This window comes from Salvelinus fontinalis, chromosome 15, assembly GCF_029448725.1.
Source record: "Salvelinus fontinalis isolate EN_2023a chromosome 15, ASM2944872v1, whole genome shotgun sequence".
Taxonomy (NCBI): domain Eukaryota; kingdom Metazoa; phylum Chordata; class Actinopteri; order Salmoniformes; family Salmonidae; genus Salvelinus; species Salvelinus fontinalis.
Genome location: NC_074679.1, coordinates 29,522,488 through 29,594,576, shown reverse-complemented (window position 1 = coordinate 29,594,576; position 72,089 = coordinate 29,522,488). Strand labels below are relative to the sequence as shown.

The 72,089-nt window shown below is 40.7% G+C and overlaps 1 protein-coding gene across 3 annotated transcripts; it reads right to left on the bottom strand.

The window, feature by feature from the left end:
* Positions 1-25,684: 25,684 nt before the first annotated feature.
* On the bottom strand, positions 25,685-51,292 carry LOC129811741 (protein phosphatase 1A). Of its 3 annotated transcripts, none has more exons than XM_055863295.1 (6): positions 50,924-51,292; positions 49,109-49,954; positions 48,797-48,914; positions 48,547-48,658; positions 48,177-48,234; positions 25,685-26,293 (listed from the first exon to the last, which is right to left on the bottom strand). In XM_055863295.1, the coding sequence occupies exons 2-6, from the start codon at positions 49,937-49,939 to the stop codon at positions 26,264-26,266; spliced, it is 1,149 nt and encodes a 382-aa protein (XP_055719270.1). In that variant the 5' UTR covers positions 49,940-49,954; positions 50,924-51,292; the 3' UTR covers positions 25,685-26,263. The 3 variants fall into 3 exon arrangements, with proteins under 3 accessions (XP_055719270.1, XP_055719269.1, XP_055719271.1); XM_055863294.1 differs by lacking the exon at positions 25,685-26,293 and adding an exon at positions 34,230-43,415 and having other exon boundaries at positions 50,924-51,289; XM_055863296.1 differs by lacking the exon at positions 25,685-26,293 and adding an exon at positions 43,422-43,695.
* Positions 51,293-72,089: the final 20,797 nt, after the last annotated feature.

The following is a 72,089-nucleotide window of genomic DNA, read 5'->3' as shown; positions in this document are numbered from 1 at the left end:
TTTCATAAATACAATGAACATGGTGTGATCACATCTAAAAGAATCTCCATTGAGAACCATCACAAAGTTGGTCTCCGTATTGAATTGACCTTTTAATTGCACTTTTTCTGATACATTTATATAGTCATTAAATATGTCCACCTGGCCTGAGTCTACAATATCTTTGCAAGAACAAAAAGCTTAAAATAAGTAGTTCTAAAAGCAAAATAACTACTTCAATGAAAAACCCAAATAAATCAAACAAAATATCCTTCAGTCAGTGTCTCAACCCTTCAAACAGCAGCTATGGACAAGTATGTCGCACAAAGTAGGCCATTTTAAATAAAATAACATGAAATAAATAATTTGTAAGTGTCCTGAAAACTACTAAACAAAAGAACAAATATCAATTACACCAGGGGTTCTCAAACAGGGTTCCATGGACTAATTGCAAGGGGTCCGTGAAATAAAAAAGTGTAATGAATGTAGTCAGTACCACAAGGTTTCCAGTAAGTTTACATATAATATAGAGGGGGTGGAGGTCCCTGAGGACTGCTCAAAACCTTGCCTGCCTTGCCTCAAAATATGCAGGGGTTCCAGTACCCCAAAAAGGTTGAGAACCACTGCTATACACACTACTGAACAAAAGAACCGAGCATATGTTTGCGGGTTTCCTCAACAACACATCAGTTGGCACTTTCGCAATGCCCTCGCCTGTTGTCTCCGACACCCTGTATAGCCCAATAAACTCCTTGTGAGGGACATGGTCATGGTCAACATAACGCAGACAGACACTCTCCTGTTCAGCACCAGAGACATCTTGAGTACCATCAACAATTAATGAAAATTGTACAATCGGAAGAGACCTAATCTCAGCTGCAATGCCTCGAATGACTATTGGCCATGATGTTCAGAATTTCATTCTGTGCTTTGGGGCCTGTGTACATTGTGGTACGCTCTGTTAACCACTTCAGTAAAATGGGATCATCCTCTTCTGCCCTAAGTTTCAAAATCTGGTATAAATTCCCACTGTCATCCGTGTGGCCTCTAAAGGCTTGTCCCTGTCTTACTACATGCCGCACCGAACTAACAATTTTCATCAAGCAATGCCTTGCGTCATCCAGCTGTTTAACCCACGCGCTGGACATAACTGGACACTGATTGGATTTAGCTGGTGTGCTGTTACAATTACAAAGTGGCGGTGGGTTTGGCAATTTTGATGTGCTGTGAATTTTTCAATGCCTTTTCTCCAGTTCCTAATTCCTGCACTAATGAAGGCAGCATCAGCTCTTTGGCCAAAAGATGGCTGGCTTGAAAACCCTTGGCTACAGTGAAAACACAACACTCCTTTTATTGATGGATTATAATGTAGCCAGGGGAAATCGCGAAACCATCTCTCTTGAAACGTCAACACTCTGTTGGCAAGAGTTTGCGGTTCTATAAATTGTGGGTGTGGCTGATATGGTTTTGTGCCATCACTGTGGTAACTGGACAATGCTGTGCCACTGTCCCCTATACTGGTGCTGCTGGCAACAAGGGTGACACTTGGTCCTGCCGTGGCTGTGACACTGTCCTCTGAAGTCTCTCTTCCTGGCTCTTTCCCTTTCACCCCCCTAACTGACTCAGCCGGTCTCCTAGAAAATAAATAAGGTGTTTGCCGTACTCCTAACTACCGGTACCCAAAACTACACAATTAATCACAACAGCAATACTATTGCCGTAAACAAATCTTAGTTCAGTCACCAGTTTAAGTTGAGAGTGGGGGTATCCATGGCATTTTCCAATTATGTCCCTATTTTACAAGTCAAAAAAATTGAGAACCTTTCATAATGTTGCCAAACAAAGACTCAACAAACTTACCTGAGACTCCCTGTCTCTGCCAGTCTGTCCCCAGCTCTGCTGTCTGTGTGCCATCTGTTGCCTGCTCTGCCTAATGACATCATTGTGAAACATTCCATTAGCATTTCACTTCTTTCTCATGAACATTTTATCAACTAGTCTTTGAGATATTAGGATACTAGAGTTCTTACTATGCGTTTTGGTGTACTGACAAATACTCTGATGTCCGTCTTCTTACTTTTTTCTGCCATTTTTCTACCTATCTGGCTGGCTGGCCTAGCTGCACACACACACATTTACACAACACATGCTGCAACCTTTTGTAATTTAAATAGTTTGTTTCATATTGGCTGGCTTCCAACAATAGCTGAATTTGTAAAGCTAGCGAGCACCAATTCCGTTTCTGTGTGTTTGCTATAATCTTTGCTACCTGGTTAAATAAAGGTGAAATAAAATAAAATAAAAAAAGTTCACTAGCGACAATTTATCTTTTGCAACGAGACCATTATATATATTTAAGACAATGGTAGAAGAGAGTGTAGTTCTGTTCTGTTCAGTTTGGACTTCAGTTTATTGCTAACCTTATCACAGGGACGTCGAAGCACTACAGCTGCATTCTGATCTTGGAATAAACTGACGATAGCAAAGATTCCATCTTTGACGACGCCACATAAATGGAATAGGTACTAGCTAGCTTGATAGTTAATGTTTGCTTTAGTTTGCGCGCTAGCTCTGCAAATTCCCCTAGTGTGTGAACCCTGCCAACATAAAAATAAATAAATAACATTGCTATGGACCTGCTATGGATTGACTGGATTAACCTCGCGTCAGTTACGTACATGTCTCTTTCGGACAGTAGATACGAACTCTCTATTACCTTGCCAGCTAAAGAACTGGCAGTGGATCAAACCATTGTGAGGCAAAGGGCGGGGGGGGTCGCAATCTTTTGAAATTTAAATGCGCTATTAAGTGTCTATAATCAGCACAAGTGCTTTCATTGCGTATTATTAATATTATTGAAATTACATAGTTATGTTTACAGTGATATATTGGGGGGGACAAATCATATTTTTCCCAAGATGGGGGGGTCGTGTCCCCCCCGTCCCCCCTGGGATTTCCGCCTATGTTTGAGAAGCTCCACAGGTCATCAGTGGTGGTGTGTTAAGCCAATCAGAAATACTATACTATATTTATATGCCTACATTTGCTCGCAGGCCAGGTAGCCTATAGGCCTATTTCTATGCATAATCAGGTGCGCATCATTACTCAACATTGAAAGTAGCGCTCCAAACAAAAGACAATGACTAAATTGACAAAACTCATAAATGGAATGAAATATACCAAAACTGTGTAGCATAGGTTGTGCGCTCTGCAAAAGACGTGTCCACTCCGACAATGAGAACGGTAAACGACTGGAATAATAATATATTGAATGCATTAACAGAAATGACCATAGCCAAACAAATATAGTAGATTATAAATTAATTAACGGCAAATGTACTACTGGTGATATATTTAATTGGGAATTGATAGACACTAACAATCAAACAAATTAAGTTATGAAACAATGAATGTGCACAAATTGGCGGGAGAGAGCGCATTCTGGAGAGAGACATGCATTGTGTAGCTTAGCCACACTACCCTCTTTTTTTAAACCCTTATTTTACCAGGTAAATTGACTGAGAACACATTCTCATTTACAGCAATGACCTGGGGAATAGTTACAGGGGAGAGGGGGGGGGGGGGGGGGGGAGGGGGGGGGGGGGGGGTGAATGAGCCAACTGGAAGCTGGGGATGATTAGGTGGCCATGATTGTATGGGGGCCAAATTGGTAATTTTGCCAGGACACCGGGGTTAACATCCCTACTCTTACAATAAGCGCCATGGGATCTTTAGTGCCCACTGAGAGTCAGGACACCCGTTTAACATCCCATCCGAAAAGTAGCACCCTACACAGGGCAATGTCCCCAATCACTGCCCTGGAGTGCCTCCTACTGGCCCTCCAACACCACTTACAGCAGCATCTGGTCTCCCACCCAGGGGACGACCAGGACCAACCCTGCTTAGCGTGAGAGGCAGCCAGCAGCGGGATGCAGGGTGGTATGCTGCTGGCTTCTTCTTGGACTATGCCATCCTGGCAGCCTCCGCTGAGATGGGCGCGAATAAGACAGGTGTCTCGTCTGCTTACATTTTTTTATATACAGTACCAGTCAAAAGTTTGGATACACCTACTCATTCAAGGGTTTTTCTGTATTTTTACTATTTTCTACAATAATAGAATAATAGTGAAGACATCAAAACTATGAAATAACACATATGGAATCATTTAGTAACCAAAAACGTGTTAAACAAATCAATGTATTTTATATTTGAGATTATTCAAAGTAGCCACCCTTGCTTTAAAACCTCTTGACGCTAGGGGTCAGATTTTTTATTTTATTTTAAATAACGTTCCCAAGGTAAACGGACTATTTCTCAGGTCCAGATCGTAGAATATGCATATAATTTACAGATTAGGATAGAAAACACTCTCAAGTTTCCAAAACTGTCAAAATATTGTCTGTGAGTATAACAAAACTGATTCTGCAGGCGAAAACCTGAGAAAATCTAACCCGGAAGTTATTATTATTATTTTTTAAATCTGTGTTTCCTGGACCGTCTTTCTTCCATTTAAAGGGGTATCAACCAGATTCCTTTTCCAATGGCTTCCTCAGGCTGTGACCAGGCTTTAGACATAGTTTCAGGCTTTTATTTTGAAAAATTAGCGAGGATTGATCCACAAAAGCTTGGATTGCTTTCGCTGCAAAGCATATTTTCAAAATCTGACACGATAGGTGGATTAACAACAAGCTAAGCTGTGTTTTGGTATATTTCACTTGTGATTGCATGATTATAAATATTTTTAGTAATATTTTTGAATCTGATACGTTTGGGAATTTTCTTCTGCCTTTCAGGACCGGAACGAGGCTGTAGTTTTCTGAACATAACGCGCAACCCAAATGGCATTTTTTTGTTATAAAAGTAATATTTATCGAAAAAAATAACATTTATTGTGTAACTGGGAGTCTCGTGAGTGCAAACACCCGAAGATTATCAAAGGTAAGCGATTAATTTTATTGTTTTTCTGACTGTCGTGACCATGCTAATTTGGGGCTAGCTGTTCTAGCATTGATTGATGCACTCACAAAAGGTTGGATTTCTTTCACTGTGAAGCATATTTTCAAAATCTGACACGATAGGTGGATTAACAACAAGTTAAGCTGTGTTTTGGTATATTTCACTTGTGATTGCATGATTATAAATATTTTTTGTAATATTTAGCGCCCTGCAATTCAGCGGTTGTTTAGGAAAATGATCCCGTAAAAGGGATCCGTAGCGCAGAGAAGTTAATGACAGCTTTGCACACTCTTGGCATTCTCTCAACCAGTTTCACCTGGAATGCTTTTCCAACAGTCTTGAGTGAGTTCCCACATATGCTGAGCACTTGTTGAAAGCTTTTCCTTCACTCTGCGGTCCAACTCATCCCAAACCATCTCAATTGGGTAGAGGTCGGGTGATTGTGGAGGCGAGGTCATCGGATGCAGCACTCCATCACTCTCCTTCTTGGTCAAATAGCGCTTACACAGCGTGGAGGTGTGTGTTGGGTCATTGTCCTGTTGAAAAATAAATGATAGTCCCACTAAGCGCAAACCAGATGGGACGGCGTATTGTGGCAAAATGCTGTGGTAGCAATGCCGGTTAAGTGTGCCTTGAATTCTAAATAAACCACTGACAGTGTCACCAGCAAAGCACTCCCACACCATCACACCTCTTCCTCCATGCTTCACGGTGGTAACCACACACGGAGATCATCCGTTCACCTACTCTGCGTCTCACAGAGTAGTTACTGCATGATTCCATATGTGTTCTTTCATAGTTTTGATGTCTTCACTATTATTCTACAATGTAGAAAATAGTAAAAATAAAGAAAAACCTTTGAATGAGTAAGTATATCCAGACTTTTGACTGGTACTGTATGTTTTTTAGATAAGTATGCCTGCCACAAGCCTTCTCACTTCCTTCTATGTGGACATGCTCACATTCAACCACTTACTCTGGAATTATGATGAATATGCATAACCATGGTGTAATAAGTTGTAGATGAACTGGGTATACAGTACAAGCCGGAATTACTTTACACAGAAATCCTTGAAATATGACTGATATATTAATCGAAAAATTTATCCTGAAAATATAAATCAGAAGAAAATATCTGTAATGGTTAAGCAGAATATTTATTGTATAGTGTTACAGTACTTTACCTTGTTAAGTTTAGTTAATGGGAGATATAGGAGAACAAATAGCTACAGTGGTATCCCTTATGACAACTATCTTTGACAGATGTCAAAAACACAGTCGGAGGCTAGCAACCTGGCTGTTCAGCAAGGAAGTATCAACAGCAATCATTTTTTCTGATGAATCTATTGTTCCAAAATACCAGCTTTTCAGTGTACACTTTACCCTTAATTACACTTTAAAACAGAAACACAAAGTTTTGTTTTCCATGCAAAAATGTTGAATACTTTTGAAGAATATCCCCAAAATCTTAACATCATAGCATTTCAGGTTGCTAACATACACTGAATGTACAACCCCCCCCCTTGCACTCAGAACAGCCTCAATTAGTTGCAGCATGGACTCTATAGGGTGTCAAAAGCGTTCCACAAGAATGCTGGCACATGTTGACTGCAATGCTTCCCACAGTTGTGTCAAGTTGGCACTGACACTGATTGAAGTGGATTTAACAAGAGAAATCAATAAAGGATCATAGCTTTCATCTGGTCAGTCTATGTCATGGAAAAACCAGTTGTTCTTAATGTTTTGTACACTGAACATTGTGATGACATGGGTAGAATGGGTAGATTTCTGTTGGTGCTTGCCTACGGAGCTGTGAGGGGAACGACACCTCAGTACCTTCAGGCTCTGATCAGGCCCTACACCCAAACAAGGGCACTGCGTTCATCCACCTCTGGCCTGCTCGCCTCCCTACCACTGAGGAAGTACAGTTCCCGCTCAGCCCAGTCAAAACTGTTCGCTGCTCTGGCACCCCAATGGTGGAACAAACTCCCTCACGACACCAGGACAGCGGAGTCAATCACCACCTTCCAGAGACACCTGAAACCCCACCTCTTTAAGGAATACCTAGGATAGGATAAAGTAATCCTTCTGACCCCCCCCCCCTTAAAAGATTTAGATGCACTATTGTAAAGTGGCTGTTCCACTGGATATCTTAAGGTGAATGCACCAATTTGTAAGTCGCTCTGGATAAGAGCGTCTGCTAAATGACTTAAATGTAAATGACTTAAATGTAGAATTATCAGATCGAGTTTCGCTTTTGCACAATGTTTTTCACCTTTACTGAATGTTCAGATTCATCCTCTGAGCCAGAGGACAGATGGTCACCTGCAGAACCTTTGTGACAGAGGGAGTGTCTCTCCTGTCCTGTACATGTCAAAGGGTCTTGATGTCACCCAATGGTGACAGGAGTCAAAACTCATCATGGTGAGGGGGCCAGGGACCCAAATGATGCGCGAGTCAGGGCAGAGGTCACGATGCTGCAGTGTTCTCTCTCTCTCACAGCCTTTGCTCTTTTATTTTCTGCAAATCTTAGCTTTTAGGCAATAACGACCTCTAGACACCCAAACCGGGGGTACTAGCTAGTGTATTTTGATACATGGTGCTGTCTGTGGAGTGTAACTGTGTGAAGAGGGACGATAATGCAGTAAAATCTGTGTATTCACTGGCCAGTTCATCAGTATTGAGGAGTGATACCATAAGATTGAAACGTCTCCAGCCCTTCCAAATAGGGTATTAATTCCGGCATGTTTCCTTCTTGCTCTGACTGACAATGGGACAAAGCTGCACAGAGCCTGAAGTCTGTCCATTAGCTCTGCTGGGTGATTCATAACAAGTCCCTGGTAGCACAGTGACTTCATCCTGATCTCAGAGTTACAGTACAGTACACTCATCGTTAGGCTACACTTCGGTCTGGAGACTCCGTCATCACCACTTCCATGATGAGGCTCCCTTAGATTAGTCTCCTTAAAAATAGCGCTGTTCTGTTTCCTATTTAGAAGTAAGCCCTTCAATAGAATCAGCCGTAATACAACCAGGCACCCACCATTACCTTCTGTAGCGGGAATGGGTATTTGGGCTTTGCGTAGAAAGTGCAGGGGCAACATCACCAGGCAACTTAAGCAGTGCTACATATATCACTGCGAGCAGCTTACAGACACCAATATGTTACTTAACAGTAAAGCATGATGATCATGTTTTGGAATAGCTGTCTGGAACATGTTGAACATTCCTGGCCACCACTATTCTCGTATTACAGGGAAAAGTCCCTGAAATACACTACCGGTCAAAAGTTTTAGATCACCTACTCAATCAAGGGTTTTTCTTTATTTTTAATATTTTCTACATTGTAGAATAATAGTGAAGACATCAAAACTATGAAATAACACATATGGAATCATGTAGTAACCAATTTTTCTTTAAACAAATCAAAATATATTTTATATTTGAGATTATTCAAATAGCCACCCTTTGCCTTGATGACAGCTTTGCACACTCTTGGCATTCTCTCAACCAGCTTCATGAGTTAGTCACTTGGAATGCATTTCAATTACAGGTATGCCTTGTTAAAAGTTAATTTGTGGAATTTCTTTCCTTCTTAATGCGTTTGAGCTAATCAGTTGTGTTGTGACAAGGTAGGGGGTATACAGAGGGTAGCCCTATTTGGTGAAAGACCAAGTCCATATTATGGCAAGAACAGCTCAAATAAGCAAAGGGAAACGACAGTCCATCCTTACTTTAAGACATGAAGGTCAGTCAATACGGAAAATGTCAAGAACTTTTAAAGTTTCTTCAAGTGCAGTCACAAAAACCATCAAGCGCTATGATGAAACTGGCTCTCATGAGGACCACCACAGGAATGGAGGACCCAGAGTTACTTCTGCTGCAGAGGATACATGCATTAGAGTTAGCAGCCTAAGAAATTGCAGCCCAAATAAATGCTTCGCAGAGTTAAAGTAACAGACACATCAACATTTCCTGTTCAGAGGAGACTGTGTGAATCAGACCTTTATGGTCGAATTGCTGCAAAGAAAACACTACTTAAAGGACACCAATAAGAAGGAGAGACTTGCTTTGACCAAGAAACACGAGCCCTGGACATTAGACCAGTGGAAACTTGTCCCCAAATTGGAGATTTTTTGTTCCAACCGCCATGTCTGTGTGAGATGCGGTGTGGGTGAATGGATGATCTCCGCATGTGTGTTTCCCACTGTGTGTGTTTCTCAATATAAAATATTGTTAACACTTTTTTGGTTACTACATGATTCCATATGTATTATTTTATAGTTTTGATGTCTTCACTAATATTCTACAATTTAGAAAATAGTAAAAATAAAGGAAAACCCTTGAATGAGTAGGTATTCTAAAACTTTTGACCGGTAGTGTATACACTTCCTCTGCTACTGTACTTTTTCAAACTACAACAAAACATATAGCAGAATGTTGCAGCACTGCGCAACAAAAGCATTCCCAGTGTGATAACCAATAGAAGGCAGTGTTTTAGCTTGCAATCGCCAAAGTATGCATTGCATAGGCATAACGTTTCTGAGAATGCATAAAGGATGCACATTTGTGTAATATGTGTGGCAGCACAGAAGTCAGATTTCAATCTGAGTGATGTAACATGGATAACCGTCAGCTGTGCCATAGATCAGAACATCCAGAGAGGGCCTCGTGTTCAGATTACAGACAGATTACAAGGTCAGCATTGCTGTTGTGTGTTTTTCCTCTTCAGGAGACCAGGAATCTCCTGAATGTCCACATTCTTAATGTCTGTCAACCGTGCTTTATTGATGGCTTATGTCAAATGCCATTCTGACAGAGCTCATTAGGCTGAGGGGCTCTGCTAGGTAGAGGGAAGGCAGGGGAAGACAGAGCTGTCGCGATGCCCCATCATTGTCTGTGCAAACCCTGCTGTACTAGTACCAGGGGGTTGATGTGGTGATGAGTTTGACAGGGCTTTGCTGACAGGTCTGTGTGTGTGTGTGTGTGTTTGTGTGTGTGTGTGTGTGTGTGTGCCCGCGTGACTACTTGAGTCACCCTGTGTCGCAGAGCAGGTCTCCTGCTTGATGCCATGACTCGAATCACAACTGACAGGCTGTGAGTCGTCTCCCTTTCGCCCCTTACACGTATTCAAATATTTATCTCTGCAGAGCCTCCTCAGTGCAGTGCCTCACATCAGCAGTCCTGCACTGGGAGGACAAGGCACTGGGAGGACAAGGCACTGCAGAGGTATCCAACTGAGTGAGTGAAACGACTTCACATTGATCCTCTCTCAATCAGTCTCAACCATACCAAAAAACATCATACAGCATGAACATGGCTTTCCTTACACTCTCATAACTAGGAAACACTGGGTGCATAAGCAAAGTACACGCTATCCCTTCAGCATCACATTACAACATGTTTACACAATGATGCGGTAAATAAAAAGAACCCCTCATTATACTAACAGATTCAGCAAACACACTGATTATTGTATTGCTGTTGGCGGCTGAGGTCCAATGCCACTGTAAATAGTCTAATGCACATCTGCTATGGCTAATGGCGAGGGCTATGAGACCAGACTGTTATGTGACATCTTAAGGTAGTTTTCTAATATGCTGATTAAAAATGGATGTTTGGAGGGCAAGCAGAGGGGTACACTGTCAGAGAAGATTAAATCATCATATTTAATACACATTCTCAGGATTAGGGTCAATGTAAATGAGCAAACTGTGGGACGCCAAAGTCAGCAGTTGCCCAGATAACTGTACAAAAGGGGGCATAAAGATAACGTCAAAATGCATAATAAAAATCCTTGCACATGGCTGCACATGTTCAAAGTGTAAATTAATCACATGGGTTTACCTTCCTTGGCTGAAGTCTTTTTAATCTAAATTGTAGTCAATTCAAAACAAATCCTTGATTAAATGAACCTGAACAATTATTTAATTAATTTCACTGAATTGAAATATAATTCATCCCAACTAGGTAACCTTGATCCAACATAGAAGCATAATGCCACCATTCAATTGAATAGAAATTCAGCTAACATTATACAGTGCTTTTAGAAAATATTCACACCCCTTGACTTTTCCCCACTTTTTGTGTTACAGCCTGAATTTAAAATGGATTACATTGGCCAGCACACAATACCCCATAATGTCAAAGTTGAATTTTGTTTTTCTATATTTTTACAAATTCATTTAAAATGAAAAGCTGAAATGTGTTGAGTCAATCAGTATTCATTCAACCCCTTAGTTATGGTAAGTCTAAAAAAAGTTCAGGAGTAAAAATGTGCTTAACAAGTCACATAATAAGTTGCATGGACAACATGATTTTTGAATGACTACCTTATCTCTGTACCCCACACATACAATTAAATGTCGATAAGAGAATTTCAAACACAGATTCAACCACAAAGACCAGGGAGGTTTTCCAATGCCTCAGGAATTAAAAATAAATATACTTAAATATACCTTTGAGCATGGTGAAGTTATTCATTACACTTTGGATGGTGTATCAATACACCCAGTCACTACAAAGATACAAGAGTCCTTCCTAACTCAGTTGCCGGAGAGGAAGGAAACCTCTCAGGAATTTTACCATGAGGTCAATGGTGACTTTAAAACAACTAGAGTTTTATGGCTGTGATAGAAGAATACTGAGGATGGATCAACAACATTTTACTTACTCCACAATACTAACCTAATTCACAGAGTGAAAAGAAGGAAGCCTGTACCGAATAAAAATATTCCACAACACGCATCCTGTTTGGAACAAGGCACTAAAGTAATACTGAAAAAATGTGCAAACATATTACTGAGTACCACTCTCTATATTTTCAAGCATAGTGGTGGCTGCATCTTGTTATGGGTAATCGTTAAGAACTGAGGAGTTTTTCAGGATAAAAAATAAATGGAATAGAGCTAAGCACAGGCAAACAATGGGAGATGAATTCACCTTTCAGCAGGACACTAACCTAAAACACAAGGCGAAAACTACACTGGAGTTGCTTACCAAGAAGACAGTGAATGTTCCTGAGTGGAAGAGTTACAGTTTTGATTTAAATCTACATGAAAATCTATGGTAAGACCTGAAAATAGTTGTCTAGCAATGATCTACAACCAATTTGACAGAGCATCAAGAATTCTGAAATAAATAAATGGGTAAATGTTGCACAATCCAGGTGTAAAAAGTGCTTAGAGACTTACCCAGAAAGACTCACAGCTGTAATCACTGCCAAAGGTGCTTCTACAAAGTATTGACCCAGGGATGTAAATATTTATGTAAATTAGATATTTCTGTATTTAATTCTCAATACATTTGCTTAAATTGATAAAAACATGTTTTCACTTTGTCTTTATGGGGTATTGTGTGTAAAAATAAAACAATTTAATCAATTTTGAATTCCAGCTGTAACACTACAAAATATGGAATAAGTCAAGGGGTACATTACTGTAGCCCACAACAGAGACAGACACACACACAGATAAGTAAAATCCTTGGCAGTGATAATGCCCTCATAGCTTAGAGAGGCTCTCCTGGGTACATCTTAGTCCTTTAGCGGTATGCAGGGTGGCCAAAGGGGATGTTAATCCAATCAGCTAACAGACAAGCCCATATGCTTTCAGCCAGGCTTTGAATTCAGCCAATCAATAATTCCTGCTCTCCTCTCTAACAGTTCCTTACAATGGCAAAATTCTGAGAAACCACTGATTGAATATGCAACTACACCACACACACTTCAAACCTGCTACAGTAGCACCAGTAGTACTGTTACAACAACAAAAAAAGAATGTAATTTGAATTTCTCCAAGGTACAAATCCATACCTTTTCACAACAATAAACATAAAGTGTTCCGTGTACACTGTCCTGTGAACTTATACCTGGGTTTTGGTATTTGGGTTGAAGTATTCTCTCTCCCTCCACATCTATCTCCTGATTCCAATGTAGTCTGCACTGGTCCTTTAAGGACTCTGTTGTGATCCTAAAATGCCTGAAATAACTCAGTATGTGTTCTCTCAGAAAACATTATGTTGCACACACATACACACCTATCGGCTTTCGACCCCCTTTTACACGTAAGCCTTTGCTTTCATACCCGAAATGATGATCCATTGGAACTTAAAAAGAAACACTCAAGTGCAATATCACATTCTCTACTTTATGCAATTAGCTCGATGTGGAGTCACTTTTTAAGGAGAACAAAATACTTTTTTTCTTCTGATCAACAACCCCTCATGTGGAAATAAATGTATTCTATGAAGTATTCAATGGAGGATGTCGGTATAAAATGACAGCCATTGAGCAAGTGAAAGAAAGACGAGACAGAGAGAGAGAGTGGAAAATACTACATTTATTAAGAGTTGTGGGGACAGTTGATATGGGATAAGGAGGGAGTTATGTTCTTTTTGATAAAACCTTTACTGTTTTACACAGAACAAATGTTTCAAACCCCCCACGTATACAGTACATACCTGTATTGCTGTGCCCATTGACTTACTAGAGACTAATTGGTTTAACAATGAGACAGGGTTAACCCTGATGAGGTCAGTAAAGATCCATGACAGATGCCTGAGTTATATTCACTCTAAGCCCATACGTGTCCCATCTCATTATATCAAGATGAATGGATCTTGTTATGATATCAAAGGATATTCACACTGTGTCTGTCTCACTGCACAATGCAAAGAGAGAGGTCAGACCATGTATATATATACACTATGTAGACTGTCTATATGTCACAATGTTAAAGGCTCAGTGCAATCAAAAATAGTATTTTCCGTTTTATATACACTGAGTGTACAAAACATTAGGAACACGTGCTCTTTCAATGACAGACTGGCCAGGTGAAAGCTACGTATGATCCCTTATTGATGTTACTTGTTAAATCCACTTCAATCAGTCCAGATGAAGGGGAGGACAGGTAAAAAATGTATTTATAAGCCTTGAGACAATTAGACATGGATTGTCCATGTGTGCCATTCAGAGGGTGAATGGGCAAGACAAAAGATTTAAGTGCCTTTGAGCGGGTATGGTAGTACGTGCCAGGCACACCGGTTTATGTCAAGAACTGCAAGCTGCTGGGTTTTTCACACTCAACAGTTTCCCGTGTGTATCAAGAATGGTCCACCACCCAAGCGATATCCAGTCAACTTGACACAATTGTGGGAACCATTAGAGTGAACATGGGCCAGCATCCTTGTGGAATGCTTTCGACACCTTGTAGAGTCCATGCCCCGATGCAGTGAGGCTGTTCTGGAGGCCAAAAGAAAGAGAGTTCCAAACCGCTCTGCATACAAGAGCTAGTTTTCAGTTTTCCCCTCCCCACTCAGACCACTCCCAGACAGTCCTAGGAAAATGATTGCTTGAGAAATGCTATTTTTGTTTATTTTTCACCATTTTAATTGAAAACAATTATAGTAAGGTACTTAATTGTTACCCAGAAATGATTTGATATCGAGATAAAAATGGCTGCATTGGACCTTTAAATCAGAAGGCTTACTGTCAGATGAGTTGCCTGCCGTTTATTCCAGAGAAATTGCGTGTCAGATGAGATAATTGTATTTTTTTAATGTTGTTGTGTCTTTTGTGGATAACTGAGAACCAGAGAGTTTCTCTCATCGCCATTTTCAAACCTCGAATGCTTTTAGAAACACTGCCTGTCATGGCCTTGCGCTTAATACACAGCTTTCGAGTGAGCAGGGGAATTTTTCTTAGGGCACAGGTGTGCCCTGATAATCTCAGCAGCCTCCGGCAGCACAAAGGAAGGGAAGGTACTTTCGATGTGGAGAGGAAGAGGACAGTCAGGGTGGAGAAGCATATCCACAATATGTTTTCCGGTCTATTCGGTTGTGACCTTCAAGCTGAGCTTCAAATAAATGCAACACTAAGAGATAAATCAAAACATTGTGATGGCCCTGAATTTCTGCACCATGCCTAGGATGAATACGTGATGTTGATAGACGGTATTTTTTTTAAAGATACAAATTCTTAATGTTTTGTTATATTTTCAGACAGAGACCTGGGAAAATTCTGTACCAGCACCAAAATTCTACCATGACAAAGATTCACATAATTCTGCCAAACTAACAAATGCACATAATAAACAGCATAACCTCCCACAGGGGCCAAGGCTCCTTGGCACATCAGGGTGATGCTAAACTATTAAGATGCTCCCTGTCTCAGTGGGTGGTGTCAGCATTTTAAAGTAATTTCGACCCATCCTTAATATTCATGCAGTCAGGGGCAAGAAGACCCCCCCCCCCCCCCCCCCCAACCACCACCACACACACACACACACACACACACACAAACACACACACACACACACACACACACACACACACACACACACACACTTCCTTGTGTGAAAGATAAAAAGATCAAGCTGCAGACCCTACTACAGTCTTCAAAGGTTTCAATAAACAGTCTGTTGTACACATGCTGTTTCAATCTGCAGAAGCTTACATCAATGATGGCTACAGTGTATGAGTTGTCTCAGGAGTCTCCCTCCCTCCCTCGCCCTAGAGGCCCCTGAGCAGGCTATCAGTGCAGTGGAGGTGCCATGCTTGACATGCTGTAATGGGGGGCGACAAGGTGAGTGGCCAGACTGCTGAGTCAGAGAGTGTTGGAGCCAGGCACACAGAGGATGGAAGATCAAGAGTGTCTACACAAGAAATGTTAACTATTAGGAAGAATAAAGAGACAGCTTCTTTGTGTATATAGGTTTGTTAATATGGCTGACCAAAACTGAGAAAGACAACCATTTGTGCATATCTTTAGGTCTACTGTTTGTAGGAATAGGTAGTGAAGGAATACTTTATAAGACATATGTCACTGCCATGTAGATTCATTCCTTGGTAACAAAAATGTGTACAATAAAGAGCAGAGAGAGGACTGATACTCCCTGGCAGCAGCCCTGCTACGAAGGAGGGGGGGTGGGAGGGGTTCAGCGTGTTCTTGTGTGTGACTTACCAGCCTCTGGAAAATACCAGATTTCTGCTGATGCTGCAAACGTGTCTCTATGAAGCTAATACTTAATGTCAGATTCTATACTCACCTATGCTTTAAAAAAATAAGCTATTCGCTTCTACATCCTCATCTCTGAAGCACTTCTCACAACACTTAGGTTTTATTCTCTCAACGTGTCTACATAGTTAAAAAGATGATGATTGGGTTCCTAAGTAGTGCTCGGTATATACAGTACAACTCCTGCATGTTTTAGCCACTCTCTCTTTACCTTCATTATCAACACTTCATCAATGAGGAAGACAGACAAGTAAATTGGTGGGAGGAGGGTAGGAAGAAAACAAAACAAAAAGGAAAACAGAAAGAAGTGCCAAGCAGTGAGAACTGGCATGCTGCAGTTGTCTGTCAGTCACCTAGCAACAAGTCCTCCCTATCTCCTGCTGTGCTCTCTAATTCAACAAATCTGCTCAGAATGTATGGCTGCTCTCCTGACAAAACGCATTCTGTGCTGGGGGCTAAGGACGTGGGCCTCCGCTGAACACGCCACTCAGCTGCCCATTGACCACTGGGGCCTTTCTCTGCACACACTAAGGAGCTGGGGACAAAGCCCCTGAAAGCAGGGCCAGCTCCACAGAGAAAACATTTGCTTGTAATTGTGTTTGACTGCGTAATGAAAATGATGTTCTTTTTAAATTTGGGCTTGTTAAGGCCACACTATTTTCCTCTTGTCACCTGATTATTGTAAAGAAGACCCCCTCCCCCACCCCGTGGGGGCACTGGGGGAAAATATTGAAAAAAGCCCAAAGGCCCACCCTCTCTTTACTATAACCCTTCTTGTGTTTAAAGTGTTCAGCGACAACAACATCAATCTGAAGACCTGGTTCAATACAGGATGGAAGGCAGGATGCTGGAATTTGGGTTTTCAGAGTGGAAAAGGGTGTGCACACACTCACACATAGCTCTGTTATGCGGTTGTAAAACCTGCAGTGAGTTGGGAGGTATTGAGGAGGTAGCATTCCTTGTACTACTTCAGATAAACAGGCCATTAGGGGAAGCATCGGGCTAGCACCAGAACACTGCCTCAATGGACACATTCACAACCACTGGTGATTTGCACACTTCATCCTCTAATTTAATGGTTTCATTAACTGGACTTTTCCACATTCCACATCCACTTGGTTTTCTTCCTTTTCTCCTCCACCTTAACGGATGGAAAAGGTGGTGAATAAACACACAGGTGAATGTACAAGGGAGGAAAAGTTAAAAAACAAAGAGAAAACCCTCACATTTCAAGACCCCTCGATTTGATTGTTCTTTGAAAGGGTTGTATTATGCTTGAGAGAATTTTGTAAAAAAACAACAACATTCCACTCTCTCCAAGGGGTCAGCAGCTTTTTCGCCAATGTACAGCCACAGAGTCTTGTCATGACTGATGACATGTTAAATTACACTTGTAGCCATCAAAGAGCAAAGGTGTTGTTGTATTCCTCAAGGTTTCTCCTCACACCTCATATGGATTGCTATTGGATTACTTAATTGCTTTGGGATGTGGTCCTATCTCCTGCCTTCACTGCACATCAATGAGTGAGCATAAGGCGTTTCAAAGAGACGGGGAAAAGGAGACAGTATTTCTGACCCCCGTACATCGATATTCCGTTTTTTATGCCCTTCTCTGAGCCACTGGCTTATTTTAACCCTTTATGTTGCTTTCATACACATGTAGCTGTTTTCTTTGATAGTGTCCACATGTTTTCTTAAACTAATGTCAGAGACTGGCACTCAGCAAACATATTCAGTCTTCCCAGTTAGCAAGCAAAAATCTAGATGATTCTCCACACACACACACACACCCACCCACCCACCCACCCACCCACCCACCCACCCACACACACACACACACACACACACACACACACACACACACACACACACACACACACACACACACACACACACACACACACTGAATAGGAAACTTCTTTCAGGACATCTCTTAAAGGACAGGTATTTACTAATAAGTGTCTCTCTCATCGACACAACCGCAGTGGGATTTCAGACAAATACAATCCCTAAGAACTATAGTCAATTTCCCTAATCTCTGTAACACTATCGTTAATTTAGGGTTCAACTGGTGTATAAAGTAAGAATTAATAGTCTGTGAGGTCAGTTGTGAGTGGTCTCAGGGGCTTGGTAACACTTGAGTTGCTTGAGGGCTTGCGGTGACAACTCTCAAGGAATTAACGAGTTCCACCACATTGACCAGAGCCTGTTTTATTTGTTTTTAAAAGTGGCAACAAGCAGGAGTGTGGGTCTGTGGGTGTTTTTGGAACTCTTTCACCATCAAGACCCCAACTCTGACACCAATTAAATAGATTATGTCTTAAGCTAAGAGGAAAGCTATAACCGTCTCTGTTACTACGGTGATTGCTTTTGACAAGGTCATGGGGCCATGCAACAGTGCATGACCTTAACAGAAATTTACTTTGCTACACAAATGCCAATTTAACTATTCCTCTCAGCATTTAGCAATCTCCAACACCCAATTATGGTTGGCATATAACTGAAAAACACTGACAAAAGGACACACCTGCAAATATGATAGACAAAGGGACACAACTGAAAAGGGTGGTCTGTTTTCAACTATTCCCAACTGAAATTAATATGATATTAGCCATATTATGTGATGGAAAAAACATTTGAAAGATGATGGTGAAAATGTTTGAATGCTGATTGTGAACATCCCCATTGTTATGAAAAGGGTCAGAATAGGCTACATGTCTCCCTATGCATGCTTGTTCTAAATAAAACAAACATGTGCAGTAGCATGTTAGTTTCAGTGCTGTGTAAAAAGCCTGTTTTAATTTGAATTTATATCAATTTTATAATTGGTTTTACTGATTGAATGACTCCAAACACGCATTCACACAAGGATAATAATGATTTGTCTTATGCCAGACAGACAGGCCAACCGCTTTTGATTGGATAGTTTAGTGCAAGATGTGTGCTCTTTACTGTACAGGTTTTAATTAACCACAACATGTCTTCCCACATGTTGTGCAATTAGGCCTACCAAAAGTTTAGTGGAATATAGACTGCATGTTATGGACATAGGCCTACGTGCCATTTTGGTTGGGATTACTTATTGTAGGCTACATGCATGTGTTTATTATGTTATTGTGAACGTTTTCAGTCTCTACTGTAGCCTAGTTCAACATGACTAGGGCTGGAGGATAAAGATCCAAGGTCATCTCGTCTCAACAATGGCGCGCGCATGAAAACCAGAGCGGCTCATTTCTTTCAGTTCAAGTTCAAGCTAGTAATAGGCTAATGCATGAAGTTAGGCTACTTGGCCATGTTTTACTTTACAATAATACACGAATAACACATAGAATACTTCAAAGTTTGCCACCTAATTTAGAACCAGCCAGCCATAGAATCAAACCATGTATTTAATTGGTCCTATGACTTACATCAGTAGGCTAAGTACATTAATTCAATAGCCGGATACATTTTGGACCAAAATGTATTAGTAGTGTCAGACAAAATTATTTAAGTTAATTTCAGCCTATAACCAACACAATAGCCACCAATTTCAAAGTGAGCATATAGGCAAAATGCTACATTAATTTCTACTGGCCCACGGCATTTTGAAAAGAAAGATGAAACAACAGTCTATGCCGGGATCACACACTTAAAATATAATAAGTTAACGTCAACGTATCAGCCAAACTGTTAAGATTTATGATGTCTTACCTTTATGTCGAGTGTATGATTAATCTTAAAATTTTATAAGAAAGAGTAAAAATTAGAGCTGGTTTCCTCCATCATGAGAATTCTCTTTTTGTCTGTTTTCATGTTAATTGGTAGCAGTTGAACTGCGAGCCGTAAATCAAGCACTAAGGAGTGTATTAATGAGTTGGACCACCCAGGACAGCATTTTCTCCCTAGTTTCTTGACGGACAATGTAAAGATACTCGAGTCTGCCATGCTCTGAAAACCATGAATGAACATTCACAAGAGCAATGTTCTCCTATACAGTCACATTTCCAGTACAGGCCTATCGCGGGGTGTAGGCCTAGTTAACTGAGAAGAAAAAATAATATTTCACAAGGCTCAACTATTTTGGAAACAAAAGACAGAACTTTCAATTTCCTTAATTTGGTTATTTTATATACCACACGTTTGTCCACATCATGAAATGTGTGCAATCGTAGTGAAAACCAATGCAAGGAATGGGCCTAATGGCTGTGCAATAAACTGTTAAGTATGCCAACGTTTTAAATGTTTTATTGGGGGTAAATTTGTATGCCATTAACCAGGTTTCCATCCAACCTTTTTATGTGATAAAGTACATGTCGAATAAAAAAAGAAGAATGACAGGGCTTTTCGGTAAACTTTTTCGGTAAACTTTCCAAATGTTGACCAAAAAATGCCTAGACAAGGTGGGATCTTTTTGTGTAGGTAAAATGTATTATGCAAGAAATGGCGGTGGAAACTCATTTATGAGCAAATATTGATAGGCTATAATAATCGTCATATCATCATGTGACGATATGTTGTGCGGTCCTCTCTCTGACTCCGGAAAGCATGTAGTTTATTAGGCTACAGATAAAATACATTCTGATAAACTTCACATGGTGCTGAAGTGCATGGTGATGGGCATTTCCAATAAATATCGAGGGTCTTATTCAGGTGACATGATGATTGATGCTTGGCTGCCGTTTGACAAATAAAATCTCTCTCTCTCTTTGTATGTGTATTACATCATCACGCATAGAATTTTATCAACACCAAATCAGTTTGATGGAAACACCCCTCTGTGGGAAAATGAGCATAATGTTTTTATTTTATGATATTCCCATGAAAATCTGTCTTCAATTGGATGGAACCCTAGCTATTGTTTTAATTATTGTTAACTCGGCTCCAGTCCGCTGTGCATAAATAGGCTAATTTCATGAGGGAACACATTGTTTAAGCTTATACAAATCTTAATACAATTCTATAATCAGTTTCATTTTGTCCGTCTGCAATCAACTTTTCTCTTTTGTTTTGTTAAAAGTACTGTTTTGAAAATTCGGTTTAAAAAATCCTGGGTTTGTATAGCTTGTAGACTTAGCCCCCCCCCCCCCCCTGAACAGTTATACGCTAAACAAAGCTTTAAAAGTGGTCCTTTTATTTCATAGAAGTTCAAATAAAAGTAGGCTATACATCACGTTGTAATTAGACTAATGTTGTAATATTAAACATCTCAATATCTCATTCACACAACATTGACACAGCCTACTGTAATTAATTCACCTACACATATTCCCTAATTGTGGCCTATGATTTACAAAACGTAAAGATTAATTTAATTTATGAAATCTTAGAATAATCAATTTAAAAATAGTTGATCAGTCATTTACCAAGAATCACATTCAACAAGTCCCTGTTCTCAGTATTTTATATTGTAATGTGGACTTCATTGCTTAATAACTTAATTTTAAAAAGTTCATTCAAAACCTGCCAAAAATTCCTAGCGAAATATAATGAATTAAACCTATTTTGCACACCAACGGGGAGCATATTGGATTTCACCACTGTCAAAATTGAAAATGGCTAAACTAACGTTTCCATCCACAGTTTGTATGAGTAAAGTCATACCATTCATATATATATACACATACATATATGTACATGTGTGCATGTGTGTATTCACACACACATATACATATATATACATATACACACACACATATATATATACATACATTCACACATATATATATATATATATATACACACACACACACACACACACACACACACACACACACACACACACACACACACACACACACACACACACACACACCCATATATATATATACATATACACATATACATACATACACATAATATATATATATATATATATATATATATATATACACATATAATATATATATACATACACATAAAATATATATATCTACATACACACACACACACACATATATATATAAATAATGACAGCTGTGATGGAAACAGGTAGTTTCGGTAAAATTGTATAAATGCCGACAGAGTTTGTTTTCTCGACATGGTGGGATCTTTTGTGTTGGTAAAAATTATTATGCGAGAAATTGTGGTGGAAACGCATTAATGGGCAAATATTTATATAATAACCATCATATAAGTAAACTTGGAGTCACGCGATTATGTGTGTGGTCTTCCCATTATGACTCGGGAAATCATGCAGTTTATTAGGCTACAGGTGAAATGAATGATGATGAACTTCACAGGAGGGTGAAGTACATGGTGGTGAGCTGGATGCGCATTTCCAATAAAAATCGAGGGTCTCATTCTGGAGACATGATGATCGTTGCTGGACTGCCTTTTGACAAATAAAAATATTCTCGCTCTTATCCATAATAATCTCATCATGTAGACTCAGCAACCCACACAGCCTACCCGCACTTTAGGACTATCTGCAAGCGGTTGGCTAGAGCGGTTGTGCCAAGACCAGAGTAGGCACATTTGCATTTTAACGCAACAGATTTAGTGACAAAAGTATGGTAGAGTTAAAAATGTGATGGAAAGATATTGAACTTTAGAATTTTATTCGGTACATGAAAACTTAAGCGAAAAAGTACATTGTGTGCACTACGTCATCACACACCGACTTTTATCCGCAACAAGTAATTTTGGTGTAAACACACCACTGGTGGGAAAAAGCACGTTTACATTATGCAGATTTTAAAATATTCTCAAGAAAATCTATCGGCAATTGGAAGGAAACCTAGCTAGCGTCTTCTATTATAATGCTTCATAAAGATAGAACAGTGAACTATAAAACACCAAGGCTATAATCTTTATAAAAATGTATTTTTCCTCCAGGATACAAAATATTACATTTAGCAAAATACACACTTCAATATGAAGGGAAAGTGTTATTTATTGAAATGTTAACCTTGATGAGCTCGCTTTGAACTTTCAACCAAGTTTGACATTCCTCATTCACAGTGAACAGAATTTAAACATGACATTTTACTCAACCACAAAGACTGATGATTCATTTTTCAGTATCTTTTGTTAATGGGTAATATGTATGTCCTTGACAATGTGTTCAGGCCTCCTCACTGCTCTAACTCACCCATGTCACCCTTCTCTACAATCATTTTCACTTGTTTAGGTTAGAATACAACATATAGGATTTCTGCCTCCTCCCATCTTTCTCTCTCACACACTGTCTCTTAACTCTGCCAGGCTGCCCAAGCATTCCTAAAGTGGAGAGTGGAGGAGTCCCCATCGGGAAGCTGAATGTCCATTTTAAAAGACCTTTGTTCTCTTGTCACTGTGGCTTTTTAACCCACATCCTCATGTAGAAAAAAATATATTTCCTCCCACACCTGGCTCTGAAATGGGTTCTCTCTGTAAACACTGTAGGCCTGTGTGTGAGTCATAATGACGGGACCTCAGTCAGACAGGCAGTTTAACCAATTACCTTACAAAACTGTACAGGGTGGTTGTATGTATTTAAAAAGGGGCTCATGCATTTATCTTGCTTGAAGCGGTTTTATACTGAGAACACTACAGGGGATGTAGCAAAATAACTGCCTCATACTCAACAACTGCCTGTTATGATGAATGCAAACGGAAGTAACCTTCCAACCTCCAATTCTCATAATCACACTTAGGCTAATGGTAGTTGTCACCTAATCACGGTTTGTGTCTATGATATGTAATTAAACTAGGAAACGCAGAACACTACACTGTGACAGGGAAATGGCCACAGACCTGGTAATTATATAGCACAAATAGGAGAACAGTGAAAAAGTGTTGGGTTGATATTCCTACTGGATTCCTATCCATGCTTTCTTAGCCACTTCATCATATTTCTACATACAGTATACAAACTGCATATACAGTATACAGTTGAAGTCGGAAGTTTACATACACCTTAGCCAAATACATTTAAACTCAGTTTTTCACAATTCCTGACATTTAATCCTAGTAAAAATTGTCTTAGGTCAGTTAGGATCACCACTTTCTTTTAAGAATGTGAAATGTCAGAATAATAGTAGAGAGAATGATTTATTTCAGCTTTTATTTCTTTCATCACATTCCCAGTGGGTCAGAAGTTTACATACACTCAATGAGTATTTGGTAGCATTGCCTTTAAATTGTTTAACTTGGGTCAAACATTTCAGGTAGCCTCCCACAAACTTCCCACAAAAAGTTGGGTGAATTTTGGCCCATTTCTCCTGACAGAGCTGGTGTAACTGAGTCAGGGTTGTAGGCCTCCTTGCTCGCACACGCTTTTCAGTTTTGCCCACAAATATTCTATAGGATTGAGGTCAGGTCTTTGTGATGGCCACTCCAATACCTTGACTTTGTTGTCCTTAAGCCATTTTGCCACAACTTTGGAAGTAAGCTTGGGGTCCTTGTCCAATTGGAAGACCCATTTGCGACCAAGCTTTAACTTCCTGACTGATGTCTTGAGAGGTTGCTTCAATATATCCCCGTAATTTTTCTTCCTCATGATGCCATCTATTTTGTGTAGTGCACCAATCCCTCCTGCAGCAAAGCACCCCCATAACATGATGCTGCCACCCTCGTGCTTCACGGTTGGGGATGGTGTTCTTCGGCTTGCAAGCATTCCCCTTTTTCCTCCAAACATAACTATGGTCTTTATGGCCAAACAGTTCTATTTTTGTTTGATCAGACCAGAGGAAATTTCTCCAAAAAGTACAATCTTTGTCCCCATGTGCAGTTGCAAACTGTAATCTGGCTTTTTATGGCGTTTTTTTGAGCAGTGGCATCTTCCTTGCTGAGCGGCCTTCCAGGTTATGTCGATATAGGACTCGTTTTACTGTGGATATAAATACTTCTGTACCAGTTTCCTCCAGCATCTTCACAAGGTCCTTTGCTGTTTTTCTGGGATTGATTTGCACTTTTCGCACCAAAGTACGTTCATCTCTAGGAGACAGAACGCATCTCCTTCCTGAGCGGTATGATGGCTGCGTGGTCCCATGGTGTTTATACTTGCGTACTATTGTTTGTACAGATGAACGTGGTACCTTCAGGCATTTGGAAATTGCTCCCAAGGATAAACCAGACTTGTGGAGGTCTACAATTTTTTTCTGCGGTCTTGGCTGATTTCTTTTGATTTTCCCATGATGTCAAGCAAAGAGGCACTGAGTTCAAGGTAGGCCTTGAAATACATCCACAGGTACACCTCCAATTGACTCAAATTATGTCAATTAGCCTATCAGAAGCTTCTAAAGCCATGACATCATTTTCTGGAATTATCCAAGCTGTTTAATGGCACAGTCAACTTAGTGTATGTAAACTTCTGACCCACTGGAATTGTGATACAGTGAAATAATCTGTCTGTAAACAATTGTTGGAAAAGTTAGTTGTGTCATGCACAAAGTCGATGTCCTAACCCACTTCCCAAAACTGTAGTTTGTTAACAAGAAATTTGTGGAGTGGTTGAAAAAAGAGTTTAATTACTCCAACCTAAGTGTATGAAAACTTCCGACTTCAACTGTACATACTGCTTGTAATAACCAAATCAGAGGTTCAATATAGTGTACTGGTCTGTGTGTCTTTGTGAATGTATAGCCTACACAATGAGGATGCTTGACCCCTCAGTGTCAGTGAAAGGGTGAAAAGTGACCTTCCCCCCCCCCCCAGATACTTACCCACTATGAATACCAATTAGCCTAAATTAGCATGGGTATCACAACGACCAACCACACACCTAGCAACCAACCAACCACACACCAACAAAACCAACCAACCACACAAGAAGAGATTTCGAGAAATCTGCTCACATGAGTCTTTATTCATGTCGCTCTTGACAAGGTGTTGGGCACTAAACATCAAACAGAGAATCCCTGAGCGTGTTATGTGTGTTGTTCCAAGGCTGAGGAAGCCCTAATCTCTTTCTACATTGATGTCCTTTACCCAAACAAAATGAAATATACTTTCAAAGCACTCTTGTCAAAATACAGTACATCATAAAGAGAGAACCATTTAGACTAGTAAGTGCTAGCCCATAGACTGTGAGGTCATAGGAAGAGATTTAACATCTTTGAGGTACCGGTTTATCTCTCAGATCCGCACCTTTGGTTGGAAGGATGTTATGTGATCGATTCAGACAGGTGAGGTGTGTGGAAAAATATTCATTTTTGCCAAAGAGGGTGCAGATAATCACTGATAGATTCTCAGCCTATTCTCAGCCTCTTTGGGAGGAAGGGGGCCGGTGTAATTCTAATTCATAAAATATGTGTGAGAAAATAATAATTCAAACACTTCAAGATCTGACAATAGCCAACAGCAAACACTCAGGGGGAAAGGTGGGTGGAGATCATCGGTTTAGTTCCTGTTTTAGCTGAAACCCCGGAAGAAGAGGATGTCCTGGGGAGGAAAAGGGGAGGATGTAGGTGAAGGATGGAGAAATAGAGTAACTAACAGCATGCAGGGACATGGATACCAAAAATTACTGTCTACATGCTAAAAAGAGATGCAAAAATCTGAGAACTATCTGTATGCAGAGGGACAGAAAAGTGACTCACTACCTTCTCAGAGGTACAAAGGAAAAACTGACTTCCGCATTGCATTCCGAGAAAGAAAACAGCCACTGACTGAAGGCCAGAGGCAAAGGCAATTAAACATTTCAAAGAGAGGGAGATGAACACTTCCACCTCACTACAGCACAGTCCACAAAGCAGAAAGCACAAGCTGACAGACAGACAGACACGGACCATGCTTAGTTAGAACAGGTGCTTCAGTAGTCAGCTACAGAGAAAAAGCAGACAGCCATGTATTCATCAACACATTTAAATAAGAACAAATAGTATACTTGATCTTGGGAGAGAAAGGAATGAACAGATCAGCAGGTAGAGCTTGAAATTATGCTGAACACGCAAGGTCAGTTTCCAGTCGAAGGGAAGCAGAATGTGATAGCATATTATTAAAGTTGTAATAAGCAGATGGTTGAACGGTGCAATTTACATCAAGTAAAAGTCAAAATAATACATTTGATACAATAGGCAAGCATGAAGTTGGAATTAAGGACCAGGCTTTGTACAAGGCAGAAAAAAGCTGTGAACTTTGAATGAACACAGGAGAGGTGACAAGAAGATGGTTTCCATGCCCCATCACATAAAGAATCTCTGACGCAACTCGACTGTCATGCTATATCAAAACAAGGGGGATCCTAACAATGGATTTATTTCCCTGCAGTGATATTTGTAGGGGGAAGGGAGGGAGGGTGGCTGGGGGTCACATATCAAAGTTTCAAGCTGACATAAATCAATCAGTCCCATAACTGGACAAAAACAACAGTAGTGACCTGTGGGCCATATCTGACATTAATCCTAAACCTTCCAGTCAGTGTGGAGGAATGACAGGACACGATTTGGTGGGAGAGAGAGAGAGAATGCTGATACAGGGCCTAACGAGGAAAGGTGCTGATGCTAATGAGTGCATCCGTGAGCCCTTAATGAGGCCGTCTCGTTTGGTGTCCTAATTCACAGTGATCCGCGTCTCAGGGGTGCAGGATAATGAGCTGGGCTGGGATTCCCAGGGCAGGGGGTTGTGTAACCCACCTCAAAAGGGGGACACAAACTCCCACAATGCGTGTGTGTGTGAGAGAGAGTGTGATAGAAAAGGGGGAGGGAGAGAGAGTGTGAGTATGTGAGAGAGATACAGTGTGTCTGTGAGAGGGGGAAAGGGCGAGAGGAGGAGGGGAAAGAACAGCTAGATGTCATCCCTGCCTGATACGCTTGTTTGTACCCATCATTGAATTGCTGTGACCAAGAAAGAAAAGCTTGGCTCTCTGTTACAAACTGACCTCGGGCAACAAGTACACTCACGGATAGAGGAAACGGTGAGGTAGACAGAGCAAGAGCGAGAGAGAGCAAGATGAGAGAGACAGGGTTAGAAGCAAACAAGAAAAAAAGGAGATGACAAGCCATGCAAGTCCTCAAAAAGTTTGAATGTTGATTCACCACAATATTTCCATTAAGTGTTGTTGGCTTTGAACTTGCATTTCTAGGAGCTACTGTATGGCCCACTTCAATCATTATCAATGAGCTAAGGCTCATGAACACTCTATATACCATCCAGGAGAAATGCCTATCCTCTAAAAGGATGGCATTCAGTGTCAGGTCTTTTTCACTAGGCTACCAAGAGAAAGCTAACTAACAACTACAGGAATCAGTGACCTCAGTTTATAAAACCCAAATGCAGAGTATGCATTGAGCCCCGCCGCCCCCGCCTCTTTCTGCTGTGTCTGCATTAGTAAGGCTCAAATGGGTTTCTGCCATGAGAAACAGAGCATGACATGCACTAAACAACGCCAGGCGGATGACAGGCCAGCTCCATTTGATGATGGCCGCCGCTGATGCGGACGCTTTTTGATGTGGAAAAATATCAGGGCAGCGTAAATCAGTATGAGACGCAGCTGGCCGCAGACCTAATGAGTCATCCACATTACACACATCTCAAAATGCAAATAGAAAATAACTACAGGAAATGTAACATTGATAAATTCACTCAATGGTGAGTTATGGTCTCATCTGGAATTTAAGCAAAAGCTCAAATATGGGAATAAGTACTTGACATGGTCTTTGAGAACTGTGTCATCAAATAATTCAGACACCACTCTGAAAACACTGATCAATAACTTTAGTGGAATGTCTGCTCACTGTCCACTACTGTTTTGTCAGTGAGAATGTGTTTCCACACAACTCTAATTGACACAGTTAATAACACTGCCACCCTCTGGCTGGCTGGCTTCATGCAGATCTACAAGTAACTGTGACTTTGCTCATTCCTCCAGTCACATTCACAGATCTGAATAGGAAGAGGTGATGCAGGAAAAGGAGGGGGCTAAATAAAAATACCTTTATTCAATTTTATTTCCAGAAACGGAGATGCACATAGGACGACTGTCTATAAACGGATAACTACAGTGCCATTTACAGATGATTCTTAAAGAAAAAGACAAATAGCGTCACAAAAAATCCTTGGACTAAACTATTAATTAATTTACAGTATTATGTTACTTTGAATCGGATACACTTACTCTATTCTTCTGAAAACAAACCGGACTATATAACAGAGTGCATGCTTTACATTTAAATGCTGATACTACTCTCTGTTATTATCTATGCATAGTCACTTTAATAACTCTACATACATGTACATATTACCTCGATTACCTCGACTAACCCGTGCCCCTGCACACTGACTCTGTAACGGTATCCCATGTATATAGCCGTGCTACTGTTATTTGACTGCTGCTCTTCAATTATGTTATTTTTATTTCTTATTTTTTAGGTATTTTTCTAAACACTGCATTGTTGGTTAAGGGCTTTTAAGTAAGCATTTCACTGTTGTATTCGGCGCATGTGACAAATAAGATTTGAGTTCTTGACTAAATCAGGGATTAAAGATCATTGCTCTGCTCCCCGTCCCCCAACCAGACCATTCAGGGGATCATAACAATCCAAATTATACCTGATCTATCAACGGCTTGGCACTGAGCACCGTTTGACCTTTTAACACGGCTCATGACATTATGTTGACATTTCAAGTAATCCCTCCCACGGTTCTTAATCTCAGTCACTGTAGATGGCCCTGGACCATCCCCTGAGCTGCAACTACGCCATGGATGCAGACAGGCAGTCAGAGACAAGCAATATCCATGGCAGGGCTAATGATTCCACGCTAAGCTAGAGCCCACATGTGCAACCACACTCGGGTTATGGGACAAATGCAGACATACATGCAGGCATGGGAATCAATGTAATGTGTATTATCGGTATATAATATGAAATGTGTTCATTGTTGTGTAAAAGAGAGGGATATTGCACCCTACCTTCTCAACCTAATATGAGCTACACTGCCTTCCCAAATGATTCACACCCCTTGACTTTTTCCACGTTGTTGTGTTGAAGCCTGAATTTAAAATTGATTAAATTGAGATTTTGTGTCACTGGCCTACACACAATACCCCATGATGTCAAAGTGGAATTATGTTTAGACATTTTTACAAATTAAAAATGAAAAGCTGAAATGTCTTGAGTCAATATGTATTCAACCCCTTTTATATGGTAAGTCTAAAAAAAAGTTCAGGAGTAAAAATGTGCTTAACAAGTCACATAATAAATTTCATGGACTCACTCTGTATGCAATAATAGTGTTTAACAAGATTTTTGAATGACTGCCTCATCTCTGTACCCCACACATACAATGATCTGTAAGGTCCCTCAGTCGATGAGTGTCACGTCCTGACCATAGGAAGTCTTTATTTTCTATGGTAGAGTAGGTCAGGGCGTGACTAGGGATTTAGTCTAGTTTATATTTTCTATGTGGGGTTCTAGTTAGTTTTTTCTATGTTGGTGTTTTGGTATGATTCCCAATTAGAGGCAGCTGGCTATCGTTGTCTCTAATTGGGGATCATACTTAAGTAGCATTTTTCCACCTGTGTGTTATGGGATATTGTTTTGAGTAGTGCATGTTGCACCTCTGTAGTCATGGTTTGTTGTTCGTTTATTGTTTGTTTTGCTAAGTTTCACTTTATAATAAATTATGTGGAACTCTACATTTCGCTGCGCCTTGGTCCGTCTCTACACATGAACGTGACAAAGAGTGAATTGCAAACACAGTCAACCACAAAGACCAGGGAGATTTTCCAATGCCTAGCAAAGAAGGGTGCCTATTGGTAGATGGGTTAAAAAAATAAAAAATAAAAAAAACAGATTGAACATCCCTTTGAGCATGGTGCCGTTATTAATTACACTTTGGATGGTGTATCAATACACCCAGTCACGACAAAGATACAGGCGTCCTTCCTAACTCAGTTGCTGGAAAGGAAGGAAACCGCTCAGGGATTTCACCATGAGGCCAATGGTGACTTTAAAACAATTACAGATTTTAATGGCTGTGATAGGAGAAAACTGATGATGGATCAACAACATTGTAGTTACTCCCTAATACTACCTAAATAACAGAGGGGAAATAAGAAAGCCTGTACAGAATAAAATATTCCAAAACATGCATCCTGCTTGCAACAACACACTAAAGTAATACTGCAAAAAATATGGCAAAGAATTTAACTGTATGTCCTGAAAACAAAGCATTATGTTTGGGGCAAATCCAACACAACACATTGCAGAGTAACACTCTTTATATTTTCAAACATCATTGTCATCGGCAAGGACAAGGGAGTTTTTTGAACAATAAAAAGTACCTGAACAAAGATACACAAGCACAGTCAAAATCCTAGAGAAAAACCTGGTTCAGTCTGCTTTCCAACAGACACTGGGAGACAAATTCACCTTTCAGTAAGACATTGACCTAAAACACAATGCCAAACATACACTGAAGTTGCTTACCAAGACGAAATTGAATGTTCCTGAGTGGCCTACTTACAGTTCTAACTTAAATCAGCTTGAAAATCTATGTCAAAACTTGAAAATGTCTGTCTAGCAATGATCAGCTTGAAGCTTGAAGAAAGATTCAAAACTGTCAACGCTGCCAAAGGAGATTCTAACATGTAATGACTCAGTGTCGTGAATACTTATGTAAACAAGTTATTTCTGTATTTCATTTTCAATACATTTGCACCAATTTCTAAAAACATTTTCAATGTGATTATGTGGTATTGTGTGTAGATGGGTGATATTTTTTTATTTACTTCATCAATTTTGATTTCAGGCTGCAACAACAAAAATGTGGAATACGTCAAAAGGGTATGAACACCACAGTGTATGTGAATACATACATACAGTTGAAGTCGGAAGTTTACATACACCTTAGCCAAATACATTTAAACTCAGTTTTTCACCATTTCTGACATTTAATCCAAGTAAAAATTCCCTGTTTTAGGCCAGTTAGGATCACCACTTTATTTTAAGAATGTGAAATGTCAGAATAATAGTAGAGAGAATTATTTATTTCAGCTTTTATTTCTTTCATCACATTCCCAGTGGGTCAGAAGTTTACATACACTCAATTAGTATTTGGTAGCATTGCCTTTAAATTGTTTAACTTGGGTCAAATGTTTTGGGTAGATTTCCACAAGCTTCCCACAATAAATTGGGTGAATTTTGGCCCATTCCTACTGACAGAGCTGGTGTAACGGAGTCAAGTTTGTAGGCCTCCTTGCTCGCACACGCCTTTTCAGTTCTGCCCACAAATATTCTATGTGATTGAGGTCAGGGTTTTGTGATGGCCACTCCAATACTTTGACTTTGTTGTCCTTAAGCCATTTTGCCACAACTTTGGAAGTATGCTTGGGGTCATTGTCCATTTGGAAGACCCATTTGCGACCAAGCTTTAACTTCCTGACTGATGTCTTGAGATGTTGCTTTAATATATCCACATCATTTCCCTTCCTCATGATGCCATCTATTTTGTGAAGTGCACCAGTCCCTCCTGCTGCAAAGCACCCCCACAACATGATGCTGCCACCCCCGTGCTTCATGGTTGGGATGGTGTTCTTCGGCTTGCAAGCCTCCCCCTTTCGCCTCCTAACATAACTATGGTCATTATGGAAAAACAGTTCTATTTTTGCTTTCATCAGACCAGAGGACATTTCTCCAAAAAGTACAATCTGTGTCCCTATGTGCAGTTGCAAACCATAGTCTGGCTTTTTTATGGCGGCTTTGGAGCAGTGGCTTCTTCCTTGCTGAGCGGCCTTTCAGGTTATGTCGATATAGGATTTGTTTTACTGTGGATATAGATACTTATGTACCAGTTTCCTCCAGCATCTTCACAAGGTCCTTTGCTGTTTTTCTGGGATTGATTTGCACTTTTCGCACCAAAGTACGTTCATCTCTAGAAGACAGAATGGGTCTCCTTCCTGAGCGGTATGACGGCTGCGTGGTCCCATGGTGTTTGTACTTGCGTACTATTGTTTGTACAGATGAACGTGGTACCTTCAGATGTTAGGAAATTGCTCCTAAGGATGAACCAGACTTACACATTTTTTTCTGAGGTCTTGGCTGATTTGTTTTGATTTTCCCATGATGTCAAGCAAAGAGGCACTGAGTTTGAAGGTAGGCCTTGAAATAGATCCACAGGTACACCTCCAATTGACTCAAATTATGTCAATTAGCCTATCAGAAGCTTCTAAAGCCATGACATCATGTTCTGGAATTATCCAAGCGGTTTAAAGGCACAGTCAACTTAGTGTATGTAAACTTCTGACCCACTGGAATTGTGATCCAGTGAATTATAAGTGAAATATCTGTCTGTAAACAATTGTTAGAAAAATTACTTGTGTCATGCACAAAGTAGATATGCTAACCGACTTGCTAAAACTATAGTTTGTTAACAAGAAATTTGTGGAGTGATTTCAAAAACTAGTTTTAATGACTCCAACCTAAGTGTATGTAAACTTCCGACTTCAACAGTACATGTGAATGTGTAGCACTCAATAAAAGCAGAAATAAACCCCACAAGTCATCACCAGTCTACTGTACTACACAATACTACAACATCCGCCACCTCAGGGTAAAACACCCCACAAAGCTCAGTGCTTCAATTACACCCATTTGGCATTGACTCCACTCCTCTGTTGTCCATGCATGACTGGATAATGTTATACTGCTGCATACAGCAGCACAGTCCAAAAGAGGATTCACTGCTAAAAAGGTCAGATCTGTTGGCTAGGATCAATTACAGTTACAATGTATCTTTTAGAGCAGCCATACTCAACAGGCAGACAGCAGGCCGGATGCAGACACAGAAGTGGGTCAATACAGACTGAGGGTCAACTTAAATACAATGATATTTTAAAATTCAGTTGGGATTCAACTTCTGGTATCATATGAGCACATGCACATTAGATATGGAAAATGTGTGGAATTGCAATGAAATTTGTTTTTTTAATTGCAAAATGTTTCTTTAGCGCCCTGGCATAATGTGTAGAATTAAAGGAAACACAATGTAAAACTGCTAAATTCTCTCTCTGCCAACAAGAGGGGTGTGGACAGTTTGGGGGTTGAATTGGTTACGAGGTAGGGGTTTCTTACTACGATAAATAACATTCATCCGGAGACCTTTGCCACCTAGGAAGTGTGTGTGACTGGACCTTCTCAAATAGTATTTAAGTACCCCAGTTTTAGAGATCACCTTTATTCCAAACCAGGGCAGATGCACTTCTTGTATCGTCAAAACATGAATCAGTACTTAGTGAGTTGGTGGGTCTTTCAGTATACTGTGTTAATGAAAACATTGGTATTTTATGCAGGAATCTGACATTGAGTTAAATTTTATATAATTATTTAAATGTGACAACGAATTGAACAGATCAAGACAGGAAATGAGAAGAGCTATGTAAGGTAACAACCCATTTATTTAGTGATACATTCTGCAAACTATACATTTTATTTCAAACTTCAAAGGCTAAAAAAAATTAAAGAAATAAGGACGGAAAGGCGGCGAGGAAATTCAGGGAAAGAAGAGAAAAAAAACACAAATTCACAAGCAAGGAATGCAATTTGTTCAATCGACTCAACACAAGTAGTACAATTTAGTTCAGGGAACAAAGCTTTTTAACATTTTATTTTCGGTCTTTCCTTTGGAGATGGGACATTATACAAAATATACAGTTATTGAACTTTGCAAAGTCTATCACAGAGGCCTCTGAGAAGCAGTTGAATTAACAGACAATACTTATTATCTACAGCAGTCTAAAGCCATTCTTGAATGTATTTATAAATATAGCAGACATGAATGTATGTATGCACATTTCTAATGCTTACAAGGTTACCCAATTGTTTATACACTTGCATTTGCTTAAAGTATTACATCATCTGCAGGAGTGAGCAATTAAATAAGCTTTCAAGATTCAACAAGGTAACATGAAAAAAAAAAAAAGTATACAAACCAGAAACGGTTGAAAATGTGTACCATGTGACTACCAACATAGTATGCCACTTTGAAGAGAAGCACCCTAACATGGAAACACTTGATTTTATTTATTTTTCAGTTACAAGAAAGTAATGTCTACATCTCTCCTTGAAGTGTTCCAATAAACAAGTACTTAAGTGATAGGGTTAGATTGGGTAAGGCAAATTGGTGAGCTTATTAGTGAGCTGAAAAGGTCAGCAACATGGGGTTCAGGTCCCCTGTTTAAGGGGACACAACCCACCACTGCTAAGGGTCACAGTAACGTCACAACTGAGGTACATCAATATGGACAATATGGGAACGAGCATTCAAATCTACTTTACTCCAGCCAGATATACCTCTGAACCTAACAGAACTAGTTCCAGGGGAGCAAAGGGACAACCTGTAAATAGCTTTATAGTTTTTTCTAGAACAATACTTTTTTGTGAAAGCTGATAAGAAAGACTATCAGTGCATATTTAACCATTGTCATTAATTACACCAAATACCTCTCACACATCTTACATTTCTAGAACCCTGAACATTGTTACAATTCTAGATCTCTGAACTAGTTGAATATCACAAAAGCGAAACAAGTTAGTGACATTACACAAGCAAGGGTTTGAGGCCATTCCTTTTCGTATAAGGTCAATGATTTTACTAGTTAATCAAATAAACTAGCATTTGCAGTGGATACATTATAGATATCAATATTTCAAATTTGCACATTTCAGTCAAATACATTAACAATGGGTTTGCCCGACTCCATGACAACTCAGTCTGACATTCCACAGATTCTGACATAACAGCCCAATCTGGGTATGATGGCTGTTTTCAAAGCAAAACTACAGAGGGGGTCTAGAAAAACAACCAATACTAGACAAATAGGTTTTCTATGAACTTATGAGGTACTGTAGTTTTATGGTATAGAAGAAAAAAATAATACATTGGATGCTTAGTAAGTGCTACGCTTTTGAACAATTAGGTCAGTCTTGTATGGTACCAGTCAAAAGTCCAAAATAAAAAAATACACCCTAATTGACCATTCTTTTAGAGCCATATTCTATTTCAAATGGGAGGCAAAGAAAGATTTACATAAAGGTTCAAGCATGGTGAATGGATCTAAGATCAGGATATGGACTTTGAATTTTGAAAGTGCCTTCAGAAAAGTATAAAAGTGCCTTCAGAAAAGTATTCATACCCCTTGACGTATTCCACATTTTGTTGTGTTACAGCCTGAATTCAAAATGGATTGAAAACATTTTTTTCCTTTTCCAGCCCCACACACACACACACACACACACACACACACACACACACACACACACACACACACACAACCCCATAATTACAGTGAAAACGTACTTTGAGATTTTAGCACATTTATTGAAAACGAAATACAGAAATCTTATTTACATAAGTATTCACACCCTTTTGCTAGGACACTCCAAATTGAGCTCAGGTGCATCCAATTTCCTTTGATCGTCCTTGAGATGTGGACTCCAAGTTGTAGTGACCTGTGGCCAATTCAATTGTTTGGACATGATTTAGAAAGACATACACCTGTCTATATAAAAAGGTCCCACAGTTGACAGTGCATGTCAGAGCAGAAACTATACCATGAAGTCTAAGGAACTGTCCATAGATCGCCAAGAAAGAATTGTGGTAAGGAATATACCTAGGGAAGGGTATAAAACAATTTCTAGAGTCCTGAAAGTTTACAAGAGCACATTTTTTGAAAAAAAAAAGATATAAAAAAAAAAAGGAACTACCCAGACTTTGCCTGGAGCTGGCCGTCTGACCAAACTGAGCAAGAAGGACCTTAAATCAGGGAGGTGACTAAGAACCCAATAACCACTGACAGAACTACAGAACTCCTTGGGTGAGATGGGAGAACCTGCCAGAAGGACAACGGTCTCTACAGCACTTCACCAATCTGGGCTTTATGGGAGAGTGGCCAGACGGAAGCCACTCTTGAGAAAAAGGCATATGACAGCACACCTGGAGCTTGCAAAAAGGCACGTGAAAGACTGAAAGCATAAGGCAAAAGATTGTGGTCTGATGAGACAAAAATGTAATTCTTTGGCCTGAATGCAAAGCGCTATGTCTGAAGAAAACCAGGCACAGCTCATCACCAATCTAACACCATCCCTACCATCAGCGGCAGGGACTGGGAGACTGGTAAGGATAGAGGGAACAATGAATGGAGCCAAATACAGGCAAATCCTTGATGAGAACCTGCTTCAGAGTGCAAATGACTTTAGACTGAGGCAAAGATTTACCTTCCAACAGGACAATGACCTCAAGCATAAAGCAATGCTGGAATGGCTTCAGAACAAGAATGTGCAAGTCCTTGAGTGTCCCAGCCAAAGCCCAGACTTGAATCCCATTAAATCTGTGGAAAGACTTGAAGATATCTGTTCACCACCGCTCCCCATCTAACTTAAGAGCTTGAGAAAATATGCAAGGAAGGGGGGGGGGGGGGGGGTCACAAATCTAGATGTGCAAAGCTGATACAGATATACCCAAGACGACTCAGGGCTGTAATCGCCACCAAAGGTGCTTCTAAAAACTATTGACCCGTGGGTGTGAATACTTAGGTAAATTATATCTGGATTTAATTTTCAATAAATTTGAAAAATGTAGAAAAACATTCTCATTTTGTCATTATAGGGTGTTGTGTGTAGTAGATGGGTGAGGGGAAAACAACTATTTTTTACATTTTATATTCAGGCTGTAACAAATGTGGAATAAGTCAAAGGGTATGGATACTTTGAAAGGCACTGTACATACGTTCCTTATGATGCTCACATAATTACGTGACATGTTCATGTAAGACCCTATCTCTAACACCTTAGTCACTATGCAAGTCTTACAGTATATATGCAAGTAGTCCGCATTCAAACTGGTGTGTCGACAACAGAACACTAACCTACTATCCAAAACTCTTTAAAAACAAAAGCGCCGCAGCACAAAATCACTGTCAAGCTGTACAGATGACTGAAAAATATGCGGCTAACCTAAAGATAAAAGTAATGTATTTCTGAAATAAAATGTATTTATTTCCAGTCTAGCCTTATAAAAACATTGACAGTAAATTAGTAACCTGCAAGTTTAAAACAGGTTAAGACAGATTTTCCTTTGACTTCATTTAGGTACTTGAAAATTATATACATACTGCAGTATTTCTGGAGAAAATACTTGCGTATAAGGACAATGAATGTTTGCTCTCCTCAGGGGAAGATCCAAACGCCTATGCAGGCGCTAAAACAGCTAGGGCTTGTGTGTTACTGCTGACCCGCTCTGTGCTCCTAAAACTTGGTTCCCTTCCACAAAACCACAGTGGGGAAATATATTTATTATTATTATATATATTTTTTAAACGTTTACCAATATAACCACATTTCTCATTTTTAAAAAGTGACTTGGGTAGCTGATTCATTCAGTCACTTAATGTTTTTTTCTAAGATCGCAAATGCTGTGTAATAATTATGAAGGCATTGTTTGACTTAAGTATACAATTGAACAATAAGTGTTTGTGTGATTGACATTTCAGCAGTTTAAGGGTACATCAACTGTCAGTATATCAAGTTCACAACAAAAAAGAACCTGGGTCCAAGTCCCTCATTCATGGACAAACATATTTAAGCGTTAAATCTGACAATTACTTTAAATGGTTTACTTTCTAAACAACTGCAAGTACGCATAAAATACAGTAACAAAAGGGTGGCATATCAAACCTTCTCTAAACGGTGTGTGTGTGTTTGTGTGTGTGTAATATATTTTATATACACACATACACACTACCGTTCAAAAGTTTGGGGTCACTTAGAAATGTCCTTGTTTTTGAAAGAAAAAAACTTTTGTCATTAAAATAACAAATTTGATCAGAAATACAGTGTAGACATTGTTAATGTTGTAAATGACTATTCTAGCTGGAAACGGCTGATTTTTTATGGAATATCTACATTGGCGTACAGAGGCCCATTATCAGCAACCATCACTCAAATGTTCCAATGGCATGTTGTGTTAGCTAATCCAAGTTTATCCTTTTAAAAGGCTAATTGATCATTAGAAAACCCTTTTGAAATTATGTTAGCACAGCTGAAAACTGTTATTCTGATTAAAGAAGCAATACAACTGGCCTTCTTTAGACTAGTTGAGTATCTGGAGCATCAGCATCATCATGAGTGGGAGGCCACGGTGCACAACTGAGTCTCAACATCAACAGTGAAGAAGCGACTCCGGGATGCTGGCCTTCTTGGCAGAGTTCCTCTCTCCAGTGCCTGTGTTCTTTTGCCCATATTAATCTTTTTTTCTTATTGGCCAGTCTGAGATATGGCTTTTTCTTTGCAACTCTGCCTAGAAGAACAGCATCCCGGAGTTGCCTCTTCACTGTTGACGTTGAGACTGGTGTTTTGTGAGTACTATTTAATGAAGCTGCCAGTTGAGGACTTGTGAGGCGTCTGTTTCTCAAACTAGACAATCTAATGTACTTGTGCACAATTGAGCAAGAGGACCAGGGCCTCCCACTCCTCTTTCTATTCTGGTTAGAGCCAGTTTGCACTGTTCTGTGAAGGGAGTAGTACACAGCGTTGTACGAGATCATCAGTTTCTTGGCAATTTCTCGCATGGAATAGCCTTCATTTCTCAGTACAATAGACTGACGAGTTTCAAAAGAAGGTGCTTTGTTACTGGACATTTTGAGCCTGTAATCGAACCCACAAACACTGATGCTCCAGATACTCAACTAGTCTAAAGGAGCCCATATTTATTGCTTCTTTAAAATCAGGACAACAGTTTTCAGCTGTTCTAACATAATTGCAAAAGGGTTTTCTAATGACCAATTAGCTTTTTAAAATGATAAACTTGGATTAGCTAACATAACGTGCCATTGGAACACAGGCGTGAGGGTTGCTGATAATGGGCCTCTGTACAACTATATAGATATTCAATTAAAAATCAGCCATCTCCAGCTACAATAGTCATTTACAACATTAACAGTGTTCACACTGTTATTCTGATCAATTTGATGTTATTTTAAAAATGGACAAAAAAAATGTTGCTTTTCTTTCAAAAACAAGGACATTTCTAAGTGACCTCATAATGTTGAACAATATATAGGGGTCAAGTTCAGGAGACAACGTGGTAGTTTGTTGCCTGAAGTTAGCCTACATCATTAGATTGTCAGTTGGTTAAAGAGAGAGAATTTCAAATTCAGTATGTTACCCTGTGTGTCAGACAAACAGGATAGTGTCCCAACCCTGAGCAGAGCCCACGGGATTAGAAGAGCACCTTAACCTACAGTGCTCCATTCTAATTGATTAAACATCAACAAACACAAGAGCATCTTGCTCACCACTTATCTAACCTAATAAACTGTGGACAGTTTATTAGGTACACCACTCCATTCACAAAAATGGATCGCTCCTACAGTGAGTCACGTGGCCATGGCTTGCTATATAAAGCAGGCAGACAGGTATCGAAGCCTTCAATTACGGGTTGATTGAACGTAAGAATGGGCAAAACGAGTGTCCAAAGCGACTTTTGAGCGTGGTATGATGGTCAGTGCCAGGCGCGCCAGATCCAGTATCTCAGAAACGGCCGCCCTCCTGGGCTTTTCACACACGACAGTGTCTAGGGTTTACCGAGAATGGTGCGACAAACAATAAAACATCCAATCAGTGGCAGTCCTGTGGGTGAAAACAGCTCGTTGATGAGGGAGGTCGAATGAGAATGGCAAGAATCATGCAAGCTACCAGGCGGGCTTCAAACAGACAAATAACGGTGCAGTACAACAGTGGTGTGTGCAGAACGGCATCTGGGAACGCACAACTCGTTGATCCATGTCACGGATGGGCTATTGTAGCAAATGACCACACCGGGTTCCACTCCTTTCAGCTAAAAACAAGAAGAAGCGTCTCCAATGGGCACGCGATCACCAACACTGGACAATTGAGGAGTGGAAAAACATTGCCTGGAACATGACAGTGAGTTCAGCTTACTTGAGTGGCCTGCGTATTCCCCAGACCTCAACCCAATAGAGCATTTTTGGGATAAGATAGAACGGGCTGTTCGCAGAATGAATGTACCACCGTCTAATCTGCAGCAACTGCACGACGCCATCGCGTCAGCATGAACCAACATCCCTGTGGAATGTTTCCGACACCATGTAGAATGCCCTGAATAATTCAGGCTGTTCTGGAGGCAAAGCGGGATCCGACCCAGTTCTAGATGGATGTACCTAATAAACTGTATATACATACATATGCAACAATGCATTTTAAACAATGGAAGAAAATTCATTTAAATAAAACCATCTCTCCACAAAATACATACTATACACTTTTCTTAAAAGTAAAAAATTAACTGCAAATCAATCAATCATACACTTTAGCAGCATACCGTGCTCTAGCTCCTGGTGCAGTGGCGGAGGTCTCTACACTAAGAGCACCCCAAACCACACAGTAAATACAAGGTGCTCTAGGAGAGCTCAATGCATTTAGTGGATTTGTTCTTGGTTGTATAGTTGAATATAGCAACATTTAAAGCAGCAATCAGCAGTTGAAACTATAACACCCCTGTTTCTGTAAAAACCTAAGGGTTGAGGCTGGAGAAATGTAACCAATCAAATTCATAGAGCTATGCATGCAAAGACTGACCATCCATGATATCAAAATGATAGTTATCCATATTTTTAGGCTAGCATTTTTTCACATTTACCTGGTTTACAAGAATTTGAGTAAAACAAGCGTATATTTTGGGTTCTGATGCGGTACGGCAGTTCTAAGCCTGAGGCATTTATAAGTTATATTCTTCAAGAAACAAATGTGAACATACCATTAATTTACAAATCCAAAAATTGATGTAACAACTGGAGATTGCTTCTTTAGAAAAAACACCACTTGGAAATTGGAAATAGAAGATTGAATGTTCACTTAGACTGGTGGTGGTAACTAGGGTTTCTAACAATCAGCACTTAAACACTTGTAAAATCAGATAAATGTTGTGATTTGAACTCCTCTCTGAAACTTAGAAAACTTCACTTCGCATGGGCTGTCATAAAGCTGACCTGACCCATAGACCACATGGCACCTGTGACATATTATGTTTATTCCAGTGGAGGCTGCAGATGGGAGGACGGCTGATAATAATGTCTGGAACGAAGTAAATGGAATGGCATCAAACACATGCGTTTGATACTTTTCCACTCTAGCCAGTACCACAAGCCCATCCTCCCCAATTAAGGTGCCACCAACCTCATGTAGTTTATTCAAAGTAAATAATCTAACACTCATGACATGAAAACGTGTCAACTAGTCAAGGTTCAGACAAAAAAAAAAAAAAAAAATATATATATATTTTAAAATCACTATGTCATTAGACAGGTTAACTGTGTCACGGACTTCACTGACAATTACAAAGTGGTTGTGGCAGATGTCATTTTGAAGTTCAAATAGCAATTTGTCAACTTAATCCTTCCACTGTCAAATAAAGTGTTATCTGAGTGAGGGGTAGTGAGAGATTGTATTGTGCTGATATGAAAGACTGATGAGGTGCAGAAGAGGTATGTAGGAGTAATGGCGCCTAAATCTCCAGCCCATGTGGTTCTGACATCAGCACCACCATAGCAAACATTAGCTGGTAGCTACAGTGCTGCAGATAGAGAACTACCTCTACACATACACACAAGCACCCAGGCACGCTTGCCAGTATACGCACGCACACACACATACACGGAATCCAACACAGCAAGTGTTAAAAGGTGTCAGGTGGGATAATCTTCACTTGCATCTTGGAACTGCTTTGTTGTGTTTACAGGAGAGCAACAATATCCTTTCTCTCCAAAAGACAGGAACACAATGAAGGACTGTGTAACACTTTACCATAGTTACTACAGCGTATAAAGAAAAAAGTATATGAAAAATAATTAAAATTGAACATGTAAATATTAGGATTTATATGGTTAGTTTTAGAGAGCTTACTGTGCTGTGAACCTATACAATTTACCCGTTTCTTTAATGAGCAAAGACTTAAACTAAAAAATAACAAGAGCAGGAGGATAATATCACCTGGAGGACAAACAGTAATATTCACTGAATAGACATTTGTTGGAACTCCAGAAGAGCAGGAAAAAGGCAGATAGTGCATAAAAGGTTCTTTCTCACTTCTTTCATTGTTTTACTTGAACTCAAGCTGCATTAAATACAGGCTGTTTGTACACGACAATTGCACTTCACAAAAACAGAAATATACAAAACACACAAGGAAATGTGAATCAAACTAATTACAGCAAAAAAATTAATTGTTTCAGCTGTTTGTTTTTTTAAGAACCTGCTGGACTCGCTAGTTATGGGTAATGTTAGGGGGGGAATAAAAGGTGAGAAAAAAATGGAGGGAATCCTGAACTTCAGAGCGGACTGGTGCTGCACAATCCGGGGTGTAGAGGTCTGTTTGCATCTCCTCGTCCTCCCATCATATTCCCTTCTTAAAAATGTAACGCTCAGAGTGGTGGGGAGACAGACTGCTGAACGGAGCTGCTGTGGGTCTTGAGAGGGTAGCGGGTTGTAAACTCTGTGCTGTGTTAGTGGTAGGGGTTGTGTTACCACATGTCGTCTGTGGACGCTGAGTCCTTGAAGGAGGGAAGGAAGGAAAAACCCTTCAGACACTGGGTCTACATCCAAGGGGTCTCGATTTCAACTCCTGGAGACATGCAAGAGGGCTGATCTTTCCACCCATGAGGTTAATTTTGTCCTACACTAGTTACGAACTTGGACAGGAATAAGACATTGTTCAAGAAAGAGTACGGATAAGTGAGCAGAGCTTTCCGGCAATTGAGATTGAGATCCCCGGTATTAACAGCAATATCTTGAAGTCTTCACTTTAACCAATTACATTTTTCCAGTTCTGGACTGTAAAATAAGGGGATTTTATTTGTCATATGCCATTTGATAGTGAAACAAGGTACTTTAAGGCTGATCAAACAAACCCAAATGATGCTATTCCTAATCCAGAAAATGCATTTTCACAGATTAGGAACAGCATTGTATTCCTGGTTTGTTTGAATTGCACTCATATATTTTCTGTGATAAAATTTCCTGTTTCCTGCCGAGAAAGCCATGTCAGAATAAAGAAGCACAACATCTCATTCACGTAACCATGAGAATGTCTGTATAGGAATGACTGCTTTATGAATGGTTGTTATGAATGATTGCGTCAATGAATATATTGCTTGTTAAACTATTTGTAAGATCCTCCCATTTGAAGAATCTTGAATATTATCCCCATTGATGGAACTTTAGGGAGCAAGTACACAAGATTGATATCAAATAATTGCAGCCTAAATAAATGGTCTAAGATTGCTCTGCCAGCTGTCACTGCTACTACAATCCTGCCCGCATAGATCAGAAAGCATATTTGGCCTTCAAAACACTGGGAGGGCCATACTTGAAACATTAGAAACAGTTTAAATTAAAATAGTATCTCCGTCTCAAAATCCACATCAGCCAATTAAAATTGTTGACGAGGTTGCACGTGATAGAACACTACTTGCTAGCTTTTCCCCATCAGATAGCATAGGGAACCTGGCATACGTACCCCTATGCTAACACAACCAGCTGGATGTGATTATTTCCTGTAACAAATTCTATATCAACCAATTACAAGTGTTGATGTCACTTTTTCTTGACAGCGTCCTAAAAGTTAAGTCCCCCATTTAGGGGACTGAGCGGTTCTAGACCGGTTCCGACAAACTTTATTGTTTAGAGAGCGATCTGTGAACGGTGCAACATCGATTGCTGTGCACTACGTAACAGCTCTGGTTGTCCCGTTTCGCATGCCGTTCTACACTCTCATCCGAGATACAGCATATAAAATCTGATTCCTAATTTGCACAAGGGGCGACGCATCACATTTTCTGGTTCATCCAGACAAAGGATCGAACTACCGTCTGAAATTTGCAGCTCCGCTTAAAATAACGCATATGAAATGTGAGACTAGCAATTGCAGCAAACACAGTCTAATCTCGCTGTGATGTCACATGGTTGGATGCAAAAATCATTCCGTAGAATTGAAACAAGATTAAATCACCCGTGTTTACAGCTCAAGTTGTACAAATCAGCAGACATTTGAATGGCTTCTGCACGTCGCTCAGAAGACACTGGGCAGAAAATGCTGTCAATAATTTGAAATGGTACCAATTTTGTATTGTCACTTTGTACGATAATATTTATTTTACAGTTAAAAAGTGAAATAATCATTTGATATGTAATATACATAACCATTTCAATCCTTTCAAGGCCTATTCCCCGACTTTTGTTGAATAGAAGAAAAAATATGATTTTGTTCATATGTTCATTACACTTGAGCTTACAGTACATTTGGAAAGCAATCAGACCCCTCGACTTTTCCCATTTTTTTTTACCTTACAGCCTTATTCGAAATAGGATTAAATCCCCCCCCCCCCCCCCCACACCTCATAATTACAAAGCAAAAACAGGTTTAGAAATGTTTGTTAATTTATAAACAAAATTATACATTTACATAAATATTCAGACCCTTTCCTCAATACTTTGTTGAAGCACCTTTGGCAGCGATTACAGCCTTGAGTCTTCTTGGGTATGATGTTATATGCTTGTCATATCTGTATTTGGGGAGTTTCACCTATTCTTCTCTGCAGATCCTCTCTAGCTCTGTCAGGTTGGATGGAGAGCGTCGCTGCACAGCTAGTTTTAGGTCTCTCCAGAGATGTTCAATCGGGTTCAAGTCCGGGCTCTAGCTGGGCCACTCAAGGACATTCAGAGACTTGTCCTGAGGCCATTCCAGCGTTGTCTTGGCTGTGTGCTTAGGGTCAGTGTCCTCTTGGAAGGTGAACCTTCACCCCAGTCTGAAGTCCTGAGCGCTCTGGAGCAGGTTTTAATCAAGGATCTCTGTACTATGCTCCGTTCATCTTTCCCTCAATCCTGACTAGTCTCCCAGTCCCTTCAGCTGAAAAACATACCCACAGCATGATGCTGCCACCACCATGCTTCACCGTAGGGATGGTGCCAGGTTTCCTCCAGATGTGACGCTTGGCATTCAGGCCAAAGACTTCATTCTTGGTTTCATCAGAGCAAAGAATCTTGTTTCTCATGGTCTGAGTCCTTTAGATGCCTTTTGGGAGTGGCTTCCGTCTGGCCACTCTGCCATAAAGGCCTGATTGGTGGAGTGCTGCAGAGATTTGAGAACCTTCCAGAAGGACAACCATCTCCACAGAGGAACTCTGGAGCTCTGTCAGAGTGACCATCGGGTTCTTGGTCACCTCCCTGACCAAGGCCCTTCTCCCCCGATTGCTCAGTTTGGCCGGACGACCAGCTCTAGGAAGAGTCTTGGTGGTTCCAAACATCTTCCATTTAAGAATTATGTAGGCCACTGTGTTGTTGGGGTCCTTCAATGCTGCAGAACATTTTTGGTAACCTTCCCCGGATCTGTGACTCGACACAATCCTCTCTCACGCTCCTTCGACCTCATGGCTTGGTTTTTGCTCTGACATGCACTGTCAACTGTGGGACCTTATATAGACAGGCGTGTGTTTTCCAAATCATGTCCAATCAATTGAATTTACCACAGGTGGACTCCAATCAAGTAGTAGCAACATCAAGGATGATAAATGGAAACAGGATGCACCTGAGCTCAATTTCGAGTCTCATAGCAAAGGGTCTGAATACTTAGGTAAATAAGTTGTTTTTTAATATTTTATAAATTAGCTAAAAATAAATAAATCCTGTTTTCACTGTCATTATGGGGTAGTGTGTGTAGATTGATGAGGGAAAATGTATTTAATCCATTTTAGAATAAGGCTAACTTAACAAAATGTGGAAAAAGTCAAGGGGTATGAATACTTTATGAATACACCTAAGCAAATATTCTGTATTTTTTTTTTTAAACGGAAAGGTAAGATTTTAATCTTTTTTGGCAGTATAAGCAGGTATTGTTTATGACTCTCATGATAAATAATTGCTTTTGGGTATGTCTATTTAGGTGTAAATCTACAATTTTACATTACATTTAACAGGTGAACAGAAGTCACGGCACCATCTTCTAATCAAAGTTACTAAAACACGCACAAAAGTTAAAATTGGACATATTGCTCACAGTATTGCGAGACAGTTTTTTGGGGGGTTTTTCATGGTAAATTCAAATCCCAGGTGAGATTGTTTTTTTCCTTTCGGAAATGTATAATTACGTTTATTATGCTAGTGTGTTGCGAAGGGTATAGCCAAAACCTTGTAAATGAAGATTACAAATATATTTAATGAGGAGCTTATTGGAGTCCCTCTTGCAGACTGAGACTACTGCTATACAGGGGTGTAGAGCTGCCGGAGCCACACTTTGCTACTTCTTAGAATCATCCGTTGTGGATGGTTCCCGACACTGCGTCTCAAAGCTGTCATCAAGGCAAAAAAGGTGGCTACTTTGAAGAATCTCAAATATAAAATAGATTTTGATTTGTTTAACACTTTTTTGGTTACTATATGATTCCATATGTATTATTTCATAGTTTTGATGTCTTCACTATTATTCTACAATGTAGAAAATAGTAAAAATAAAGGAATGTATAGGCGTGTCCAAACTTTTGACTGGTACTGTATTTTAAGAAATGCCATTGATTAGTGGATAAAGTTTAAGATCTTTGATAGGCTGATGTGGAATTTGTTGCAGGAAATATTCACTGTCAGCTGGTGAGGTTAGCATTGGGCTAACCTGTGCCAGGTTATCTGATGGGACCAGCAACAGTGTAGCGTTCTATCTTGACAAGTACATAGACGATTTGAATTGGCCGTGTTTACACAGGCAGACCAGTCAGCCCAATCATTGGCAAAAGACCTGATGTGATTGGTCAAAAGACCAATTTGTGGCAAAAGATCAGAATTGTGCTGCCTGTGTAAACACAGCCTCGATGTGTTAACTGTTCTGTGATATTGGCTGCAGTGTTAATTCATTATGTGTAGTTTAGTTCACTCCTGAAACAGCTGTTAACTGTGGGAAGAACTAAATGAGTTCTGTGATGGTATGGTAACGAGTAAAGTGGATTACAGAGCAAATCAAAAGTGAATTACAAACAAGGATGATACTCAAAAGATGAGTGCGACAATAAACTAAAACATACAGAAATCCATATATTGCCTCCCCATGATTCATCTTTAAAAACAGATATGGTTATTGATATGTTGAATGTTACAAATTGAGTTGATGAAAGTTAGAAAACGAACACAAAAATATTCATGTAATTGTATTTTGCCCTCGAAATACAAACGGATCTGCACAAACACACTATTTGATACAAACATGTATCTACATACATTCAAATAAACAAGCGTTTATGAGTGGATAGCAGTTGTCAGGAGATACTTACTGTGTCATCACTTCGGTATGGGTTGAGTTTGTTGTACACTGCTTCAACAACGTTTCGCCTAGGACACATAAAAGTTAACATGCAGGTTTAGCTTAGCAAGCAATAAAAATACCAATGTATATAAGCCCAATAAAAACAAAACAGTTTATACAGAAAAGCTAAATGCTGAGCATACAAGCCTGGAATTGAAGGGCAAAATTCAATTAGCCCAACTAACAGCCCAAACTTCCACGCTAGTCCAAACTATCAAAACCACTTTAGTGAAAAGTCATTAAACCTTACCCTGCAAAGCATGGTACTATTTCCCTAGTACTTAATCAACCTCAAAAACTTTGAGTTGGCTGAGGTCCAGTTAAAAGAGCTCACTCACTTGCTGGCCAGTTCACCTCCAGGAGGGAGGTTAGGGATGCTCTCTGATGCCAACGTCCGCATCACGTGGACCAAGTCTGGAACCCCTTCGTTTCCCTGCTTCTTTATGATCTCTGTGGGAATAGCAGAACCACATTCTCTGTGAGTAGAAAACAATATCACACTGGGTGAAGTGAGCTTCAACCACATCAAATTCATGACAATGTTTTTATATTATCTAGGTTTCTATATGGCATATTTAGATGCTGCACCTTCTACTCTGCTCTCCAGGAACTTATCCAGCTCTGCTTCCCTTTTCACGGCATCTGCTGTCACCTTTGGAGCCCCTGGGAGGCAGATCAGCACAACGCTCATATTGTCCCGACTCCCCTGTTCAAAGGGAGAAAGCGAGAGCAATACAGACAGAGTTAAAGGAAAACATTTACATTTGCTTTAGCATATTCAAGTAATCCAAAAGGCATCTATGAAGCCTACTCATGTGACAAAATGCTGTGGTAACATCCAGGTACATGCAAATGCTTAACTGTTACTGATTCTGTGAACAATAAATTGACAGGTCTCACCTTGTACAAGCAAGTGTCAACAATTTCATTGCAGACTCTCTCAAGGTCATCGGTCACCTCTAGCCTGGACCTGACAAAGTCACACAGTTCCTCATTGGCCATGACATCCCAGATGCCATCGCAGGCTAGGACAATAAACTCATCTTCCACCTCAGACCTTTCAATGGCATACACCTCAGGCTCTGGTGAAACCAGCTGCTCCGTGGGGCCCTTGCCATGCACACACTTGTAGTCGAAGTCTCCCAGGGCCCGGGACACGGCCAGAGAGCCGTTCACTCTCTGGATCATGACAGAGCCTCCGGCGTTTTGAATCCTCTCCTTCTCCAGTGGGTTGCTGGGCTTGTGGTCCTGTGTGAAGAAGTGCACAGCTCCTCCACGGCTCAGAAGACCCCGGGAGTCTCCACAGTTGATGAAGTAGATGTGGCCTGGGGAAATCATTACCCCCACGGCAGTTGAGCCACTGCGGTCCACACCGTGCTTCTTCTCTGAGATGTTCCGCATGTGCTCGTCAATCTGCAGGAAACCTGTGCGGATGCCGGTCTTCACACTCTCTACATTGGGCTCCAGACCGCTCTGGAAGTCTGGGTTGCTGGTGATGTGCTCCAGCAGGTGCTCACAGCAGTATTTGGCCACCTGGGAGCCAGCATGCCCATCATAGACAGCAAAGAAGGACCAAGGGTCGAGCCCATGAGGCATGCCAATGACTGCTGTGTGCGCATCCTCCATCTCCACCCTCCAGCCCTGCATGCTGCTCAGGCCATAGGTCAGACTGTTCCCCTCACCATGAGCATTGTGCTTCTCCATCTTTGGCTTGTCCAAAAACGCCCCCATTGTAGCTCTTAAAACCTTCAAAACAGGAATAAAACAAAGGATAATAAAATATGTTAACTTGTTATTCTGCTAAACTCGGCTACATGTTTACTAATTAAACGCCCAAATATTTGCCAAATATAATTAGTTAAGATATGTATGATTTCGAAGCAGATAACACTGTTACAATCCTTTTATGGCAAAAAGATTAGATAGCACATTGGGCTGCACTCATACGTTGCACCCTCTAGTCTAAAAATAGGTGAGTACTGTAGATACATATTTTAAACACTAGCTAACGTTAGTTAGAAACATCTATCAATGAATTACTAACGTTAGCTGCTAGCTAAATAACCTATTTTGTAGGTGTTGGCCATTGATTGTGTGAGTTCAACAATAAAGTCAGCACTGCAAATAGTTAACGTTAACTACCCAAATTGCAAAACAATATCCTCCCGCTTGCTATTTTCCGCTTTCCTTACGCCCAAGCCAACGTTAGCTAGCTACGTGTTATTGTTTTGTAACTAGCTATTTAGTTTAGCGTTTAAGTTATGTTAGTCATCAATGAAGTAACTTAGTTCGTAGGTAATCTTACCTAACTAATGCTAGTTACGTAAAATAGCCTCCTATCCCTACTAGCTAGTTACTGTAGACATCGTCCAACTATGTCAATGACAGAGCCAGGGCTACTTAAATTCAAATAACAAGTCACATTTTTAATGATCACAAAATTATGAACAACAATGTTTTCAACAACGTTAACTAGCTGGCTGGCTATGGTAGTTAGCTTAAATCCTCCCGTCGCAATAATATGAAAACCAAAATAAACAAACAGCTGCGTCGTTGTGGGCCTTGGCCCCATAGCTTTGGCAGGCCTTAGTTACACTGCCCCACGGCCTATCCTCGTCGCGAAACACCCGCTGTGTATAGCTAATCAGTAATGCTAACAGACTAGCCTGGTAGACAATCAGAGATTTCTTACAGGCACAAACCACCGTGACTTACCAAAATCCGCAAGACCTGTTTTGAAGTTGTAAAAACAGCAACAGAGCAGAGGTGCTGTGACCGAAACACCGACGAGATGGAGGGAGCTTGCGGGTAACGTTAGCTAGCTAGCAATCACCTCACAGTGCATCAATTTGTGAAAGTGCGGAACTCCCTGTTCTGACTAAACCAGGGATGCATTACTTTATCATTTGGCGACGGTAAGTATCATTAAAATGTCCCTCCTTTGAAGTTTTAGGCCGGAGCTGTTAAGCCCAAATTAGTGTCAAGCCCCAGCCTATTCACTTGAATTTGACACAGCCTGCAAACTAGCTAAACTGGACTCAGAAAATACCCGGATGTTGCAGGTTGCGTGCTTGAAAGCATTACATCATTCCTATGAGGCTGTCGGTAATCAACACAAAAGCCCATACATTGATTCAACCATATAGATCCTATTAAATTACAAGTTACATACATTACTGCTATTATTAGTATTTTAATTCCTAATTCTATGGATTCAACGTTGTAAAGGCGAGCACGCATATTAACATAAAGCCAATACATTTCGTAAGGAAATATCTGTGGGCTGTGGCGATTCAAAATGTTCTCAGTATGCATTTATTTCAGTCACAATTTGTATCACTCTCCGTCTCTATTAAAGTGGCACAGTGCGCCAAATATCAGCATTAATCGTGTCTATTCATACTGAAAAAAAATTTAAAATTCGAGATAATATTTTTCTATAAGAGTAAAATGTAACCAGAAGTGTTTGTATATCTAATAGTCGCTTCCGGGTTATTGAGATAAATTATTTTCAGCTAAAGCCAAATATTATTAAAATACTGATAAGATACTTTTCTCTCCGCCCTAAAAGTGGGAGGGCTGCTGCCGCGTTCAAAACAACTGGGAACTCAGATATATACAAGGTCGAATCATGACGTCAGTGATCTTCAGGTCGGAACTCCAGAAGAGGCCCGATTTCCCGAGTTGGATGACCGTTCAAATCGATTTTACCCAGTCGAGTTTTCAGTGGTTTTGAAGGCACTGAAGTCGGAACTCAGATTTCAGAGTTCACAGTAACCAATTGTTTTGAACGCGGCAAATGCATTATCTGGAAAATAATGAACGATGTAAAGGTGTGTTCTACGACGCGCCAACAGAGTGGAACTGACCGTCCACGGTGTTGCGTTATTTTCCATAGAAAGCATAGAGCCCGAGTTAACCCTTTTATACAATGGCTATAATTTAACACATTAGCCACTAGAAATGTGTTCAACATCCACTGAAGTAGCCAGCAAGTGTTCTAGATGGCTACAGTAGTTGCCGTGGTAACCAAACAGCTAACCAAACCATCTGTCCTAGCTTGCTAATATGAAAATTGAATTCAACAATACCAATGCGGTTTTCAATTCAAATGTTGCATTCAAAAGCAGCTCAAAGAAAACATGTAAAAAGGAACGATAGCCATTAAATTTTATGGTTCAAATATACCATACGTTATTTACGCATTAAGGCCCGAGAGGGTGTGGTATATGGCCAATATGCCACACCAGTTGTGGTGTGTTCTTATGCACGACACAACTAACAAGAAGATACATGTCTCTCCGCCCCAACAATAGGAGTAGTTGTTCAATGTCCACAAAGCCTCACAGCGGGCTGTCAAGCTCCTGCCTTATACATCTCATTATTGTAATCCGTTTTTAAATATTCAATGAGGGTTGTTGGGGTCAACCGCCTGTAGTCAAAGGAAAAGGATGCTATGTTACTAGCCTCATACCTTGAATATGCATAGCCATCTCGAAACAACTCTGAGATTTTAAAAAAAATCTCAAAGTTGTGGGGATGCCACATCCTACTTATATCAGTACACTCATAACAACCTAAGCATAGAGCCCCACAGTGGAGGTGTCATAATACCCATAAAACCAAGTGATCAAACAGTTAATTGGTTCCAATAGTTTTTCCCCATAGAGGATTTTAGAAAACTTAAAGGGCTGTATTTCGTGTAGGCTTATCCTGGCATGACCTTTTGATAACCATGTAAATCTCTCGGACAAGGTGACTGTTATCAATATATTAGGCTCTATTTAGTCTCAGATTCGAAAATGCTAATTAGCATCAAAGTAGACATCATGCAAGACTACAAACCCCTGCACGTCATCTCCAGCTGCCACCTTTGTTAACAGGTACATATAAAAATATTTTAGCCAATTTAGCTAACATTAGATAGTTAATCCAGAGACTCTTACCTTTGTCTCAATTCGGCAGCCTCCTCCAGATCATCATGGCATTTTTGTAGTTGTTTATGATAGCCACATTAGTAGTTAATTAGCATCTAATTTGTTGGGGTTAAATACAGGCAAATATATTGATAAAAGTCACATTGTCCAAGAGAGATTATACGGTTATCAAAACGTTTTATATGACCTCCATATAAAAACAAAGAAATGCCAACTGCTGGAGGGAGACAGATTTTCCACCGAGTTGGGCCTCTCTCTTCACCTCTTCCTCTCTAAAGCTCAGTGGTCACAAGGGCTGCATATGACCATTGTTCTTGTGTTGTGACTGTCTTTCATAACATTTTCACACCAGCCAGAAGAATATGGACTGTTGCATGACTTCACTTGTACAGTTCGTGCACTTCATATTTGCAGACTCTGACTTTACCTTAGTATGGGCAACTTTGTTAGGGATCACACCGGGTATCAGCACCAGTCCTTTAATTGTATTGATCAAGAACTCCAGGCAGTTGCCACTGGTATCATTGTATGATGAGTTTTTCAATATAAATGCACTGTAAGCAGTGGCCTGTATTCATGGACGCTAAGGGAAGCCAGGCTTCCCCCCCAAAATAACATTAAATAATGTATCTTTCATCTCGTTGTGTTTTGTAAAATGTTCCTTCAATTTGCAAGAGGCTGAAAGTATCTGACAGAAGAAAGCACCCGGGCGAGCGAAACAGTGCCCCTCTGTCTCTCTGCGTGTAGGACATCTATTTGATACTGTCCTGCCCGAACGAGTATGACATTGTTGCAGCCCGTAGCATTGAATGTAAGGGAAGCTAGTGAGCATTTGGCCACAAATAGAACAATGACATAGATATTTCACTGGATGTATAAATGTGAAGCATCCGCTTGGCGTTTCCACTCACTCCCAAATATGGTAGTGAGAGAAAGCCAATTGGCCTGCAGTGGGAGAATACGTAACGAGATGGATTTTGGCCGACATTCTGCCATTTTCTCATTCTGACATTTTCTCATCAATAAAACATTTTATCTCAATACAGTTTTCTGTTCCCAAAACTAGAATCTGTGCTGAACAAAGTAGACTTTACCCTTCGTCAAAGTGTTTTTTTAATTGCGTTGTTTAGAAGGAGTGCAAAGGCGAATTGAGTTATTGCACACGCGCACTTCATGGAGTAGGCGTTCCCTAACAGAAATATGCAAATGAATAATAGAACGCATCAAAATGATCTTGCTAGTTTGTACTTGGCTCTGCCCACCTCCTTGCTTGTTCTGCCCGCTATGATTTATTTGTTCCCATTGGAAACAACAGGCTCTGGTCTATCTTAGTAATAATAATCTTTGATTTGGCCTCCCTTGACAAAAAAAGTATAACAAATTAGCCAATCAGCGTTGAGCTAAACTAAGCGAGTTTAACAGTGAATGGTCCTGGTGAAGAAAAAGCAGTGTCAAGGGAAGCCAGTTTGGATTTGGGGTCTCTCCTATCAAATCGCGTTGAGAGGATATGTCATTAACAGAAACAACTTGAATTGTTGCATCTCGTTGTGTTCTTGTCCTCCGGTGGCTAGCTAAAATTGGACTAAATTACCCATGGATGGAGGTAGGGAGTTGGACTTGTGGTTTTACTTATTTTTTCGTACTGGCCAGTGATTATTATGTTGATTCTGATCCAACCATTAATTCATACATTGCCATTGTTGTGCCCCTGGTCTGAGAGGATGTTAGTTCAATATGTACATTAACTAGATGTAGAAGGCTAATGTTAACTAGCAAACGTTGCCGATGAATGGAAGTTAGACGAGCGAGCAAGCATTTTGGCCAGGTAATTTAGGACAACAAAAAATAAAAGCGTGTATGGTATGACAGAGTGAAAGACTGTTCCGTCAACATGAAAGCGAGGAGGATGCATAGGCGTTTCTCTAACCGAGGTAAAGACCATTTCAACTTGGATATTCACGCTTTCAAACCACTTGAGCCACAGACTCCAAATAAGTGTCATGATGTTGGAAAAATTGTGCACAACATTGCACAGGTCTTATTTTCACGATTTGGGCATTAATTCGCTTTCCAAAGCTAATAAACATGTGGAAATGTGAGCAGCATTTTGTATTCCTAATTGAATCAGTTAGGGAGCGTTAACAAAGTACAAACTTTTTATACATTCAAATTTCAATAGCTCCTTGATCATGTGACCTACTTGACTCAAACAAGGTTCAGAATGTCCACTGACTACCCTTCTATATTGCACACCCTTTGGTTTGTCCATTTTCTTCTCACACGTTATTACATACATTTTTCAAACTTTCCAATATCAATAGCTCATTGGTCATGTGACCTACTGACTTCAAACAAGGTTCAGAATGTCCACTCAGTGGGCCTACACATTGCACACCCTTTATTTTGTCAATTTTCATCTCACACGTTTTTACATGCATTTTTCAAAATGTCAAATTTCAATAGCTCCTTAGTTATGTGACCTAATGACTTCAAACAAGTTGCAGAATGTACACTGACTAACCTTATATATTGCACACCCTTTAGTTTGTCCATTTTCATCTCACTCGATTTTACATGAATTTTTCATGTGACCTACTGGACTCAAACAAACTTCGGAATGTCACGGACTTGCCTTATACATTGCACACTCTTTGTGTACTGTAAAATCACACAGTGTAACATATACATTTTTCATCGTTTTAAATTTCAATAGCTCCTTGGTCATGTCAATTACACACCTGAGAAGTGTGCAGTGAATATACACCCATATTGCATAACCTCTAGTCATGTATCCTCTATATTGTTGTACATTAATATTAGTTTGACAATTAGGGGGTTCAGTCCAGTGTTGTGTTTACCCTTTTCGTTAATATTTATCTACAATAATTGGTAGTTCTTAGTACTTATTTTCCCTGTTTTCGATTTTTCCACAGTATTTAACAGCGGTACACAATAGGAGAGAGACAGATAATATCTCCTTTCATCGTTAACATCAACCATAAAGGAAAAGGGCAAAGTACGAGAGTCATGTTATTAATTGTCCAAAGCAGGGATGGAGAGTGAGCTAGTAAGGTAGGCTGCAGTGAGTTTGCTGGTCAATACATATACCGAACATGTGGCCAGAAAATCAATGAATAAAATTTTTATTTTGACAAATTAAACAGAAATTGTAGACCTTTAATATTTTCCAACATGTCAACAGACACGTTACTTCAAATAAGTGCAAAACATTTCAGTGTAAACTTTCTCTTTATCCCTGGTTGATGTACATTCAGAGCCTCTTCAGTGTGGATGGGGAATAGCATACATTTTCAACAACAAAGACAGCACTTCCAGTTTGTGTTCTTTACTCTGTTGAACTCTTTTGTCTTCATTCCTAGGCACAGCACATGGAACCACCGTTGGCATGCAAAACATTCAATCTAAAACAAAACAAAGCGTAACACGTTATAAATAATATCAAATATCAATGCAGTATGACGAATTAGCCATCCATTGTGTTATATCATAAATTGTTTTACATGCCGTCAGTGTTGTCAAAAGATTATATACATGTTAAATAAAGTTACTAACCCAGTCAGTCTTTGGGTCACATCCAGGTTCTTTATCAGTGGCACACATGAAGCAGTTGTTGGCTTTGTTGAACTCTGAAATCATAGGCATGAACTGAACATATGGCTGTCCCTCACAACTACATGAAAATAAAGAATTGACATTTACTTTGAATTAAATGTCATTACATACCAGACAGTTTTAGTATACCCTTAGCCATTTATTTTCGCAGTTGCTCCATGTGTTTTTGTGAAGGTTCTATATCAATTTGGGAGGGGATGTTGGCAAAGTTCTGTGCAACTTCCTTGGCCATCTACACCAAAAAATAAAATAGAGTTTTTGACCTAATTGTCACATAACAGCTAATCATTCATTATTGAAAATATAACTATCGAACCTGCATTACAAAGACCCAGCAGCTGAAGGTGTCCTGCTGCATGGTGTGAGATATTTCCCCTCCTTTCCACTTTATGTCCACCCAGTCATCTTTTCCGTGGCAGGATTTTCTCATTTTGAAGTATTCTCTTTTTTTATGTCAACATAATGGAATTCTGATTAATTATCGGCAAATGAATACACAGGCAAAACTGTATGCTGATTTCCTTATCACTATAATCTAATAGAGGTAATTTCCTTTATGCCCCATTCTACACACAGCCTAAATTATAGGCACTGAACCATTTACAGGACAATAATAAAAGTAGCATATAGGATCCAACCCTATCACAGAGTGAATAAATGTAGAGCGTTTGTAGACTTTAAGAAAAAAATATTAAATGACAGATTCATCAGTACGTGCTTAAAGTCATATCACAAAGATTACAGATGACAGTTAAAAAAAAAAATCTATATATATATTTCAACTTTATTTAACCATTTAGGCTAGTTGAGAACAAGTTCTCATTTGCAACTGCGACCTGGCCAAGAATAAAGCAAAGCAGTTCGACACATACAACAACACAGAGTTACACATGGAATAAACAAACATACAATCAATAATACAGTAGAAAAAAGTGTATAGACAGTGTGTGCAAATGAGGTAAGATAAGGGAGGCAAGGGAATAAATAGGCCATGGTGGCGAAGTGATTACAATATGCCAATTAAACACTGGAGTGATTGATGTGCAGAAGTAGAGATACTGGGGTGCAAAGGAGCAAGATAAATGAATAAATACAGTATGGGGATGAGGTAGTTGGATGGGCTATTTACAGATGGGCTATGTACAGGTGCAGTGATCTGTGAGTGCTCTGACAGCTGGTGCTTAAAGCTAGTGAGGGAGATATGAGTCTCCAGCTTCAGTGATTTTTGCAGTTCGTTCCAGTCATTGGCAGCAGAGAACTGGAAGGAAAGGCGGCCAAAGGAGGAATTGGCTTTGGGGGTGACTAGTGAGATATACCTGCTGGAGCGTGTGCTACGGGTGGGTGCTGCTATGGTGACCAGTGAGCTGAGAAAAGGCGGGGCTTTACCTAGCAGAGACTTGTAGATGACCTGGAGCCAGTGGGTTTGGCAACGAGTATGAAGCGAGGGCCAGCCAACGAGAGTGTAAAGGTCGCAATGGTGGGGAGTATATGGGGCTTTGGTGACAAAACGGATGGCACTGTGATAAACTGCATCCAATTTGTTGAGTAGAGTGTTGGAGGCAATTTTGTAAATGACATCGCCGAAGTCGAGGATCGGTAGGATGGTCAGTTTTATGAGGGTATGTTTGGCAGCATGAGTGAAGGATGCTTTGTTGCGAAATAGGAAGCCGATTCTAGATTTAATTTTGGATTGGAGATGCTTAATGTGGGTCTGGAAGGAGAGTTTACAGTCAAACCAGACACCTAGGTATTTGTAGATGTCCACATATTCTAAGTCAGAACCGTCCAGAGTAGTGATGCTGGACGGGCGGGCAGGTGCTGGCAGCGATCGGTTGAAGAGCATGCATTTAGTTTTACTTGCATTTAAGAGAAGTTGGAGGCAACGGAAGGAGAGTTGTATGGCATTGAAGCTCGTCTGGTTAGTTAACACAGTGTCCAATGAAGGGCCAGAGGTATACAGAATGGTGTCGTCTGCATAGAGGTGGATCAGAGAATCACCAGCAGCAAGAGCAACATCATTGATGTATACAGAGAAGAGAGTAGGCCTGAGAATTGAACCCTGTGGCACACCCATAGAGACTGCCAGAGGTCCAGACAACAGGCCCTCCGATTTGACACACTGAACTCTATCAGAGAAGTAGTTGGTGAACCAGGCGAGGCAGTCATTTGAGAAACCAAGGCTGTTTAGTCTGCCGATAAGAATGTGGTGAATGACAGAGTCGAAAGCCTTGGCCAGGTCGATGAATACGTCTGCACAGTAATGTCTCTTATCGATGGCGGTTATGATATCGTTTAGGACCTTGAGCGTGGCTGAGGTGCACCCATGACCAGCTCTGAAACCAGATTGCATAGCGGAGAAGGTACGGTGGGATTCGAAATGGTCGGTAATCTGTTTGTTGGCTTTCGAAGACCTTAGAAAGGCAGGGTAGGATAGACATAGGTCTGTAGCAGTTTGGGTCTAGAGTGTCTCCCCCTTTGAAGAGGGGGATGATCGCGGCAGCTTTCCAATCTTTGGGAATCTTTGACAATACGAAAGAGAGGTTGAACAGGCTAGTAATAGGGGTTGCAACAACTTCGGCAGATAATTTTAGAAAGAGAGGGTCCAGATTGTCCAGCCCTGCTGATTTGTATGGGTCCAGATTTTGCCGCTTTTTCAGAACATCAGCTATCTAGATTTGGGTGAAGGAGAAATGGGGAGGCTTGGGCGAGTTACTGTGGGGGGTGCCGGGCAGTTGACCGGGGTAGGGGTAGCCAGGTGGAAAGCATGGCCAGCCGTAGAAAAATGCTTATTGAAATTCTCAATTATAGTGGATTTATCGGTGGTGACAGTGTTTCCTAGCCTCCGTGCAGTGGGCAGCTGGGAGGTGGTGCTCTTATTCTCCATGGACTTTACAGTGTCCCAGAACTTTTTTGAGTTTGTGCTACAGGAAGCACATTGCTGTTTGAAAAAGCTAGCCTTAGCTTTCCTAACTGACTGAGTATATTGGTTCCTAAATTCCATGAATAGTTGCAAAACACGGGGGCTATTCGATGCTAATGCAGAACGCCACAGGATGTTTTTGGGCTGGTCAAGGGCAGTCAGGTCTTGAGTGAACCAATGGCTATATCTGTTCCTGGTTCTACATTTTTTTAATTGAGCATGCTTATTTAAGATGGTGAGGAAGGCACTTTTAAAGAATAACCAGGCATCCTCTACTGATGGAATGAGGTTAATATCATTCCAGGATACCCCAGCCAGGTCGATTAGAAAGGCCTGCTCGCTGAAGTGTTTTAGGGAACGTTTGACAGTGATGAGGGGTGGTCGTTTGACCGCAGACCCAATATGGATGCAGGCAAGGAGACAGTGCCCATCAAGTCTATGACAATAGAGAATGAATTGTAAGCATCAAAGTGTGTTAAAGTGTGTTTGTCAAAATAATATCTGAAAATGTTAGTTGATGAACATAATACTTCTATTTACAATAGCAATTTATGATAATGCAGTTGAGGAATATTCCATGTACCAACACTACATGTAGGGTGGACATAAGACACATACAGTATACACATACATAGAGGAATTTTTCAGATATTATTTTACCACTCATAATTCAGAATGGATATGATAATGGGCCAGCACAGGATGTAATACACCCTTACAACAATCTACTTTTTGATCTTCTTGACTTCTTATCTGGTAAACTGCTACTGTGTGTCAAGAAAAGAGCCCCAATTAGGGGTTAGTGTACTCCAGTAAAAAAGGTCTGGTTTAGATTAAAAACGTTTGCCCTGTGTCCCCGTTCATAGGGGCATGAGAGATTAGTCAGTGGTAGAATTGAGTTGGCACTTTATTGGCCCAAACACCCACAGACCCACAAGGTTGAGGTTACTCATGGACAGTAATTAGTAAAAAAGAAAAGAGTTTTGCATTGTGTCTTCTAACTATCCAAGAATAGGATCCAAAGTGTTAGGACATATTTCTTCCTATAAATACAAATGAGGATGTCTCTCCTCATACCTCCAGACTGCCAGACTGTGTAAAAACTTTATGATGGGGCAGGCAACTGAGTTCCCATTGACTAATCACCACGGAGACCAATCAGGAGAGAATACATACAGGTCAAGGGTGCCAATTGAAAGTCAAGGGGTGTGTCTGTGCCTTTTGGATTACTCTCTCTTTACAGAGAACCCCTGTGGTTCAAGTCAAGAGCTACCCTTCCCTTTTCAGTCTGCTCTGCGCATGTCTGAAAGTGACAGAGCCAGCAGCCAAGAGAGTTTTTCACAGTATGTCATAAAAAATGATTACACTTATGAATGTATGTAAAATGCTAAAATGTATGAGATCCAGTACAATGGAATAACTATTTAATGATTTATTTTATTTTTATTTCACCTTTATTTAACCAGGTAGTGTATAGTCCACTGACTATATAAGGGTAGTCAGTGGACATTCTGAACCTTGTTTAAAGTCAGTAGGTCACATGACCAAGGAGCTATTGAAATTTTAAAGTTTGAAAAATGCATGTAAAAACATGTGAGATGAAAATGGACAAACTGAAGAGTGTGCAATGTGTAGGCCCACTGAGTGTACATTCTGAACCTTGTTTGAAGTCAGTAGGTTAAATGACCAAAGAGCTATTGAAATTCAAAAATGTAAATAAATAATTTAAAATAGTGCGAGATGTAAATCGACAAACAAAAAGTGTGTCTATGCCATCGGATTAGCTACAACCAGTTTTGAAAGTTTTAGGAGTAATGGTTAAAGAGCTATTGACATTTTTAAAATTAGATTTGTCACTATGTTGACGGTCCCTAACTGCTGTTGGTGGATGTAAGGAAAACTACAGGTGAATTTCCAACCTGAGACTGTCTTTACCTCGGTGTTTCTGTACAAGTAGGGTGAGTCAACATATTTTTCTACTTGTACGAACTCACACACGCAAACATAAATCAGAACCATGGAAAGCCACATCATATTTAGCTTATGTTGATTGGACTACATTGTTTTTGGTATCTTTTAGTTGTCACTGACCATAGCCCAGCTTAGCTAATCCCTACCATTGTGACGCAGAGTTGTCATAATGCTTCAGCAAATGTACATTACATCAGGGGCGTTGGCAGACACAATGTAAGTAGCCTAATTTATGTCCCTCTAACTGTCCTGAATGCCTCTGCTGATCCTACAGCAATAGTATGCAGTAATCATGTGCCCATAACCAGATTTATACTGTTATCACTGAGCCGGTGTGCCCTAGGAGGAAGTTCATTGTGTGCAGTTCACCCTGCACTAACATAAATAGCATGAGCATATCTACTTCTGCTAAGCTTCCCAGTAAAGCAATACAAACAAGTAAGCATCCCAGAAGAAAAGTGCTCAAAATAGCCCACGTTAACATATGAAACAAGGTTCATGAAATCAATAATTTGCCAGTAACAGATGACATTCATATTCTGACTATCTCTGAAACCCAATAAGATAATATCAGAAATGCCAGTGGTGGATGTGTTGCTGTTTATATTCAGAACCACATCCCTGTAAAGCTTAGAGAGGCTATCATGTTAAATACTGTTGAAGTAATATGGCTACAGGTTCATCTGCCTCACCTAAAGTCCATTCTGGTGTGAAACTGCTATATACCACCAAGAGCTAACAGTCTGTATCTGGATAGCATGGGTGAAATGCCTGATGTATGTGACATCAACAGAGAGGTATATTTTCTGGATGATTTCAATATTGACTGGCTTTCATCAAGCTGCCCACTCAAGAAAAAGTTTCAAATTGTAACCAGTCAACCTACCAGTGTAGTTACAAACAGCACAGGAATGAAATCATCAACGTGTATTGATCACATCTTTTCTAATCCTGCAGAAATGTGTTTGAGAGCAGTATCCAGATCCATCGGATGTAGTGATCACAATATAGTAGCCATATCTAGGAAAAACCCAGTTTCAAAGGCTGGGCCTAATATAGTCTATAAGGGGTCATACAATACGTTTTGTAGTGATTCCTATGTTGTTGATGTAAAGAATATTTGTTGGTCCGTGGTGTCTAATGAGGAACATTATTCCAGTTACTAATAAGCATGCACCTATTAAGAAAATGACTGTAAAACTGTTAAATCCCTGTGGATTGATGAGGAATTGAAAAATTGTATGGTTGAGAGAGATGAGGCAAAAGGAATGGCAAATAAGTCTGGCTGCACAACCGATTGGCACACGTATTGCAAGTTGAGAAATCATGTGACTAAACTGAATAGAAGGAAGAAGAAACTACAAAATGAAACAAAGATAAATGACAAAGAATGATAGTAAAAAGCTTTGGAGCACCTTAAATGAAATTGAGAAAAAAGCAATCTCTGCTCTCTTTCATTTAATCAGATGGCTCATTCATCACAAAAGCAACTGATATTGCCAACTACTTTAATGATTTTTTTCATTGGCAAGATTAGCAAACTTAGGCATGACATAACAGCAACAAACGCTGACACTACACAACCAAGTATATCTGACCAAATTATGAAAGACAAGCATTGTAATTTTGAATTCCATAAAGTGAGTGTGGAAGAGGTGAAAGAATGATTGTTGTCTATCAAAAATGACGAGCCACCGGGGTCTGACAACTTGGATGGAAAATTACTGATGATAATAGCGGACGATGTTGCCATTCCTATTTGCCATATTTTCAATTTAAGCCTACTAGAAAGTGTGTCCCCAGGCTTGGAGGGAAGCAAAAGTTATTCCGCTACCTAAGAATAGTAAAGCCCCTTTACTGGCTCAAATAGCCGACCAATCAGCCTGTTACCAACCCTTAGTAAACTTTTAGAAAAAATAGTGTTTGACCAGATACAATGCTATTTCACAGTAAACAAATTGACATCAAATGTTCAGAATGCTTATAAGGAAGGACATTCAACAAGCACAGCACTTACAGAAATAACAGATGATTGGCTGAGAGAAATTGATGATAAAAATTGTGGGGGCTGTTTTCCCCAGGGCAGCTGTCTAGGCCCATTACTTTTTTCAATCTTTACTAATGACATGCCACTGGCTGAGTAAAGCCAGTGTGTCTATGTATGCAACATCCGCATACATGTCCGCTACTACAGCGACTGAAATGATTACAACATGATTACAATTACAAGCATTGTATTTGGGACAAATCTTTCAATAAACCCTAAACCTCAACTAAATCTTGGAATAAATAATGTGGAAATTTAGAAAGTTGAGGTGACTAAACTGCATGGAGTAACTCTGGATTGTAAACTGTCATGGTCAAAACATATTGATACAACAGTAGCTAAGATTAGTGAGAAGTCTGTCTGCTTGCTTTCCCCAATGATTTTACACACGGACCTCTACTGATTGTAACTTGTTGCTCTCCCTTCAATTGCTACATTGTTTCAGTTTTAGAGCAGAGCCAATTGCATGTTGGAGAATCCAGGGCTAGTCCTAGAACAAGAACAGCAATGTCCACACAATGAAATGGCAAATCTGAAGGAGATCCCAGGACGCCAAAGTTTGGTTACGGTGCTCAGACTTCAGAACATGTAATCAAAACAACCTTTACCTTGGTTGCTTACCCTCAAGGTTCAAGAGGGGCCAATTACAACAAGGTGTAGGGACCTTGGGGCTCATTTATCAATCATGCGTAGGCACAATGATTTCCTGTGTGGGATCATTTCCACGCACAATGTGAGATTTTTTTGCTTGAGTGTGCGAAACTTTACACACAGCCATCACAATGCGTAATTATCCACAGTGCCAAGTGGTAGAATAAGGTAACTGCTTGTCAAGCCTGTAATGGGGAAAATATACACTTTTTATACAAAAGTATATGGATACCCTTACAAATGAGTCGATATGACTATTTCAGTCACACCCATTGCTGACAGGTGTAAAAAAAATTGAGCACACAGCTATGCAATCTCCATAGACAAACATTGGCAATAGAATGGACTTACAGAAGAGCTCAGGGACTTTCAACATGGCACCATCATAGGATGCCACCTTTCCAACAAGTGAGTTTGTCAAATTTCTGTCCTGCTAGGGCTGCTGTTATTGGGAAGTGGAAACGTCTAGGATCAACAAAGTGGTAGGCCACACAATCTGACAGAACGGGACCGCTGAAGCACGGAGCGTGTAAAAATTGTCTGTCTTCGGTTGCAACATTCACTACCAAGTTCCAAACTGCCTCTGGAAGCAATGTCATCGTCAGTATAATAACTGTTCATAGGGAGCGTCATGAAATGGGTTTCCATGGCCAAGTATCACACAAGTTTAAGATCCCCATGCGTAATGTCAAGCGTTGGCTGAAGTGGTGTAAAGCTTGCCGCCATTGGACTCTGGCGCAGTGGAAACGCGTTCTCCGGAGCGATGTATCACTCGTCACCATCTGGCAGTCCGACAGACGAATCTGGGTTTGGCGGAGGCCAGGAACACGACACCTGCTCGACTGCATAGTGCCAACTGTAAAGTTTGGTGGAGGAGGAATAATGGTCTGGGGCTGTTTTTCATAGTTCGGGCTAGGCCCCTTAGTTCCAGTGAAGGGGAATCGTAACAGTGACATTCTTGACGATTCTGTGCTTCCAACTTTGTGGAAACAGTTTGGGGAAGGCCCTTTCCTGTTTCAGCATAACAATGCCCCCGTAAACAAAGGTCCACACAATGTTTTGTCGAGATCGGTGTGGAAGAACTTGACTGAACTGCAGAGAGCCCTGACATCAACCCCATAGAACACCTTTGGGATGAATTGGAACGCCAACTGCGTGCCAGGCCTAATTGTCCAATATCAGTGCCCAACCTCACAAATGCTATTGTGGCTGAATGGAAGCAAGTCCCCGCAGAAATGTTCCAACATCTAGTGGAAAGCCTTCCCAGAAGAGTGGAGGCTGTTATAGTAGCAAAGGGGGGACCAACTCCATTTTAAAGCCTATGATTTTGGAATGAGATCTTCGAAGAACAGGTGTCCACATATTTTTGGCTATGTAGTGTATGTTGAAATTGTGTGAGTAATAATTCAAGCATTGTATTTCCATTGTTAATTCATGCAACATACACTACCGTTCAAAAGTTTGGGGTCACTTAGAAATGTCCTTGTTGTTCATGAAAACATAAACTCAGCAACAACAAAAAGTCCTCTCACTGTCAACTGCGTTTATTTTCAGCAAACTTAACATGTATAAATATTTTTATGAACATAACAAGATTCAACACCAGACATAAACTGAACAAGTTCCACAGACATGTGACTAACAGAAATTAAATAAATGTGTCCCTGAACAAAGGGGGTGTCAAAATCAAAAGTAACAGTCAGTATCTGGTGTGGTCACCAGCTGCATTAAGTACTGCAGTGCATGTCCTCCTCATGGACTGCACCAGATTTGCCCGTTCTTGCTTTGAAATGTTACCCCACTCTTCCACCAAGGCACCTGCAAGTTCCCAGACGTTTCTGGGGGGAATGGCCCTAGCCCTCACCCTCCGATCCAACAGGTCCCAGACGTGCTCAATGGGATTGAGATCCGGGCTCTTCACTGGCCATGGCAGAACACTGACATTCCTGTGCAGGAAATCACACACAGAACGAGTAGTATGGCTTGTGGCATATGTCAGGATGAGCCTGCAGGAAGGGTACCACATGAGGGAGGAGGATGTCTTCCCTGTAACACACAGCGTTGAGATTGCCTACAATGACAGCAACCTCAGTCCGATGATGCTGTGACACATCGCCCCAGACCATGACGGACCCTCCATCTCCAAATCAATCCTGCTCCAGAGTACAGGCCTCGGTGTAACTCTCATTCCTTCGACGATAAACGCGATTCCGACCATCACCCCTGGTGAGACAAAACCGCGACTCGTCAGTGAAGAGCACTTTTTGCCAGTCCTGTCTGGTCCAGCGACGGTGGGTTTGTGCCCATAGGCGATGTTGTTGCCGGTGATGTCTGGTGAGGACTTGCCTTACAACATGCCTACAAGCCCTCAGTCCAGCCTCTCTCAGCCTATTGCGGACAGTCTGAGGACTGATGGAGGGATTGTGCGTTCCTGGTGTAACTCGGGCAGTTGTTGTTACCATCATGTACCTGTCCCGCAGGTGTGATGTTCAGATGTATCGATCCTGTGCAGGTGTTGTTACACGGGGTCTGCCACTACGAGGACGATCAGCTGTCCGTCCTGTCTCCCTGTAGCGCTGTCTTAGGCATCTCACAGTACGAACATTACAATTTATTGCCCTGGCCTCATCTGCAGTCCTCATGCCTCCTTGCAGCATGCCTAAGGCACGTTCACACAGATGAGCAGGGACCCTGGGTATCTTTCAATTGGTGTTTTTCATAGTCAGTAGAAAGGCCTCTTTAGTGGCCTAAGTTTTCATAACTGTGACCTTAATTGCCTACCGTCTGTAAGCTGTTAGTGTCTTAACGACCGTTCCACAGGTGCATGTTCTTTAATTGTTTATGGTTCATTGAACAAGCATGGGAAACAGTGTTTAAACCCTTCAGAATGAAGATCTGTGAAGTTATTTGGATTTTGAAGAATTATTTTTGAAAGACAGGGTCCTGAAAAAAGGACGTTTCTTTTTTTGCTGAGTTTACATGAAATTACTTGCAAAATGAATAGGAAATATAGTCAAGACATTGACAAGGTTATAAATAATGATTTTTAATTGAAAGAATAATTGTGTCCTTCAAAGATTGTTTTCGTCAAAAAATCCTCCATTTGCAGCAATTACAGCCTTGCAGACCTTTCACATACTAGTTGTCAATTTGTTGAGGCAATCTGAAGATATTTCACCCCATGCTTCCTGAAGCACCTCCCACAAATTGGATTGGCTTGATGGGCACTTGTTACGTATCATACGGTCAAGCTGCTTCCACAACAGCTCAATAGGGTTGAAATCCAGTGACTGTGCTGGCCAATCCATTATAGACAGAATACCAGCTGACTGCTTCTTCCCTAAATAGTTCTTGCATAGTTTGGAGCTGTGCTTTGGGTCATTGTCCTGTTGTAGGAGGAAATTGGCTCCAATTAAGCGCCATCCACAGGGTATGGCATCTCGTTGCAAAATGGAGTGATAGCCTTCCTTCTTTCAAGATCCCTTTTACCCTGTACAAATCTCCAACTTTACCACCACCAAAGCACCCCCAGACCATCACATTGCCTCCACCATGCTTGAAAGATGGCGTCAAGCACTACTCCAGCATCTTTTCATTTTTTCTGCGTTTCACGAATGTTCTTCTTTGTGGTCCGAACACCTCAAACTTAGATTCGTCTATCCATAACACTTTTTTCTAATCTTCCTCTGTCCAGTGTCTGTGTTATTTTGCCCATCTTAATCTTTTCTTTTTATTGGCTAGTCTGAGATATGGCTTTTTCTTTGCAACTCTGCCTAGAAGGTCAGTATCCCAGAGTCACCTCTTCACTGTTGACGTTGACACTGCTGTTTTGTGGGTACTATTTAATGAAGCTGCCAGTTGAGGACTTGTGAGGCATCTGTTTCTCAAACTAGACACTCTATTGTACTTGTCCTCTTTCTCAGTTGTGCACCGGGGCCTCCCACTCCTCTTTCTATTCTGGTGAAAACCAGTTTGCGCTATTCTGTGAAGGGAGTAGTACACAGCATTGTACGAGATCTTCAGTTTCTTGGCAATTTCTCGCATGGAATAGCCTTCATTTCTCAGTACAAGAATAGAATGACGAGTTGCAGAAGAAAGTTCTTTGTTTCTGACCATTTTGAGCCTGTAATCAAACCCACAAATGCTGATGCTCCAGACACTCAACTAGTCTAAAGAAGGCCAGTTGTATTGCTTCTTTAAATCAGAACAACAGTTTTCATCTGTGTTAACATAATTGCAAAAGGGTTTTCTAATGATCAATTTGGATTAGCTAACACAACGTGCCATTGGAACACAGGAGTGATGGTTGCTGATAATGGGCCTCTGTACGCCTATGTAGATATTCCATAAAAAATCATCAATTTCCAGCTACAATAGTCATTTACAACATTAACAATGTCTACATTGTATTTCTGATCAATTTGATGTTATTTTAATGGATTTTTTTTGCTTTTCTTTCAAAAACAAGGACATTTCTAAGTGACCCCAAACTTTTGAACGGTAGTGCTATATAATTTCACCACATCAGTGCATTTGTTATGATAATAATTCATATAAAGTAAAGTATTTTGTTAAATTAGAGGTACTTGTGGAAGTGAAACCATTGTTGAAATACTATAAAAGACTGAGATAATGGGAAATCGAATGAAAGATGTCTGATCTTGCTCTGTTTGAAGATATTGTACACACTGCATTTCTCATAGAGCACGTTTTTAGAGACAGGTGGGACTTTATCTGTAGAAAGTACAGTTGGTTTTGGTAAACGATATCTGATGAGACGATTTTTGAGAGGATTTAAGACCTACTTTAAAAAGGCAAACGCATGCCATTCCAGTGCCCAAACAAGCACTTATTAGTTGGAGTTTGCCGATCTGCATGTCACAGTCCTCCACGAGCAACCTGGTCTCAGAGAATTTCGTATTATTCTGTACGAAAATCCGAGACTCCATTTAGTATGATATAATTACATTTAATTTGGTATCTATTCATTTGTGGATGTCCATCATCCCCATTTCATATGATATGTTACGAATTACAATACGTGTTAATATGTTATGAATTTGCAAAACATACAATATGTTACAAATTTGCAAAAGTACAATATATTACGAATTTGCAAAATGTTTGATGTGTTATGAATTCTAGCTAGGTGGCTAGATTTAGCTAGCTGGCTAATGTTAGCTAGGCTAGGGGTTAGGATTAAGGTAAGGGTTAAGTGTAGGAGTTAGGGTTATCTAAAAAGGGTTAGAGGAAGTGTTAGCTAACATGCTAAGGAGTTGAAAAGTAGCTAAAAAGTATACTGAACAAAAATATGAACGCAACATGCAACAATTTCAACGATTTTACTGAGTTACAGTTCATATAAGGAAATCAGTCAATTGAAATACATTTATTAGGTCCTAATCTATGGATTTCAAATGACTGGGCAGGGGCACAGCCATGGGTGGGCCTGGGAGGACATAGACCCACCTACTTGGTAGCCAGGCCCACCCATTGGGGAGCTCGGCCCAGCCACTCAGAATTTGTTTTTCCCCACAAAAGGGCTTTATGACAAACATAAATACTCCTCAGTTTCATCAGCTGTCCCGGTGTCTGGTCTCAGATTTACATTTACATTTACATTTAAGTCATTTAGCAGACGCTCTTATCCAGAGGGACTTACAAATTGGTGCATTCACCTTATGACATCCAGTGGGACAGCCACTTTACAATAGTGCATCTAAATCTTTTAAGGGGGGGGGGGGGGTCAGAAGGATTACTTTATCCTATCCTAGGTATTCCTTAAAGAGGTGGGGTTTCAGGTGTCTCCGGAAGGTGGTGATTGACTCCGCTGTCCTGGCGTTGTGAGGGAGTTTGTTCCACCATTGGGGGGCCAGAGCAGCGAACAGTTTTGACTGGGCTGAGCGGGAACTGTACTTCCTCAGTGGTAGGGAGGCGAGCAGGCCAGAGGTGGATGAACGCAGTGCCCTTGTTTGGGTGTAGGGCCTGATCAGAGCCTGAAGGTACTGAGGTGCCGTTCACCTCACAGCTCCGTAGGCAAGCACCATGATCTTGTAGCGGATGCGAGCTTCAACTGGAAGCCAGTGGAGAGAGCGGAGGAGCGGGGTGACGTGAGAGAACTTGGGAAGGTTGAACACCAGACGGGCTGCGGCGTTCTGGATGAGTTGTAGGGGTTTAATGGCACAGGCAGGGAGCCCAGCCAACAGCGAGTTGCAGTAATCCAGACGGGAGATGACAAGTGCCTGGATTAGGACCTGCGCCACTTCCTGTGTGAGGCAGGGTCGTACTCTGCGAATGTTGTAGAGCATGAACCTACAGGAACGGGCCACCGCCTTGATGTTAGTTGAGAACGACAGGGTGTTGTCCAGGATCACGCCAAGGTTCTTAGCGCTCTGGGAGGAGGACACAATGGAGTTGTCAACCGTGATGGCGAGATCATGGAACGGGCAGTCCTTCCCCGGGAGGAAGAGCAGCTCCGTCTTGCCGAGGTTCAGCTTGAGGTGGTGATCCGTCATCCACACTGATATGTCTGCCAGACATGCAGAGATGCGATTCGCCACCCGGTCATCAGAAGGGGGAAAGGAGAAGATTAATTGTGTGTCGTCTGCATAGCAATGATAGGAGAGACCATGTGAGTTTATGACAGAGCCAAGTGACTTGGTGTATAGCGAGAATAGGAGAGGGCCTAGAAAGAGCCCTGGGGGACACCAGTGGTGAGAGCACGTGGTGAGGAGACAGATTCTCGCCACGCCACCTGATAGGAGCGACCTGTCAGGTAGGACGCAATCCAAGCGTGGGCCGCGCCGGAGATGCCCAACTCGGAGAAGGTGGAGAGGAGGATCTGATGGTTCACAGTATCGAAGGCAGCCGATAGGTCTAGAAGGATGAGAGCAGAGGAGAGAGAGTTAGCTTTAGCAGTGCGGAGCGCCTCCGTGATACAGAGAAGAGCAGTCTCAGTTGAATGACTAGTCTTGAAACCTGACTGATTTGGATCAAGAAGGTCATTCTGAGAGAGATAGCAGGAGAGCTGGCCAAGGACGGCACGTTCAAGAGTTTTGGAGAGAAAAGAAAGGGATACTGGTCTGTAGTTGTTGACATCGGAGGTATCGAGTGTAGGTTTTTTCAGAAGGGGTGCAACTCTCGCTCTCTTGAAGACGGAAGGGACGTAGCCAGCGGTCGAGGATGAGTTGATGAGCGAGGTGAGGTAAGGGAGAAGGTCTCCGGAAATGGTCTGGAGAAGAGAGGAGGGGATAGGGTCAATCGGGCAGGTTGTTGGGCGGCCGGCCGTCACAAGACGCGAGATTTCATCTGGAGAGAGAGGGGAGATAGAGGTCAGAGCACAGGGTAGGGCAGTGTGAGCAGAACCAGCGGTGTCGTTTGACTTAGCAAACGAGGATCGGATGTCGTCGACCTTCTTTTCAAAATGGTTGACGAAGTCATCTGCAGAGAGGGAGGAGGGAGGAGGGGGGGGGAGGATTCAGGAGGGAGGAGAAGGTGGCAAAGAGCTTTCTAGGGTTAGAGGCAGATGCTTGGAATTTAGAGTGGTAGAAAGTGGCTTTAGCAGCAGAGACAGAAGAGGAAAATGTAGAGAGGAGGGAGTGAAAGGATGCCAGGTCCGCAGGGAGGCGAGTTTTCCTCCATTTCCGCTCGGCTGCCCGGTGCCCTGTTCTGTGAGCTCGCAATGAATCGTCGAGCCACGGAGCGGGAGGGGAGGACCGAGCC

Excerpts from the sequence above, each read along its gene's own strand:
- LOC129811741 (XM_055863295.1), bottom strand. The coding sequence starts at position 49,939 with ATGGGGGCGTTTTTGGACAAGCCAAAGATGGAGAAGCACAATGCTCAT. Across the intron at positions 48,915-49,108 it reads TTGACACTTGCTTGTACAAG|GGGAGTCGGGACAATATGAG; the intron begins GTGAGACCTGTC and ends CCCTTTGAACAG. Across the intron at positions 26,294-48,176 it reads CATACCGAAGTGATGACACA|GACATCCTCTTCTTCCGGGG; the intron begins GTAAGTATCTCC and ends TTTCCTCCCCAG.